Source organism: Carcharhinus amblyrhynchos, chromosome 31 (genome assembly GCF_965287045.1).
Source record: "Carcharhinus amblyrhynchos chromosome 31, sCarAmb.v2.hapA, whole genome shotgun sequence".
In the NCBI taxonomy this organism is placed as follows: domain Eukaryota; kingdom Metazoa; phylum Chordata; class Chondrichthyes; order Carcharhiniformes; family Carcharhinidae; genus Carcharhinus; species Carcharhinus amblyrhynchos.
This window is the reverse complement of record NC_137354.1, coordinates 21,582,399-21,654,487: the sequence shown is the minus strand read 5'-3', so window position 1 is coordinate 21,654,487 and position 72,089 is coordinate 21,582,399. Positions and strand designations below refer to the sequence as shown.

The 72,089-nt window shown below is 48.5% G+C and overlaps 1 protein-coding gene across 2 annotated transcripts; it reads left to right on the top strand.

Annotated features, from left to right (window-relative positions):
* The first annotated feature begins 36,874 nt into the window (after window positions 1-36,874).
* LOC145360362 (S-adenosylmethionine synthase) lies at window positions 36,875-66,400 on the top strand. 2 transcript variants are annotated; one of them, XM_080215534.1, is made up of 9 exons: window positions 36,875-36,972; window positions 42,367-42,444; window positions 48,192-48,314; window positions 49,371-49,483; window positions 54,287-54,430; window positions 55,356-55,574; window positions 59,718-59,900; window positions 61,324-61,457; window positions 65,992-66,400. In XM_080215534.1, the coding sequence occupies exons 1-9, from the start codon at window positions 36,879-36,881 to the stop codon at window positions 66,092-66,094; spliced, it is 1,191 nt and encodes a 396-aa protein (XP_080071660.1). In that variant the 5' UTR covers window positions 36,875-36,878; the 3' UTR covers window positions 66,095-66,400. The 2 variants fall into 2 exon arrangements, with proteins under 2 accessions (XP_080071660.1, XP_080071661.1); XM_080215535.1 differs by lacking the exon at window positions 65,992-66,400 and adding an exon at window positions 60,456-60,546 and having other exon boundaries at window positions 61,324-61,408.
* Window positions 66,401-72,089: the final 5,689 nt, after the last annotated feature.

Here is a 72,089-nt window from a genome sequence, read left to right as displayed (position 1 = left end):
CCTCAACAATCCTTCAAATGGGTCGCCTGGGCCCTATCCAACCTGTTTGAACATGCACTTCCTCTCCAACCCTAAAGCCTGGCTAGTGTAGCGTAACGAAGGGCGTTAAGAGCAAGGTTCTTCCGGTATATTTCCACAGCCTTCCTCACAAAGATCAGATCACTGCAGATGAGTTTGCTGCTTCCAGTCCTGAAGTTTGCCGAAAGAGTTCAATTTGATTGCCACGTTTATTGGGATATAGTGAAAGGTGTGTACTATACAGACAAAGCTTAACAGTCATAGATAAGGAGAGAGTGCAGAATGTAGTGTTACAGTCACAACTAGGTTATAGAGAAAGGTCTGCTTAATGCAAGGTAAGTCCATTCAAAAGTCTGATGGTAGCAGGGAAGAAGCTGTTCTCAAGTCAGTTGGTACGTGATTTCAGACTTTTTTATATTTTTCCCGACGGAAGAAGATGGAAGAGAAAATGTTCGGGTTGCGTGGCATCCTCAATTATGCTGGCTGCTTTTGAGGCAGTGGGAAGTGCAGACAGTCAATGGATGGGAGGCTGGTTTGTGTGATGGACTGGGCTGTGTTCACAATCATTTGCAGCTTCTTGAGGTCTTGGCAGAGCAGGAGCCATATCAAGCTGTGATACTACCAGAAAGAATGCTTTCTATGGGGCTTCTGTAAAAGTTGGTGAGAATCGTAGTCAACATATCAAATTTCTTTAGTCTTCTGAGAAAGTTGTCTATTCTTACAGGAGCACCAGACCGCTGTTACATGAATGTGTACCATATTTAAAGAAAGACACACCTCTTAGAGAGCCCTTGGTTCATTAGGTGGGGCAGGATGGTAAAGACATTTTGATTTTTATTTCCCAAAAAGTATACTTCATTCAAATAATCTGTAAAGGGTGAGATTATTAAGGCAGAGCTACAGCTGAAGTGGTTTAAGATTCTCAGCAGCTCTTGCACGCCATGCCAAAGCCACAGTGGTAAGAACTCCCACACCAACATCTCACTTCTTCCTGTGTACAGGTCATGCCAATATATAGATGAAAACACATTCCATATCTTCCCCACTTCAGTTGGGATAATCCGTACTTGCCTGCAAAGAATAATGTTAAATTCAGAGCAGAATGTTGAATATTTAGATTCCACTGAGCATTAGCTTAGGCCATACAACCTGGTACAAATCCCAAGCGTGTCCCTTCTGTCTCGCTCCTTAACCCCCTTTCTTAAAAAAAAAGGACTTAGCCCTCAAGCTTGCAGTTTGCTCTGCGCAGGCAAGTAAACTTTATTAGTTACAGGTAGGCTTATATTAACACTGCAACGAAGCTACTGTGAAAATCCCTTAGTCGCTGCACTCCCGTGCTTGTTTGGGTACACTGAGGGAGAATTTAGCACGACCAACACACCTAACCAGCGCGTCTCCCACACTGTGTGGGAGGGAACCAGAGCACCTGGAGGAAACCCATGCGGACACGTGGAGAATGTGCGGACTCCGCACAGACAGTGATCCACGCCAGGAATCGAACCCGGTTCCTGGTGCTGTGAGGCCGCAGTGCTAACCACTGTGCTGCCCTGACCTATATAAAGACAGAATGGCGTCCTTGGACTTGTGCTGAATGGTTCTATTAATACAATCCAACATCCTGTTTGTTTTACTATAGCATCCCTCCGTTGATGAGGAACCTTGAATGATCTGTTGCGCAATAACGGTGACATCCCTTTATCCATCATCCACTTTCAGTATTGTCCCCCTGTGTTCATCTTGCCTACAGGCGCCATACTCCACTTCTCCAAGATTAAATACTATCTGCCAACTTTTGATAATTGATGAGTGCTCTGTCTGTTGTTAAACAGAATGCTGGCTGATGGACTGAATTGTTTCCTGTGCCCCCTTCTGAAGAGTATAAGGTTCTAAATGGGGATGTTGTTGCCAATCGTTGTGTTAATTTTCACAACAGCTTCCTCTGTCCACAAGATGGCAACAGGACAGAGCAATGTGCCATTCAGTATCTTTTGTGTTGCCAGAGATGGACCCAGTCTTGCGATCGCTGTGTGGGTAGAATTCTTTTATGTCTTGTCTAATTCCTGGGTCGGTAAAAACGTGCGAGTGAGGGTGACAGCAGCCTCAGCTCTTTATTCGTTGAGAAAGGCTGTTCTTTCTGTCAAGAGTAAAAAGTCTCGCAACACCAGGTTAATGTCCAACAGGTTGCAAACACCACTAGCTTTTGGGGCTGTGCCCCTTTATCAGGTGAGTAGGGAGTTCTTCCTACTGTGAGACTTCCTACTGTGTTTACCCCAGTCCAATGCCGGCATCTCCACTGTCTGTCAGAACCAGTCTCAATCTGACCCTTTTCTCTTCGTGCCATTGAGACATGCTCACACCTACTGTGACGACTGCCTTTTAACTTGTTGCTTAGAAACACAGGAGCAGGAGGCCATTCGGCCCTTTGAGCACGCTCTGCCATTCATCACCATCATGGCTGATCATCCAACTCAATAGCCTCATCCTGCTTTCTCCCCATAACCTTTGATCCCATTCGCCCCGAGTGCTACATCCAGCCGCCTCTTGAATACATTCAATGTTTTGGCATCAACTACTTCCTGTGGTAATGAATTCCACAGGCTCACTACTCTTTGGCTGAAGAAATGTCTCCTCACCTCCGTCCCAAATGGTCTACCCTGAATCCCCAGACTGTGACCCTTCATTCTGGATTCCACCCCCGCACCCCCCCACCCTGCAAACCATCGGGAACATCCTCCCTGCCACTGTGTTAAGTGTGAAGGTGATGGAAACCGCCCTCTCCAAGCTGCCATTCAGGCTTTTCGAATGTATCAGCACTCTTTAGTTACGTGGATTCTACATCCCAGCTCACTAAGTGCATTGCTGTCCACAGAGTACCTAACGGTTTTCCAAGTTTGGGAAAGAGAAAGTAGAACCTATACCCATGTATATCTATCTATACTTTAAAACAGGAGGCCCTTCAGCCCATTGTGACAGCACTGGCTAGCGAGTAACTATCTATTCTAATTCCACTTTCCAGCACTTGGCCCATAGCCTTGTATAGAATGGAATCCCGACATTGCAGAAGACAACAATCCCATCCAGGCCCTATCCCCATACCCGCACTTATTTACCCCATTAATTCCCCTGACACTAAGGGTCAATTTATGCTCTGGCATTTTGAGTGCTCATCTAAATGCTTCTTAAATACTGTGAGGGTTCCCGCCTCTATCGCCCTTTTCAGGCAGCAAGTTCCAGATTGCCACCATCCCTGGGATGCTTTTCCTCAAATCCCCTCTAAATGTCCTGCTCCTTATCTTAAATCTTTGACCCCTAGACTAAGAGAACAAGTTTCTTCCCATCTCCCCTTCCCATGCCCCTCATAATTTTGTGCACCTTCATCAGGTGCGCACCTCCCAGTCTCTTCTGCTCTAAGGAGAGTGGCACAGCGGTTAGAACTGCTGCATCAGAGTGCCAGGATCCAGGTGCAATTCCTGGATTGGGTGACTGTGCAGAGTTTGCACATTCTTCCCATGTCTATGTGGGTTTCCTCCGTGTGCTCCGGTTTCCTCCAAAGATGTACAGTTTAGGTGGATTAAATTATCCCTTAGTATCCAAAGATGTGGAGGTTAGGAGATTGGCCACGATAAATAGCTCCTTTCTATCCATTCTCACCAATGGGATAGTCCAGTGCTGTTGATGGCCTGCAGATTAGGTGGATTGGCCATGCTAAATTGCCCCTTACTGTCCAAAGATGTGCAGGTTAAATGGATTGGCCATGCCAAATTGCTCCTTTGTGTCCAAAGATGCTTAGGTTACGCTTTGCCCTGTGTTCACACCCCACCACTGTTGCAAGCAAGGATGGAGAACTTGATAAACATAAGAACATAAAAAATAGGAGCAGGAGTAGGCCATCCAGCCCTTCGAGCCTGCCCCGCCACTCAATAAGATCATGGCTGATCTGTCGTGTCTCAGTTCCACATTCCCGCCCTCTCCCCATAACCCTTAATCCCCTCGCTTATCAAAAACCCATCAACCCGCGTCTTAAAAATATTTAGCGAGGCAGCCTCCACCACTTCAACGGGCAGAGAATTCCAGAGATTCACCACCCTTTGAGTGAAGAAGTTCCTCCTCAACTCCGTTCTAAACCGCCCTCCCTTTATCTTGAGGCTGTGCCCCCTAGTCCTACTGTCCTTTCTGAGCAGGAAGAGCCTCTCCACCTCTATCCTATCCATCCCATTCATCATCTTATACGTCTCAATGAGATCTCCCCCCATTTTTCTAAACTCTAACGAGTTTGATGCTCAGCCGCATCTCTCTTCACTGCAACGGGACTGGTGTAAACACCCAGAAAATTTCCTTTGACCTCAGGAAGTGGCCATGTGTGTACAGGGTCGTGATATAATTGGGTAACATTTGTTTTTGCCTGGTGTCCTTCAGTGTAGAAACGTTTTGTTTGGTTCATTCAGATTATCTGAAAAAAAGTTAGTTCATTCCCCAGAAAAACTCAACTCAAACACAAACATCCATGTATCCTGGAAATACAGAGTTGATTTTCCTGCCCTTTGCCCCTCTTCAGTTTCACATGCATAAAGGACAGAGAAATAGGGGAAGAAAGCACAAAGCCTGTCCTCACATGTATTAGGATTCCTGGAGCTTCCTAGATGGAGTGACTGTGTCTATATGGGAGAAGGTCTGCAGAGGGCAGTGTTAATGAAGTATAACAGCTTGTTCCCAGTTCTCTTGTGTTTAAACACTTAATATTTTAAGTTTCATTTGCTATTTATTTGATTTTAGTTTAAGTTAAAATTAAGAGAATAAAGTATTTTAGAATTGAAATTTAACCAACTGCTGTGGTAAGATTCAGGTTTATTTATTAGTGTCACAAGTAGACTTACATTAACACCACAATGAAGTGACTGTGAAATTCCCCAAGTCGCCACGTTCCAGCACCTGTTTGGGTACAACTGAGGGAAAATTTACCGTAGCCAATGCACCTTGACCAGCATATCTTTTGGACTGTAGGAGGAAACCGGAGCATCCGGAGGAAACCCACGCAGACAGTGCGCAGACTCTGCAGTCGGTGACGCATGCCAGGAATTGAACCCAGGTCCCTGGTGCTGTGAGGCAGCAGTGCTAACCACTGTGCTGCCCCAAATTTAGAAGCTCAGAGCATTGCTCCCAGTTTGCAGTTTACCTGTTTAGCAATCTATGCCACTACATTACAGGACGAGTCAAGCATGTTTCCAACATGCTTGACTCGCCTTAAGCTGACCTTTTTTTAAACCCTAGCTATGACTGTAACACCGCATTCTGCACTTTCTCCTTACAGGATCATAGGACCCTACAGTGCAGAAGGAGGCCCTTTGGCCCATCGAGTCTGCACCAAACACAATCCCACCCAGGCCCTACCCCCATATCCCTACATATTATACCCACTAATCCCTCTAACCTACACATCCCTGGACACTAAGGGGCAATTTCTTAGCATAGCCAATCAACCTAACCCGCACATCTTTGGATTGTGAAAGGAAACCCATGCAGACACAAGGAGAATGTGTCTTCCTTAATAGTGGGAGACTCTTTTTGAGATGTACCCAACAGAAGTGTGGCTGGAGCCATTTACTCAGAGCAGCATTTCAGCTTTGAAGAGAGAGGCTAGTGTCACAAAATGTTAGAAGGTTATTAAAATCACAAGCAAAATCAAACAGCCACGTAATTTGTAAACCATGTCTGGGCGGCACCTTAGAGAAAAGAGGGAAAGAATAAGGAGCAGTGTATTGTATGCAACTGATACAATTGTAGTCAGGGTGCTGTGGGCCAAGAAGAAGTTAGGCAGAGATGAGGTGTCGGAGAGGCAGCCATTCTCAGCTCAGTCAGAGTTGGGGGGTGGGATTTTCTGGCTGCACTCACCTCAGGTTTGGGAAATCCTGCCTCAGGTCAATGGATCTTTGCATGGGTCAGATTTTAAACAATGAAGAGACGCAGAACAAGAAAGAGACAGAGAGTCTGGTGAACTGGTGCAATGACAATAACGTCTCCCTCAATGTCAACAAAATGATAGATATCATCGACTTCAGGAAGCATAGCAGAGAACATGCCCCTGTCTACATCAGTGGGGATGAAATAGAAGTGGTCAAGAGTTTTTAGGTGTCCAGATCACCAACAACCTGCCCTGCTTCCACCATGCCAATGCTATAGTTACAAAAACCCGCCAATGCCTCTACTTTCTCAGAAGACTAAGGAAATTTGGCATGTCCACTACAACTCTCACAGCTTTTTATAGATGCACTATAGAAAGCATTCTTTCTGGTTGTATCATAGTTTGGTATGGCTCCTGTAACGTCAAGACCGCAAGGAACTACAAAGAGTTGTGAATGAAGCCCAGTCCATTACTCAAACCCGTTAACACTGTCTACACTTCCCATTGCCTTGGAAAAGCAGCCAGCATAATTAAGGACCCCATGCACCCTGGACATTCTCTCTTCCACCTTCTTCCAAAGATACAAAAGCCTGAGGTCAAGTACCAACTGACTCAAGAACAGCTTCTTCCTTGCTGCCCTCAGACTTTTGAATGGACCTACCTCGCCTAAAGCTGATCTTTTTTTAAACCCTAGCTATGACTGTAACACCACATTCTGCACTTTCTCCTTTCCTTATAGGATCATAGAACCCTACAGTGCAGAAGGAAACCATTTGGCCCATCGAGTCTGCACCGAACACAATCCCACCCAGGCCCTACCCCCATATCCCTACATATTATACCCACTAATCTCTCTGACCTACACATCCCTGGACACTAAGGGGCAATTTCTTAGCATAGCCAATCAACCTAACCCGTGCATCTTTGGATTGTGAAAGGAAACCCACGCAGACACGAGGAGAATGTGCAAACTCCACACAGACAGTGACCCGAGCCGGGAATCGAACCCAGGACCCTGGAACTGTGAAGCAGCAGTGCTAACCACTGTGCTACCGTGCCGCCCAAATTCTTCTCTATGAATGGTAAGCTTTGTATAGCATGCAAGAAACAATACTTTTCATTGTATACTAATACATGTGACATTAATAATTCAAATCAAAGTGTTAAAGTGTGCATCAGAGATGGTTTTCTTTACTGAATGGAAGACCATTCCCAAGTCCTGATCGTTAAGCTATACGGAGTAGAAATCACTGGCTAGATTTGACTGTGGTTGTTGTTTGGGAAACAGAGTCTCAGCAGAGTTTAGAATTACGGGCTAAACAGATACTTCTGGGATTTTAGTCTCTGTGGGGCCAAGTACTTACGGTTAATTTTGCCAAAGTAAAAGATTGTTCTTTTCATTATCTTTCTTTTGCTTAATAAATGCGTGTATTTGTTTGTCTAACGATAGGGAGGTCGGAGTTCTCACTGTTTCTGTAAATGTTTCTCAACAATATCCGTAAAAGCAATACAGCACGGAACCAGTGTTTCATGTTGGAACACCCTCGTACCAAATATCAGCGGGATTTTGTAACCCCGGTTAGACTGTTTTCCTTGGAGGGGAGACAGCTGAGAGGGGCCCTGATTGAGATGTACAAAATTATGAGGGACAGAGGTAGGGTAGACAGGAAGAATCTTTTCCGCTTAGCAGAGGGCTCAATAACCAGGCAGCGTTGATTAAAGTTTATTTATTAGTGTCACAAGTCAGATTACATTAACGTTACGGTGAAAATCCCCTAGTTGCCACATTCCGGTGCCCGTTCAGGTACACTGAGGGAGAACTTAGCACGGCCAATGCACCTAACCAGCACGTCTTTCGGACTGTGGGAGGAAACCGGAGCACCCGGAGGGAACCCACGCGGACACGGGGAGAACGCGCAGACAGTGACCCAAGCTAGGAATCAAACCCAGGTCCCTAGCGCTGTGAGGCTGCAGCGCTAACCACTGTGCCACCATGCTGCCGAGGGGAAGGGGCAGGGGGTTTTTGAGAGGATGTGAGGAAAAGTATTTTTACCCAGAGAGTGGTGGGAATCTGGAACTCGCTGCCTGAAAGGGTGGTGGAAGCAGGAAACCCTCACAACATTTAAGAAGCATTTAGATGAGCACTTGAAACGTCATAACACACAGGGCTAGGGATCAAGTGCTGGAAAATGGGATAGGTGCTTGAGACACAGACACGTTGGGCTGAAGGGCCACTTTCCGTGATGTAAAGCTCTTAAGTTGTGTACTAGGCGGCACAGAGTCCGCAATCAGTTTATGTTAACTTGAACCATTGTGGGAAAAAGAACACATGGAGAAAAAGCCCTCTTTTGCGTCACAGAAGGTGGACAAATCATTTTGATTTTTTTTAATGTTAAAAACATTCCAGCCCTGGCAAACAACAACAACTTGCATTGACATAGCACCATTAATGTAGTAAAATGGCAGTTCACAGGTGCGTTATCGCAGCAGATCGGAAATCATCTGATTAGATTGTCTGTATCCAAACTCCAATCATCCATTTACATTATTCTCAATGTCCTTGCCTCTACCTTCTCAAGAGACTAAGGAAATTTGGCATGTCCACTATCCCTCTCACCAATTTTTACAGATGCGTCATAGAAAGCATCCTTTCTGGTTGTATCACAGCTTGGTACGGGCTCCTGCTCTGCCCAAGACTGTAAGAAACTACAAAAGGTCATGAATGTAGCCCAATCCATCACACAAACCAGCCTCCCATCCATTGATTCTGTCTACACTTCCCGCTGCCTCGGCAAAGCAGCCAGCATAATTAGGTACCCCATGGCACCCCGGACATTCTCTCTTCCACCTTCTTTCATGGGGAAAAAGATACAAAAGTCTGAGGTCACGTACCAACTGACTCAAGAACAGCTTCTTCCCTGCTGCCATCACACTATTGAATGGACCTACCTTGCATTAAGCTGACCTTTCTCTACACCCCAGCTATGACTGTAACACTGTATCCTGCACCCTCTCCTTTCCTTCTCCTCTATATACTCTATGAATGGTATGTTTTGTCTGTATAGCGCACAGGAAACAATACTTTTCACTGTATCCCAATACAGGTGACAATAATAAATCAAATAACACAAACATTTCATCAATCTCAGCTCACTAATTGTCAAACCACCACCAACCCAATGATGATTAGATTTGATTTGATTTATTATTGTCATGTGTATTATCATACAGTAGAAAATATTGTTTCTTGCACACTATACAGACAGCATATCATTCACAGAGAAGGGAAGGAGAGAGTGCAGAATATAGTGTTACAGTCATAGCTAGGGAGTAGAGGAAAGGCCAACTTCTTGTGTTCTTATCTTCCCCATCCCTGAAGTGTGAAATTAACAGCACAAGAACTGAGAAGAAAATGTGACTTCCCGTGGGTGAAATCAGTTCGAGGAAGGGAAATAAAGAGAGGGAAATAGACACACTGAATCCCTACCGTGCAGACGGAGATTGTTCAACTCTTCAATCCTGCATTGGTTCTCTGACAGGCCCCCTCCCCCACTCTATCCCTGTAACCCCACATGTTCACCATGGCCGATCCATGACAATTTAGCATGGCCAATCCACCTAACCTGCACATCTTTGGACTCTAAGGGGCAATTTAACATGGCCAATCCACCTAACCTGCGCATCTTTGGACTCTAAGGAGCAATTTAGCATGGCCAATCTACCTAACCTGCACATCTTAAGAACATAATAAGAACATAAGAAATAGGAGCAGGAGTAGGCCATCTAGCCCTTCGAGCCTGCCCCGCCATTCAATAAGATCATGGCTGATCTGTTGTGGCTCAGTTCCACTTTCCCGCCCTCTCCCCATAACCCTTAATCCCCTCTCTTATCAAGAACCCATCAACCCGCTTCTTAAAAATATTTAGCGAGGCAGCCTCCACCACTTCAACGGGCAGAGAATTCCAGAGATTCACCACCCTTTGAGTGAAGAAGTTCCTCCTCAACTCCGTTCTAAACCGCCTCCCCTTTATCTTGAGGCTGTGCCCCCTAGTCCTACTGTCTTTTTTGAGCGGGAAGAGTCTCTCCACCTCTATCCTATCCATCCCATTCATCATCTTATACGTCTCAATGAGATCTCCCCTCATTCTTCTAAACTCTAACGAGTACAAGCCTAGTTTATTCAGCCTCTCCTCATAGCTCAATCCCCTCAACTCCGGTATCAGCCTAGTAAACCTCCTCTGCACTCCCTCCAGGGCCAAAATATCCTTGCGCAGGTGCGGCGCCCAAAACTGCACACAGTACTCCAGCTGCGGCCTCACCAATGCCCTATACAGCTGCAGCAAGACCTCCCTACTTTTATATTCAATCCCCCTCGCTATGAAGGCCAGCATCCCATTCGCCTTCCTGACCACCTGCTGCACCTGCAAGCTGGGTTTTTGCGACTCATGCACAAGGACCCCGAGGTCCCTCTGCACCGTCGCCTGCTGCAGTTTTTCACCACGTAAGTAATAGTCCTTCCTACCATTCTTCCTACCAAAGTGGACCACCTCACACTTGCCAACATTAAATTCCATTTGCCATTTCCTGGACACTAAGACACTGGACATCTTTGGACACTAAGAGGCAATTTAACATGGCCACTCCACCTAACCTGCCCATCATTGGAGTGTGGGAGGAAAATGGAGCACTGGGAGGAACCCCACGCAGACAGGGGGAGAATGTGCAAACTCCCCACAGACAGTGACCCGAGGCCAGAATCGAACCTGGGTTTCTTGGCGCTGTGAGGCAGCAGTGTTAACACTGTGCAACCCTTAAACAACGTGAATAAAATAAAATAAGATCTCCAATAACAATTCAAATGTGATGGAAGGAGACTCCACAGTCGTCCTAGTTCATTTCCAGCGTCAGACAGGAATTAACACTTATCCTGCCATCGCAACAGTACCTGGACTTGAAGTGGCTTGAAGCCTGTCTGCCACACATATAAAGGAATTCAGACAGTTCAAGCATTTCATCAATAAACCAGGCAGTTTGTGTGGAGCTGATGACAGAGCAGCACCACTCCACCAGTTACCATTGAGCGTTTGTGGTTAACCACTTCTTTGCCCCTCAGTTGTACTCCTGTAAGTAACAGAGAGCCCCACCATTACTGTATCAGTAAACATGGCCCACTATATAAGATGCAATGTGATATCCATATCAAGTTAACCTATGGCACAGATGCTTGGTATTTTAGTCAGTCACTGACTTGATTTAATGTGCAACTTAAAAATAACCAGACATACTCTACGATCGCAGTGCACACTGATTCCACACTCACAGGTTTACTCAATTTTGACTTGTCTCCATTCAACAGCACCTGAATCTCTTTTGTCCCATCACACTGTGGCTATTTGCTGTATCCTCCAAAGCCAAGGTTACAGAGAGGCAACAGTCCTCCAATATCGCCGCGTGAATAGCTGCGTCCCTTAATATCCGCCCGGATCGATTTCCCAGGTCACAGTGAGCCTTCAGCATGACTTACAGTAGTTGGGATTGGGGGGCACGTGTGTTCGCTTTTCTTTAAACACAGCCCTGGAAATCTGAAATAAAACCAGAAGAAGACTCAGCAGGTCTGGCTGCATCATAGAATCGTAGACTCTCGTTCAGGGCATTGGCCCAGTGGTTAGCACTGCTGCCTCACAGCTCTAGAGACCAGGGTTTGATTCCTGGCTCGGGTCAGTGTCTGTGTGGAGTCTGCATGTTCTCCTCGTGTCTACGTGGGTTTCCTCTGGGTGCTCTGGTTTCCTCCCACAGTCCAAAGATGTGCGGATTAGGTGGATTGGCTATGCTAAATAAGAACATAAGAAATAGGAGCAGGAGTCGGCCAAATAGCCCTTCGAGCCTGCCCCGCCATTCAATAAGATCATGGCTGACCTGAAGTGGATCGGTTCCACTTTCCCGCTTTCTCCCCTTAATTCCCCTGTCTATCAGAAACCTATCTACCCATGACTTAAATATATTCAGTGAGGCAGCCTCCACCACTTCAACGGGCAGAGAATTCCACAGATTCACCACCCTTTGAGTGAAGAAGTTCCCCTTCAATCCTGATCTAAACTGCAACCCCCCCCCCCTTATCTTGAGGCTGTGCCCTCTAGTCCTGCTGTCTTTTCTAAGCGGGAAGAATCTCTCTACCCCTACCCTATCCATCCCCTTCATTATCTTATACATCTCTATAATATCCCCCCTCATCCTTCTAAACTCCAACAAGTACAGACCCAGTCTATTCAGTCTCTCTTCACAGTCCAACCCCCTCATCTCCAGTATCAGCCTAGTGAACCTTCTCTGCACTCCTCCAAGGCCAAAATATCCTTGCGCAAGTGCGGCGACCAAAACTGCACACAGTACTCCAGCTGCGGCCTCACCAGTGCCCTGTACAGTTGCAGCAAGACCTCCCTGCTTTTATATTCTATCCCCCACTAAATTGACCCTTAGTGTCAGGGAGATTGCAGGGTAAAAATGTGGGGTTATGGGAATAGGGTGCGATTGTGGTTGGTGCAGACTCGATGGGCTGAATGGCCTCCTTCTACAGTGCAGAAGAGGCTATTCGGCCCATCGCGTGTGTTTGGAAGGACTTTACAGGTTGACACTCAACCTGTTTGGCCGCGTTATGGGTGCACTTTCCTTGGCCATCAAATCCCAGGGTGGGATTTGAACCCGGAGCTTCTGGCTCAGAGGCAAGGACGCTAACCCCATTGCGCCACGAGACCCCCACTACATGTCTGTCATTTTTGGCTTTCATGCCAAGAATCCTCTTAATTAATGAATGGATCTTACACTTGTTAGCGAAGATTAAATAGTTTACTTGCACTCAAATACACTCCTTAATCTCCATTACAGCTCAGAACTCATGTGAAACGGTCTAATTTCATGTAGGAAATATTAACATTCATAAATTAGGCATCATTAGCTACCTGCCTGGATGGGCGCAACTCCAACAACACTCAAAAAACTCAACACCATCCAGGACAAAGCAGCCCTGTTCGATTGGCACCCCATCCACAAACACTCACTCCCTCCACACCAGTGAACCCACCCAGTTCACAAGAGTCCTTTAAGGAAGGAAATCTGCCAACCTTACCCAGTCTGGCCCACGAGTGACTCCAGATCCTAAGTAGTCCAATTAATTCTTAACTACCCCTCTGAAACGGGCGGGAGTAATTAAGGACGGGCGGCACAGTAGCACAGTGGTTAGCGCTGCTGCTTCACAGTTCCAGGGACCTGGGTTCGATTCCCAGCTCGGGTCACTGTCCGTGTGGAGTTTGCGCATTCTCCCCATGTCTGCGTGGGTTTCCTCCGGGTGCTCCGGTTTCCTCCCACAGTCCAAAGATGTGCAAGTTAGGTTGGTTGGTCATTCTAAATTGCCCCTTAGTGTCCTGGGATGTGTAGGTTAGAGGATTAGTGGGTAAATATGTAGGGATATGGGGATGGGGCCTGGGTGGGATTGTGGTCGGTGCAGACTCGATGGGCTGAATGGCCTCTTTCTGCAGTGTAGGGTTCTATGATTCTATAAATGCTGGCCCAGCCAGCGGCATCCTGTTAATGAATGGAGCAAAATTCCCATAACTAATTAACAATTCTCGGTGGCACACTGCCAGAGATCCAGGTTCGATTCCCGGCTCGGGTCACCGTCTGTGTGGAGTTTGCACATTCTCCCCGTGTCTGCGTGGGTTTCGTCCGGGTGCTCCGGAGTCTGAAAGACGTGCTGGTCAGGGTGCGTTGACCCGAACAGGTGCCGCAGTGTGGCGACTAGGGGGGATTTCACAGTAACGTCTTTGCAGTGTTAATGTAAGCCTTACTAATAAATACATTTTAACTTAATTACAACACAGTCGGTCACCGGTGATCTGAGTTACGGGGTTGGTTTTGCTCAGTTGGCTGGACTAAGTGGCAGAATGTCATCAACAGTGGGGAGCTTTCATTCCTGGACCGGCTGAGGTTATGCCTGAAGGCCCCACCTTCTCAATCTCACCTGAGGTGTTGCGATGCTCAGGTTAAATCACCACCAGCCAGTCCTCCCCCTCAAAGTGTTCCTGATGTTGGGGAAGTCCAGAACTAGGGGTCACAGCCCAAGAATAAGGGGGAAGCCACTCAGGACTGAGACAGGGAAGAAGCTTTTCACTCAGAGGGTTGTGAACCTGTGGAATTCTTTGCCACAGAAAGCTCTTGGGGTTAGTTTGTTAGATACGTTCAAGAGGGAGCTGGGTGTGGCTTTTGCGGCTAAAGGGATCAAGGGATGTGGAGAGAAAGTGGGAGTGGGACGCTGAAAGTGCCTGATAATATTGAATGGTGGTGCAAGCTCGAAGGGCCAAATGGCCTCCTCCCACACCTATCTTCTATGGAGATTAGTCTACAGCCATCTGGCTGGGCCAGCATTTGTTGCCCACCTCTAATTGCCCTTGAACTGAGAAGATCGCTAGGCCATTTCAGAGGGCAGATAAGAGTCAACCACATTGCTCTGGAGTCACAGATAGGCCAGACCGGGTAAGGATGGCAGATTTCTTTCACTAATGGGATATTGGTGCCTTTACCGTTTCACATAATCTAACAATTTAAGGGCCAACTTTAAGGATGTTCAAATGGTCAGTGGATAGGCAAATGGATAACATTGGAATAGTTTCGGTTAGAGGGTCATTAGATTGGTTCCACTGGTCGGCGTAACGTCGAGGGCCTGTACTGCGCTGTAATGTTCTACGAAGTTAAAGGTGAAATCATTTGAAGCATTGATTTACCAGAATTCATTTCCATTTATAAAATTGAATCATTGAATCAGCTTTGGGGTTACCGGAAACTCAACTGGACTCACCACAGTGCTACAAGAGCAGGTCAGAGGCTAGGAATACTGCGGTGAGTAACTCACCTCCTGACTCCCCAAAGCCCCTACACCATTTACAAGGACACAAGTCAGGAGTGTGATGGAATACTCCCCACTTGCCTGGATGGGTGCAGCTCCAACAGCACTCAAGAAGCTCAACACCATCCAGGACAAAGCAGCCCCACTTGATTGGCATCACATCTACAAACATTCAATCCCTCCACCACCGATGCTCAGTAGCAGCCGTGTGTACCATCTACAAGATGCACTGCAGCAAAGATCCTTAGACAGCACCTTCCAAACCCACCACCACTTCCATCTAGAAGGGCAGCAGATACACCACCACCTGCAAGTTCCCCTCCAAGCCACTCACCGTCCCGACTTGGAAATATATCGGCCGTTCCTTCACAGTCGCTGGGTCAAAGTCCTGGAATTCCCTCCCTAACGGCATCGTGGGTCAACCCACAGCACGTGGACTGCGGCGATTCAAGAAGGCAGCTCACCCCCACCTTCTCAAGGGGCAACTAGGGATGGGCAATAAATGCTGGCCCAGCCAGTGTATCAGGGCCTAGCTTTAAGGCCGATTAAATTGGATACCCTAAATTAAAGAATTGGGCATATTAAAATCAAACACAGTCAAATCTTGGGCAGGCCAGACTTGGCTAAGGTCAAATATACAAAGACACAGAACCATGTCTTGACCTGTTCCATCAGTCACCCAAAGATCTCACAATCTACCCAGACCTAGCAGGAGATTATCGCACCCCATTGAAATGCAAGAATTGAGAGATCTTGGGGGCTTGTATGCAGGAGGGGGGCATGGTTTACCAAGGGGCGCAGCAGGGAGAGGATTGAACCAAATTAGCCCCTTATACAACTTGGCTTCCAGGCAATCACTCTAACCCCATTCAGTGCACACCACCTGTACCAGTTCATTCCAGTCTGCTGAGCAGCTGGAGCCCAGCATACGTTCATTGGCCTGAAGACGGAACCTTGTTTTCATCAGGCCAACTTTCAGACCAAACAAGTAGACAAATATTGCCAAGCTCAGAAGCGACGTCAATGTGAGGAGGTCAGATCAATGACCTGGTGGTAAAGAGCAAAGCTTGCTCAGAATGTGCTTCAATCCAATGGGCTAAAGAACACACAGGGGTCTCTCAACACTCCAGAGCCCACAGGGGAGGATATACACACTGTCCGAGCAGCTGGGTAACCCAGTAAAACCTGGATATAGCCATTATTTGTCTAACCAGAATTCCATTTTAAGGTACACAAGACCAGATCAGACCAGTGCTCGATCATTTCCCTGTTTCCTCTTTAAAGTTTATTTATTAGTGTCACAAGCAGGCTTACATTAACACTGCAATGAAGTTACTGCAAAGATCTCCTAGTCGCTACACTCCGGTGCCTGAACTGCAAGGTGATAACTGTTACAGCCTTCGTGAAAATGGTTAGGAATAACCAGAGCTAACACTAGACCAGTTAGGTTTATTTATTAGTGTTACATTAACACTGCAATGAAGTTACTGTGAAAATCCCCACACTTCGGCGCCCATTTGGGTACACTGAGGGAGAATTTAGCATGGCCGATGCACCCTAACCAGCACGTCTTTTGGACCGTGGGAGGAAACCAGAGGAAACCCACGCAGACACGGGGAGAATGTGCAGACTCCACACAGACAGTGACCCAAGCCGGGAATCGAACCCGGGTCCCCGGCACTGTGAGGCAGCAGCGCTAACCACTGTGTCATCATGCTCCCCAACTCTGGGCAACTTGAGATGGTGTTTTGGTCTTGTGGGTACTTGAGCTGCCATGCCCTGAGTGCCCACGCAAGGAGCTCGGAGCAACCAATTCTGAACATTGTCAATTCGATCGTTGCTGTGTGGGTTTGGAGTCCGGGAGAGAAAGAAAGCAACTTTGAACAGATTGAATGAAGGTTAAATAACGTTTCAGTCCCAAACTGCAGATGAAGGGGGGAACGTTTTATTCTCAAACACGCACAATAATTGCCACCAACATCACTGTTCCATCGCGCAAAATACCGTGGATGATAGAATCCAAAACAAAACTGACGGAGGGTCATCCAGACTTGAAACGTTGACTCTATTCTCTCTCCGTGGAGGCTGCCAGACTGGCGGAGTCTCTCCAGCATTTTCTGTTTCTGATTCTCTGCTCTGACTCCCTGGGCTGGGGTCCCCAAGAGTTATCACCGGTGAGGGGAAATTGTTTGAGACTTGGCGGCTTCTGTCAGGAAATTGCTGACGAGCTCCATTTTCCATTGTGCGTGTTCCAATTTGGCCCAAGCTGTGCTGGTGTCTGGACCGCATACAACTGGCTGTGACCACTTAGGATCACGCCAGTTTTGAGATAGCGCTACATGTTTGCTTATGCCCATGGCTGCTCACCCTCTGATGTTTGACTCTCTGCCAATAGCAAGCCAGTCAAAGACTGGTGTGGAATCTGATCACTTGCTCAGACGTAAACACTGACCTCCAAACAAGACCCAGGCTGGACGCCGGCTCTGAACACACTGTTTTTCTACCTGAAGGAGATCCATAAAGTACTAGTGATAGACCACGCTCAACACTGCCCGGGGTTTCTGTAAGCTTTAATAGCATCAAGGAGTATGGGGAGAAAGCGGGGATATGGTTTGAGATGGAGGAGCAGCCATGATCATAGATTACATGGAATCCCTACAGCCACTCAGCCCATCTAGTCTGCATTGACTTTCTAAAAGAACACCCCACCCAGACCCAACTCCCACTGCCTTTCCCCGTAACCCGTCACATTTATCATGGCCAATTCCGCACCCCCCCAACCTAAATATGTGTGGATACTAAAGAGCATTTTGGAATGGACAATTCACCTAACCTGCACATCTTTGGACATTAAGGGACAATTTAGCATGGCCAATCCACCTAACCTACACATCTTTGGATACTAAGGGGCAATTTAGCATGGCCAACCAACTAACCTGCACATCTTTGGACACTAAGGGGCAATTTAGCATGGCCAACCAACTAACCTGCACATCTTTGGACACTAAGGGGCAATTTAGCATGGCCAATCCACCTAACCCGCACATCTTTGGATACTAAGGGGCAATTTAGCATGGTCAATCCACCTAATCTGCACATCTTTGGACACTAAGGGGCAATTTAGCATGGCCAATCCACCTAACCCGCACATCTTTGGACACTAAGGGGCAATTTAGCATGGCCAATCCACCTAACCTACACATCTTTGGACACTAAGGGGCAATTTAGCATGGCCAATCCACCTAATCTGCAAGCCATCAACAGCATTGGACGATCCCATTGGTGAGAATGGATAGAAAGTTTCACTGAGTGGGGTGTCATGGTAGCACAGTGGTTAGCACTGCTGCTTCACAGCGCCTGGGACCCTGGTTCAATTCCCGGCTTGGATCACTGTCTGTGTGGAGCCTGCATCTTCTCCCCGTGTCTGCGTGGGATTCCTCCGGGTGCTCCAGTTTCCTCCCCCAGTCCAAAGATGTGCAGGTTAGATGGATTGGCCAGGGTAAATTGTTCCTTAGTGTCAGGGGGGACTAACTGGCGTAAATGTGGATAGGGCCTGGGTGAGATTGTGGTCGATACAGACTTGATGGGCCGAATGGCCTCTTTCTGCATTCTATGATTTGATGAACTTCCTTGTTTGAGACCAGGATTTATTCTCCATTTATCATTCTGTAGAGAGGTGGTGGGGGTGGGGGGGTGGGGGGGGAGTGGGGGGGGGGGTGCCTTCTCCCTCACACATCTCGTTCACTCAGTTACAGAGACTGGATAGAGACTGGAATCATAAACCTCAGGATGTGGACAAGAGGGAGCGGAGATGGGTGGGGGTGAGGGTGGGGGTGGTGGTGGGGGTGAGGGTGGGGTGCGCTTATACAGCCCTGTTGGGGAAAATTAAACGATAGAAATCAAGATTTTAATATAATTACGTAGTGAGGTTTAAGAATTAAGCATGAGTAAAGGTTTAAAGTTTATTTATTAGTGTCCCCCAGATAGGCTGACATTAACACTGCAATGAAGTTACTGTGAAAATCCCCTAGTCGCCACGCTCCTGTTGGGGTTACACTGAGGGAGAATTTAGCACGGCCAATGCACCCTGACCAGCACGTCTTTCAAACTGTGGGAGGAAACTGGAGCACCCGGAGGAAACCCACGCAGACACGAGGAGAATGTGCAAACTCCACACAGACAGTGACCCGAGCCAGGGATCGAACCCAGATCCCTGGAGCTCTGAAGCAGAAATGCTAACCCACTGTGCTACCATGCCGCCCTCCATGGCTGTGATTTGCTGGCCCGTTTGGACCCTGCCGCTGCGAGGATGGAGAATTTGGTACTCCATTCACTGCAGCAGGACTGGAGAATCCCGCCCGGCGTGAATAGCTGGAAAATCCAGGCCAATGTCTGTGCAGGAGCGAAACATGATGTAACTACGTGCGGGTTCTCTGTACAAGTCAGAGTTCAGAGCGGCTAATTGTGGAACAAACTGTCTCTGCGCATTCTTGGAAAAACAGGTGGAACCTGCTCTGAGTTTTAGCTTCAGAGGGATCAGCAGTTATAGAGCAAGTGGAGGAATTACAATAAAAACTTCTGCACGCAAACTGTGAGCAAACAGCAAGAGCAAGACCAACAAGGGGCATATACGCGGTGGGTCGTGTGAGGGCTGCTCTTGGATGTTTCAAGAGTTGCCTAGTGCTTCACGTCGTTAGTGTACGCTTAAACTGGACCAACTGACGGGCAACACGACAGCTCAGTGACTATCACTGATTGCTGTGCAGATACATAGATTTGGGCCGGTGCCTGTGGGAGTTTGCGCATTCTCCCCGTGCGTGCGTGGGTTTTCTCCGGGTGCTCCGGTTTCCTCCCACACCCCAAAGACGTGCTCCTAGGCTGACTGGTGTTAACAAATTGTCCCTAAATTAGTCTCCCCTCAATCTGGCTTCCAATGTGGAGTGCCATAAGGGTCATGGGTGGAAGAGGGGACTCACGATGTTGAAATGGCGGCGCGGGCTCGTTGGGCCGAAGGGCCTGTTTCCCGTGCTGTGTTGTTCTTTGTTCTTTGTTCAATTCTTGGAGCTAACATGAGAATTTTCCTTCGATATATCTCCCCAGCATTGTATCCCAGAGCTTTGTAACCACACTGATAGCAAGTCAGGTACAGTCAGGGGAAGCAATAGCCTAGTGGTATTATCACTCAACTATTAATCCAGAAACTCAGTCAATCCGGGTTCGAACCCCGCCATGGGTGGAATTTGAATTCAATAAAATATCTGGAATTAAGAATCTACCATGAAACAATTGTCGGAAAAACCCATCTGGGTCACTAATGTCCTTTAGGGAAGGAAATCCACCGTCCTTACCCGGTCTGGCCTACATGTGACTCCAGAGCCACAGCAATGTGGTTGACTCTTAATTGTCATCTAAGGGTGGAGATACGGGGTGGGCACAGTTAGAAGTCTCACAATACCAGGTTAAAGTCCAACAGGTTTATTTGGTGTCAAAAACTTCTGGAGCGCTGGAGAGATGAAGGAGACCTGATACAGGTGTATAAGATGTTGAGAGGTATTGATCGAGTGGACAGTCAGGGGTTGTTTGAGATTGGCCTAGTGCTTCATGTCGTTAGTGTGTGCTTAAACTGGACCAGATGCTGGGCAAGACGACAGCTCAGTGACTATCACTGTTTGCTGTGCAGACTCATGGATTTGGGCCGGTGTCTGTGGGAGTTTGCGCATTCTCCCCATGCTTGCGTGGGTTTTCTCCGGGTGCTCCGGTTTCCTCCCACAACCCAAAGATGTGCTGTTAGGCCGATTGGCAGGAATAAATTGTCCCTAAATCAGGTTCCCTCCATCTGGATGGCCATAAAACATTAGACAGGGGTCATGGGTGGAGAGGGGGACTGGTGGTGTTGGGATGGCGGCGCGGGCTCGTTGGGTCGAAGGGCCTGTTTCCCGGGCTGATTTTGTTCTTTGTTCTTTTTCCCAGGGCTGAAATGGTTGGCACAAGAGGACACAGGTTTAGGGTGCTGGGGCGTAGGTACAGAGGGGATGTCAGGGGTAAGTTTTTCACTCAGAGGGTGGTGGGTGTGTGGAATCGGCTGCCGTAGGTGGTGGTGGAGGCGGATTCTATAGGGTCTTTTAAGAGACTTTTTAGTTAAGTACATGGAACTTAGTAAGATAGAGGGTTACAGGTAAGCCTAGTAATCTCTAAGGTAGGGACATGTTTGGCACAATCCTTGTATTGAGCTGTAGTTTTTCTATATTTCTAGTGCTGCTTCTTTATCAGGTGAGCGATGAAGGAACACTCACCTGATGAAGGAGCAGCACTCTGAAAGCTCGTGATTCCCAGTAAGGCTGTTGGACTTTAACCTGGTGTTGTGGGACTTCTTACTGTGTCTTCTAGGGCTATCTGGAGATGGGCACCAAATGCCAGCGGTGCCCATGTCCCATGAACGAATTAAAACAAAAGATTATCCCCAGGCCGAGATTACTGCCTCGTGGCCAAATATCAGGCGGAAAAGATTGGGACAATTTCAGAAACAAGAAGCAACAGATGACCAAATGTGTAGCTACACCGCAGCCCTATGGACACCTGCTCTCCATCTTGCTCTGTGTCTCCAAGTCAGGAAGTGTATCACTGAAAGTTTGGAGGTGTATGGTGAGCTACAAAAACAATGTTTTTATTCCCTTCAAGTGAAAATAAACAAGTACATGTTATCGATGAATGCCAGTAGCCTTGAGCTTGGGATTTGAACGTATGCCAACAGTCTGTTTGCCCACCGCAGTGTTAGGAAACAGGCAAAGTTGCTGCATGTTGTGTAAGAGAAACAAACCACCTGACTGATAACCTTCTTACAGTTCAGGCTTCCTAGAGTCAGAGAATTTCTATAGTGCAGAAGGAGGCCATTCAGCCCTTCAAGTCTGCAGCTGCTTTCCGAAAGAGCATCTTTACCCAAGCACACCCTATCACCTTTACCCCATGCATTTACCATGGCAAATCCGTCCGAACTACACATCTTTGGACACTAAGGGACAACTTACCACGGCCAATTCACCTAACCTGCACACCTTTGGACTGTGGGCGGAAACCGGAGCACCCAGAGGAAACCCACGCAGACACGGGGAGAACGTGCAGACTCTGCGCAGAGGCCGGAGCTGAACCTGGGTCCCTGGCATCGTGAGGCAGCAGCGCTAACCACTGTGCCGCCCTACCTTTTGAAGAATAGTCACTTGTTGAGCCAATTTGTGCACAGCAAGATCCCACAAGCAGCAAGGTGGCAAATGATGGGATGGTTTTTTTTTCGGTGTTGGTGGAAGGGTGGGTCAGGAGTCCACTCCGGCCCCTCTTTGAAACAGCGCCGTGGGGTCTTTGACAATCGCCAGTGGGGCCTCGGTTTAATGTCCCGTGTGAGAAATGGCATCTCCGGTGTGCAGCTCTGCTTCAGGCTGATTCTGCAAGTGTGAGCTTAGACTTGAAGCTGAAACCTCTCGAGCGAAATTTGGCCTTGAATCTTTAGGCGCCGAGGCAGGAATTCTATCCTCTGTCAAGTCTGGAGAACGAGAAGCAGTTAGAACATAGAAAAACTACAGCACAAACAGGCCCTTCGGCCCACAAGTTGCACCAATGATATCCCTACCTACCAGGCCTATCTATAACCCTCAATCCTATTAAATCCCATATACTCATCCAGAAGTCTCTTAAAAGACCCCAACGAGTTCGCCTCCACCACCACCAACGGCAGCCGATTCCACTCACTCACCACCCTCTGAGTGAAAAACTTACCCCTAACATCTCCTCTGTACCTGCTCCCCAGCACCTTAAACCTGTGTCCTCTCGTAGTGACCATTTCAGCCCTGGGAAATAGCCTCTGAGAATCCACCCTATCTATTCCTCTCAACATTTTATAAACCTCTATCAGGTCACCTCTCAGCCTTCGTCTCTCCAGGGAGAAAAGACCGAGTCCCTCAACCTATCCTCATAAGGCATGCCTCCCAATCCAGGCAACATCCTTGTAAATCTCCTCTGCACCCTCTCAATAGCTTCCACATCCTTCCTGTAGTGAGGCGACCAGAACTGAGCACAGTACTCCAAGTGGGGTCTGACAAGGGTCTTATAAAGCTGCAGTTACTAACATTCCCCCCCACACCCCAGTCTGTGGATTTTCACTAACATTTGATTACCAGTCAGTGTTGACCAGTTGGAGAGAGAAGGGAACAGGCAAACAGGTGAGGAGTTTCCTGTTGGGGGTTTTCAGTAGCTGATGTTACTAATGGCTGCTTTCCCAGAAAGACTCCAGCCTTTCCAAGCCAAGGCAAACATTACCTACTGCGCGTTCCCTCCCCGATTCAGCCACAGCAAGGTCGAGCTGGGGGGCACCGATCCCACTTCAGGCTTGTCAGAATGTCACCTCCCGGTTCAGCTTCTGAGGAGGCGCTGGCTGTTGTCGCCCCGCTTGCCGTCTCGTTTCACGGGCAGCGTGATTCCCGGAGACAAACGCCGGAGCGAGGGAATCTCTCTGAGCCTGCTTCACAGAATTACAGCACAGAAGGAGGCCATTCCAGCCCTGGGAAATAGCCTCCGAGAACCCACCCGATCTATATACCTCTCAACATCTTATACACCTCCATCAGGTCGCCTCTCATCCTTCGTCTCTCCAGGGAGAAAAGACCGAGCTCCCTCAACCTACCCTCATAAGGCATGCCTCCCAATCCAGGCAACAGGAGGCCCGTCATGTCTGTACTGGATCTCCAAATGGGAAATTTAATGCCACTCACTATGTTTCCTCACCATCACCCTGCCTTCTTTTGCAAACCACCTTAAGTCAATGACCCTCCCATTCCTTTTACAATCGGGAGCAGTTTCTCCCTGTCCAGCCACCTCCTCCCCCCCCTCACGATTTTCAACATCTCCATCAAACCTCTTCTTAGCCTTTCTTCTAGGATCATAGAACCCTACAGTGCAGAAAGAGGCCCTTCGGCCCATCGAGTCTGCACCAAACACAATCCCACCCAGACCCTACCCCCATATCCCTACACATTTACCCACTAATCCCTCTGACCTACGCATCCCTGGACACTAAGGGGCAATTTCTTAGCACGGCCAATCAACCTAACCCGCACATCTTTGGACTGTGGGAGGAAACCGGAGCAAACCCACGCAGACACGAGGAGAATGTGCAAACTCCACACAGACAGTGACCCGAGCCGGGAATTGAACCCAAGACCCTGGAGCTGTGAAGCAGCAGTGCTAACCACTGTACTACCGTGCTGCCCCCAAGGTTCCTTCCAAGGAGAACAGTCCCAACCTCATAACTGAAGTTTCTCAATCCCTGGAACCATTCCTGTAAACCTCGTCTGCACTCTCCGATGTGTTCACATCCTCCCTACAGTGCAGAACCCAGAACTGTACACAATATTCCAGCTGTGGTTTAACTGGGGTCTTGTACAAGGTCAGCATAACCTCCTTGATCCTGTACTCAATGCTCCTATTAATAAAGCCCAGAATACTACATACATAGAACAGTACAGCACAGCACAGGCCCTTCAGCCCTCGATGTTGTGCCGAGCTATGTCCGAACCCAAGATCAAGCTATCCCACTCCCTATCATTCCAGTGTGCTCCATGTGCCTTTCCAAAAACCGTTTGAAAGTTCCTATTTGTTTATTAACTGCTCTGTCCGCCTGTCCCTACCACCTTCAACACCTTTGCCTCACTACAGGAAGGATGTGGAAGCTATTGAGAGGGTGCAGAGGAGATTTACAAAGATGTTGCCTGGATTGGGAGGCATGCCTTATGAAGATAGGTTGAGGGAGCTCGGTCTTTTCTCCCTGGAGAGACGAAGGTTGAGAGGCGACCTGATAGAGGTTTATAAAATGTTGAGAGGAATAGATAGGGTGGATTCTCGGAGGCTATTTCCCAGGGCTGAAATGGTCGCTATGAGAGGACACAGGTTTAAGGTGCTGGGGAGCAGGTACAGAGGAGATGTCAGGGGTAAGTTTTTCACTCAGAGGGTGGTGAGTGAGTGGAATCGGCTGCCGTCGGTGGTGGTGGAGGCAAACTCGCTGGGGTCTTTTAAAAGACTTCTGGATGAGTACATGGGATTTAATGGGATTGGGAGTTACAGATAGTTCTATGGCCTGGTAGGTATGGATATGATCGGCGCAACTTGTGGGCTAAGGGGCCTGTTTGTGCTGTAGTGTTCTATGTTTAATCATGGCTGATTGTATATCCCAACACGTTCTCCCCTTATTCCTTGACACTTCTGGAATCCAGCTGTGGAATCTTCCCATTTCACCCGCCACGGGAATCATAGTGGGTGGAACATGCAAAGGCCCATTTGTCTCGGGAGGGATTTTCCTGCCTCGGGGTGAGCGCGGCTGGAATATCCCGCTCTAGAATTCCGTTCCCTCCTTAAATATATTCAGTGACTCGCCCTTTCACAGCCTCCTGTGGGAGAGAATTTCACAGGCTCAGCAGAGATGGATTAACCATTAGGCTGAGCAGGCCTAAGCCTAGAGGCCTGGAAAGGAGCAACATAAAATCAGTGTAATCCTTTTAAGGATGAATAAATTTTCATAACTATACCCCACGGGGGAATTAATATAACAAACACCTATAAATAGAAGATCTTCACCCCTGGACTTATACCACATGCAAATAAATACAAAATAAATGCAACAAAGAGTTTCTTGTCATGCTGTAACATGTGTACATGCTTATGACACACGCTGAATCAGACATGCTACACGCTATTATCGACACTTTTGCAAACCAAAAAACATGGAAGCTTTTTTTAAAGTACAAATGTAAAGAAAATGAAAAATAGAACATAGAACACGACAGCACAAACAGGCCCTTCGGCCCACAAGTTGCGCCGATCATATCCATACCTACCAGGCCTATCTATAACCCTCAATCCCATTAAATCCCATGTACTCATCCAGAAGTCTCTTAAAAGACCCCAGCGAGTTCGCCTCTACCATCACCGACAGCAGCCGATTCCACTCACTCACCACCCTCTGAGTGAAAAACTTACCCCTGACATCTCCCCTGTACTTGCTCCCCAGCACCTTAAACCTGTGTCCTCTCGTAGTGACCATTTCAGCCCTGGGAAATAGCCTCCGAGAATCCTTTCCTCGCACATTAGGCGCAGACTAAAATCATGAATAGGACACAGACAGTGGGACGGCGGCGCTGGCTCGTTGGGCCGAAGGGCCTGTTTCCCGTGCTGTGTTGTTCTTTGTTCTTTGTTCTTTGTTAATCCACCTTGAATAAAAGGACTGTGATTGATTCAAATAACTTTATGATATGATGCATGGAGTGCATTATACACAGTATAACGATATCTAACGTCACTTTATTCAACAAAGGATAGGGGAGGGACCTTACTAAAGCTCAGCTTCGGGGTCCGGCTGGTAGTTAATCCCTCTGAGTGAAGAAGTCGCCGTTGACACGTAGGTCGGAGGTGTTGTGGATAGTTTGGAGGGATGTCAGAAGTTGCAGCGTGACATAGATAGAACGTACATAAGAAATAGGAGCAGGAGTAGGCCATCTAGCCCTTCGAGCCTGCCCCGCCATTCAATAAGATCATGGCTGATCTGAAGTGGATCAGTTCCACTTTCCCGCTTTCCCCCCTTAATTCCCCTGTCTATCAGAAACCTATCTACCTGTGAGGCAGCCTCCACCACTTCAACGGGCAGAGAATTCCAGAGATTCACCACCCTTTGAGTGAAGAAGTTCCTCCTCAACTCCATTCTAAACTGTCCTCCCCTTACCTTGAGGCTGTGCCCTCTAGTCCTTTCTAAGCGGGAAGAATCTCTCTACCTCTACCCTATCTAGCCCCTTCATTATCTTGTAAGTCTCTATAAGATTTCCCCTCAGCTTTCTAAACTCTAACGAGCACAGACCCAGTCTATTCAATCTCTCTTCATAGTCCAACCCCCTCATCTCCTAGTGAACCTTCTCTGCACTCCCTCCAAGGCCAAAATATCCTTGCGCACGTGCGGTGACCGAAACTGCACGCAGTACTCCAGCTGTGGCCTCACCAGTGCCCTGTACAGTTGCAGCAAGACCTCCCTGCTTTTATATTCTAACCCCCTCGCTATAAAGGCCAGCATCCCATTCGCCTTCTTGGTCACCTGCTGCACCTGCAGACTGGGTTTTTGCGACTCGTGCACAAGGACCCCCAGGTCCCTCTGCACCGTAGCATGCTGCAGTTTTTCGCCTTTTAAATAAGATGCAAGACTGGGCGGAGAAGTGGCAGATGGACTTCAACCTGGATCTGTGTGTGGAGGTTCATTTTGGCAGGGCAAATGGGACGAAGGAATATAATATTACGGGTAAGGCTCTTAGCAGGGGGGAGGATCAGAAGGTCCTTCGGGTCTGGGTCCATAGGACTCTCAAATTGGCTTTGCAGGTAGAGGATGTGGTTAAGAAGGTGTATGGTGTACTGGCCTTCATCAATCGAGGGATTGAGTTTAGGAGTCGGGAGATAATGCTGCAACTTTATAAGACCCTAGTCAGACCCCACTTGGAGTACTGTGCGCAGTTCTGGTCGCCTCATTACAGGAAGGACGTGGAAGCTATTGAAAGGGGAGATTTACAAAGATGTTGCCTGGATTGGGAGGCATGCCTTATGAGGATAGGTTGAGGGAGCTCGGTCTTTTCTCCCTGGAGAGACGAAGGATGAGAGGCGACCTGATAGAGGTTTATAAAACGTTGAGAGGAATAGATAGGGTGGATTCTCAGAGGCTATTTCCCAGGGCTGAAATGGTCGCTACGAGAGGACACAGGTTTAAGGTGCTGGGGAGCAGGTACAGAGGAGATGTCAGGGGTAAGTTTTTCACTCAGAGGGTGGTGAGTGAGTGGAATCGGCTGCCGTCGGTGGTGGTAGAGGCAAATTTGATAGTGTCTTTTATGAGACTTCTGGATGAGCACATGGGACTTAGTAGGATTGAGGGTTATAGGTTAACCTAGTAGGTAGAGATATGATCGGCCTGTTTGTGCTGGAGTTTTTCTGTGTTCTATAAGTTTCTCCTCATCTCAGCCCTAAGTGGCTGACCCCATATCCCGAGAGTGTGACCCCTCGTTCTGGATCCACCCCCACCCCCCACCCCAGCCACAGGAAACCACTTCACGGGCAAATTAATGGGGACAGAGAGTGAGTATTTCGAAAGAATTTTCTTGTTCAGTATTTAAAAAAATAGTTTTGTCACCTTGACGCCCAGAGGCACCCACTATTTGGGCCAATCGGGGGGGTTTCAAATTAGCGCAGAGTTTGGTGTGCAGTGGAGTTGCCCGCGTAAGTACAATCCATCCAGATCTCCTAAATCTTCCATCTAAACTGCCCAAAAATGAGACATGCTTTGAGTACCAAGGACAAGAATTGAACAACAGTGTCTGTCTTTGGGGGGGTTTGTGGGACAGAAATATCTCTCAACATTGCCACCTGATTACCAGACATCGCGGAAAATCAAACCAATTTGTCTTTACATTCATTCCCCAATTATTTATCCATTCTGCAAGTTTATTGATCCTAAAATAGGTGGGAAAGCAGGCAGTGGGGAGGCGATAGAGATTTTCCAGACAGATATAGATAGGCTAGGAGAACAGGCCAACATTTGTCAGGTGGACTTTAATGTGGGTAAGTGTGAGGTTATCCATTTTGGCAGAAGAATAATAGAGAGGCAAATTGTTACCTAAATGGAAAGCAGATTGAAAATGTGTCTGGGGCAGAGGGATCTGGTTGTGCTGGTTCATGAATCACAGAAAGTCGGCATGCAGGTACAGCATGTAATAAAAACGGAACATTGGCATTTATTGCAAAGGAACTGGAGTATAAAAGTGTTGTTGCAATCGTATAGGGTGTTGGTGAGACCACATCTGGAGTATTGTGATCAGTTTTGGTCTCCTCATTTGAGGAAGGATGTGGTGGCTTTGGAGGCAGTTCAGAGGAGGTTCACTAGACTGATTCTGGGGATGAAGGGGTTGACGTATAGAACGTAGAACATTACAGCACAGTACAGGCCCTTCGGCCCTCGATGTTGCACCGACCTGTGAAACCAATCTAAAGCCCACCTAACCAACGTTATTCCAATATCATCCTTTTTTTATCATTTAAATGCCCTTAATGTTGGCGAGTCCACTACTGTTGCAGGCAGGGCATTCCACGCCCTTACTACCCTCTGAGTAAAGAACCTACCTCTGACATCCGTCCTATAATTACCACCCCTTAGCTTAAAGCTGTGTCTCCTCGTGTTAGCCGTCACCATCTGAGGAAAAAGGCTCTCACTGTCCACCCTATCTAATCCCATGATCATCTTGTATATCTCTGGTAACAGACATGGTCGCCAGGGTACACAGATCGAAGATGGGCGTCAGAACATTGGGATTCAGGAATTGAGGGACACTCGATGCCTGATTGGAGCGAGTACGTAGCCCCTCATTCCCAGTGGAAAACAACCCTTGCAGGCATCATGGGAGAATAAGTGCCTGGGTCCATTCGCAACTCCACACCAGAAACCTGAACACACCTTTTCATCTAAGCAATGGCCTAGTTGTATTATTGTTAGGTTAATTTAGAAACTCAGCTAATGTTCTGGGGACCTGGGTTCGAATCCCACCACAGCAGCTGGTGGAACTTGAATTCAATAAAAAATATCTGGAATCTACTGATGACCATGAAAGCATTGTCGGAAAAACCCATCTGGGTCACTCATGTCCCTTTAGGGAAGGAAATCTGCCATCCTTACCCCAGTCTGGCCTACATGTGACTCCAGAGCCACAGCAATGTGGTCGACTCTCAACTGCCCCTCCGAGGGCAATTAGGGATGGGCAATAAATGCTGGTTAGCCAGCGACGCCCGTGTCCCAGGAATGAATAAAAATGTCTTGCAACATTTTGTACAGATTGGTAATGTAAACTATAATATAGGCACGTACCAAGCGACTCAAGAACAGCTTCTTCCCTGCTGCCATCAGACTTTTGAATGGACCTACCTCGCATTGAGTTGGCCTTTCTCTACACCCGAGCTATGACTGTAACACTACACTCTTCACTCTCTCCTTTCCTTCTCTATGAACGGTATGCTTTGTCTGTATAGCACACAAGTAACTATATTTTTCACTGTATCCCAATACATGTGACAATAATAAATCAAATCAAAATCACTATTTCCAATAATGAGACAGATCTGTTTCACCGATGAAGAAAAATAACATATTTAGGAATGATTTCTAACTGATAAAGATCGAACATTTTGAATATCAGATGCTGTCCCCTTTACATTTTTTTTTCAAGTTTGTTTATTCATGTCACAAGTCAGCTTACATTAACACTGCAATGAAGTTACTGTGAAAATCCCCTAGTCACCACACTCCAGCGCCTGTACACTGAGGGAGAGTTTAGCACGGCCAATGCATCTAACCAGCACGCCTTTCGGGCTGTGGGAGGAAACTGGAGCACCCAGAGGAGACCCACGCAGACACGGGGAGAATGTGCAGACTCCACACAGAGAGCGACCCAAGCGGGGAATCGAACCCGTGTCCCTGGTGCTGTGAGGCAGCAGTGCTAACCACTGTACCACCTTGCCCCTCCATTCATTGCATGTTGTGGCAGAGAAGTTCAGAAGCACTGAGCAGTCACCCCTCGAGAGTGTATGACCCCGTGTGTTTCTCAACAGACTATTCAAGGTCAGTAAATCATGCAGGGCTAATTACAGATAAGAGAAATCGACACCACGTTGTGCTGAGCGCACGCTGGCACCTTAGGAAAACATAAAGGAACAAGTTGTAGATATGACGTGTCGTAGCGTTGGAGAGTTCTCAAAACACCGCCTGCACAGTGGGTAACTCTGTGTCACAGCTGAGGGGGTAAACGTGGAGGCAATTTCCCACATGGTGAATGTAACTCAGACCAATCAGGTGGACCCTTACACCGTAATTAACTTGTTTCAACCCCCCACCCCCACCCCCATCTCAGCACGGTGGCACAGTGGGTAACATTGCTGACTCACAGTGCCAGGGGCCTGGGTTCAAATCCTGGGTCACTGTCTGTGTGGAGACTGCACATTCTCCCCATGTCTGCGTGGGTTTCCTCTGAGTGCTCCGGTTTCCTCCCACACTCCAAAGATGTGCAGATTAGATGGATTGGCCATGCTATCTTGTCCCTTAGTGTCCAAAGATGTGCAGATTAGATGGATTGGCCATGCTAAATTGCCTCTTAGTGTCAGGGGATTAGTAGGGTAAATATGTGGGGTTATAGGGGTAAGGTTTAGATGGGACTGTGGCCAGTGCAGACTGGATGGGCCAAATGGCCTCCTTCTGTGCTGTAGGGATTCTACGAACCTGTGAGTATTTTGCAGTGACGTTTGAAGAAACTATCAGTCACCAGACTGACAGAACCGCCTGATTCTCCTTCAGACCAGAGTCCGGGTATCCTTCCCATCCAACGGGATAGAGGGGGTTAATACTCATCTGAATGATGGCACCTCAGACTGTGCAGCACTCCCTCAGTGTTACCCACAACCTTCTGACACTGGAAGAACAGGCTAAGAGGATTTGCCTCACAAATCAAGTACCTCGGCCAATTAATCCTGCCAATGGCTGAATTCTAAAGAACAGGAAGAAACATCGAAAATAGGAGCGGGCGTAGGCCATTGGGCCCATCGAGTCCCCGCCTGTGTGCTGACAGTGCACAGGTATGACTGCTGGACCTCAACTCTCTACGATTAATGAAGGGATTGAAGGATTGGCCACTAAATTTGCTGATGACACAAAGATATGGTGTGGAGATGCCAGCGTTGGACTGGGGTAAACACAGTAAGAAGTCTCACGACACCAGGTTAAAGTCCAACAGGTTTATTTGATAGTAAACCCACAAGCTTTCGGAAACACAGTTTGTTCGTCACACTTTCCACACACCTGACAAAGGAACAGCGTTTCTGAAATTTTGTGGGGTTTACTATCAAATAAACTGGTTGGACTTTAACCTGGTGTTGTGACACAAAGATAGGTAGGATAGCAAGATGTGAAGAGGGCAACAGGAGGCTACACAAGGATTGGTTAAGTGAGTGGACAAAACTCTGGCATCTTGGTGTATAACGTGGGAAAGAGTGACATTGTCCATTTCATCCGGAACAATAGAAAAGCTTATTACTTAAATGGCGAGAGATTACGGAAATCTCAGGTGCAGAGGGATCTGGGTGTCTGAGTGCATGAATCACAAAAGGTTAGTGTGCAGGTACAGCGAGTAATTAGGAAAGCGAATAGGACGGTATCTATTGCGAGGGGAGTTGAATACAAAGGTGGGGAGGTTATGCTTCAGATGTACAGGGCTATGGTGAAACCACATCTGGAGTATTGTGTAGAGTATTGGTCTCCTTATTTCAGGGAAATGCACTGGAAAAAGAATGTTTACCAGAACTAATACCAGGAATGTGGGGGGGGGAGTTATCCTATGAGAAAAAGCTGGAGAGGTTCGACTTGTAAGTGCTGGAGGTATAGGAAGCGACTTGATTGAGACAAATAAGATTCTGAGGGTGAATGTGGAGAGGATGTTTCCTATTGTGGGAGAGTGTAGAACTAGGGGGTCACGGTTTAAAAATAAAGGGTCGCCCACTTAAGACAGAGGTGAGGAGGAATTATTCCAAAGAGCAAAAAGCAGCACAGGAAACAGGCCATTCAGCCCTCCAAGCCTGTGCCGTTCCTGATGCCTGCCTAAACTCAAACCGTATGCACTTACAGAGTCCGTATCAAAGAACAAAGAACAACACAGCACAGGAAACAGGCCCTTCGGCCCAACAAACCCGCGCCGCCCAGTCTAACCCTCAGTGAGTGCCTCACTCCAATCCTTCTCCGACCTACAACTTTTGTCTACGCCTCTCGGACTCCACAATAAAGGGGGTGCAAATTTAGAGAATTATATGTGCGCCAGATTGAGGGAGGTCTAATTTAGGGGCAATTTGTTAACACCAATATCCTTCCATTCTCATCCTATTCATGAGTTTGTCTAGTTGCCCCTTAAATCGTGACCCCCTCCCTTCACCTCCCTGGGCAGCGCGATCCAGACATTCACCACCCTCTGTGTAAAGAAACTTGCCTCTCACACCTCCTCTAAACATCCCCCCCCCCTCCCCGCGCACCTTAAACCTACCTCCCCACCCCCAGGGGATTGTGAGCCTCTGGAACTCTGATCCTGAAAAGGCAGTTTTGAAATATTTGAGTTAATGGATTCTTGATAAGCGGGGGGGGGTGAAAGGTCAGCACTCGCTCACCATGGGATAGAGGGGGGCCTGGGATCGTTGGGTAAGAACATACACAAATCCTCACTTAGGGGAAATTAGCTGTCTTTAGGGTGGGGTTTTGGAGTTGATAGAACTGTTCTGTCTCAGTAAATCCTTTCCACACACATTTCTGGATGTGTGCGTCGCTCTTAAGATGTACATGATAAAACAATAATAAGTAACGCGGCAGAAATATTACTGTCTCTAATTTGTCAAAATTCTTACCGAAAGAATATGGAATTATCGCAATTCGTTATTTCACAATTCCTCTCAATGGGAACCCCACCCATCAACTTAAATATTCACCCCCACAGCCACTGACACCAAGGGGCAGCCATGTGTACCCTCTACAAGAGTCACTGTAACCAAGGCTCCTTAGACAGCAACTTCCAAACCCCCGACCTCTACTATCCAGAATCATAGAATCCCGACGGTGCAGAAGGAGGCCACTCAGCCCATCGAGTCTGCACCGACCACAATCCCACCCAGGCACTATTCCCGTAACCCCACATAGTTACCCTGCTAATCCTCTGACACTAAGGGTCAATTTAGCATGGTTAACCAGCCTAACCTACACGTCTTTGGTCCCAGACTCTCCCACAAGAGGGAAAAAAACCTATCCTGTCAAGCCCCTTGACATTCCGATAAGTATGCTCCTCATACTCTACGTGGGAAGCCGGAGATGTTCCCAGTTCCCAGGGCCAGCAGATGTGCAGGAAGTGTGTGTCCAGCTGCAGGTCCTGGAAGCCCAGATTTCAGAGCAAGAGCGGCGTCTGAGGACACTGTGGGAGGAAATCGGAGGAAACCCACACAGACACAGGGGGAATGTGCAATCTCCACACATACAGTGACCCGAGCCGGGAATCGAACCCGGGTCCCTGAGGCTGTGAGGCAGCAGTGCTAACCACTGTGCCACCGTGTCGCCCCATTGTGCGCTGTCAGGATAATGGAGATGAATTCCCACGGAAGGTAGTGGGGCGGCATTTTAGCATCAGGTATTCTGGCTGAGTTCTCGGGGAATTTTGGTCTATGGTATGACCCTATATGTGCTATCCATGATACCCGCCCCCTCGGATGCTCCACAGCGTCCCCAGATGCCACTCCTGCTCTGAAATCTGGGCTTCCAAGATCTGAGGCTGGACTCACTTTCTGCACATCTGCAGGCCCAGGAAACTGGAAACATTGCCGGTTTCCCACATGGAGTAGGAGGAGCACACTTACAGGATTGTCAGGGGATTTGACAGGATAGATGCTGAGAGGTTGTTTCCTCTTGTGGGAGAGTCTGGGTCCAGAGGGCACAATCTCAGAATAAAGGGGTCACCTGTTTAAGACAGAGCTGTGGAGGAATTTCTTCTCTCAGAGGGGAGCGAACCTGTCGAATTCTACAAAATTTTAAAGTTTATTTGTTCGTATCAAAAGTACAAGCTTACATTAACACCGCAATGAAGTTACTGTGAAAATCCCCTAGTCGCCACACTCTGGCACCAGTTCGGGTTACACTGAGGGAGAATTTAGCACAGCCAATGCACCCTAACCAGCACGTCCTTTGGACTTTGAGAGGAGACCAGAGCACCCAGAGGAAACCCATGTAGACACGGGGAGAACATGCAGACTCCGTACAGAAAGTGACCCAAGGCCGGGAATTGAACCCGGGTCCCTGGCACTGTGAGGCAGCAGTGCTAACCACTGCCTATGTAGGACTACCTCCAACTAAAGGGGCCCTAATTCTATTTTACTGCACTTGTGGGCTCTTCCTGTTTCTATGTTCTTTGTATTGGCTATCAAAGTTTATTTATTAGTGTCAAAAGTAGGCTCATATTAACACTGCAATGAAGTTACTGTGAAAATCCCCGAGTCGCCACACTCTGGCACCTATTCGGGTACACTGAGGGAGAATTTAGCATGGTCAATGCACCCAAACCAGCACGTCTTTCAGTCTGTGGGAGGAAACTGGAGCACCCAGAGGAAACCCATGCAGACACGGGGAGAACATGCAGACTCTGCACAGACCCAAGCTGGGAATCGAACCCAGGTCCCTGGTGTTGTGAGGCTGCTGTGCTAACCAGTGTGCCACCCATACCACAGAGGGGTGTAGAGGCTGGGTCGATCAGTATGATCAAGGCTGAGACAGACAGGTTTATAATCAGTAAGGGGAATCGAGGGTGAAGGAGGGAATGTGGAGTTGAGGATCATCGCATTAGATCGGATGTGATCTCATTGAATGACAGAGCAGATGGGCCAAATGGCCTACCTCTGCTCCTATATCCTGAGGCCTGATGGCTCTTTTGAACTCAGATGCACTGCCTGTGCGGAGTGCGCACATTCTCCCAGTGTCTGCGTGGGTTTCCTCCCACAGTCCGAAAGACGTGCGGGTTAGGGTGGATTGGCCGTGCTAAATTCCCCCTCAGTGTACCCAAACAGGCGCCAGAGCGTGGCGACTGGGGGATTTTCACAGTAACTTCATTGCAGCGTCACTTTTTCCTCCAAACCAACTCACTACGATTTTGAGTTTTGTTTTCCTGTACGTTTTGATTTTAATTCGAAACCGTGACTCGAATTAAAGAAGGCTTATCCGCTGCCCTCTAAAATTAACACTGTGTTTGTTTAAAAACGTTCTGGCTTCTCTCCTTTCTCGGACGCTGGAAGCCGAGATAGGGTCTTAAGTCGGGGGCTGGAGAAATAGATATTTCTCACAGGCTGAGTGACAGGAATAGCTGAGGGGGGGAAAGAGACAGAAAGAGTTGTACGTGCTCTCGTTAGAATTCCTAAGCTCATGCCTGGGGGAAGCTGGGGGTTGGTGGGTGGGGGGGGGGTAGAACTTGTTTAAAGGGTGTGACAGGTGTACAGTGAAATTCGGAGCTGGGGGTGGGGGGGTGGGAGTGGGTCAGCGACCTCAGAGCGAAAAAAAAAAACCAGGGCAACTTTCTCCTGCGTAGACGGCAAAAAAAATGCTTCTCAAGGATCCACTACGTGGAAAAGTGCAAGTGCAGTCCAAACAAGCTTTGCGCAATCACTGGTTTGCCCATTGCATCATCTCGCCTGCGTTCCAAAAAAAAAACTACCTACCACCCCCCCCCCAGTCCTCCTCCCTCCTCCTCCCTCCCCACCCACCCCCACCCCCCCCAGGACCGGTGACCGGACACACCCCTCTGTGTCCGTCAATCAGATTCAAGCCTCCGAGTGGACTTTCCAAAAGCAGGATAGTGAGGGGGGGGCGGGAGGAGGAGGAGGGTGGGAGGCCGGGGCCGAGGGGTATCGCAATTAGCAGTAATTAAGAAACGCGCGCTGCCCGTTAACTGGGGCAGGGTAAGATGCAGGCAAGTGCCACCTGTGTGGGCTACAGTAAAAGCAACCCCCACCCCCTCCAAGGTGTGTAGTAAATTGGCCTCCGCACCCTCCCCTGCCTCCACAGTAACCACCGCCCCCTCACCCACCCCCTCCCCTCCCCTCCCCTCCCCTCCCCCTGCTCACTTAGAATCCCACATGTTGTTATTAGTATTCCCTCAGCCTTATATAGGAGACCCGGCAGTCTATCCCTGCTATAACACTGCTCTCAGGGCACCGGGGGACTCTCTCGCCAGTTCCCTGTCTCCGTTAACCGACCCCCACCACCACCACCACTACCCCCCCCCCCCACAACCCCGTTCACCCCCTGCCCCCCCCACCACCACCACCCTCCTCGCCGGCACCTCCCGATCGAAGGAACAAGTTAGCAGGGGATCGCCCCGGAAACCGCCTCCTCCCCCCCCCCCCCAACCCCCACTCCGCTCTCCCAGCACCGCCCCCCCCCCCCACCCCCCGACCATGAATCGTCCGGTGAACGGTATCAACGGCAACGGCGCCTACGATGAGGGGACCTTCATGTTCACTTCCGAGTCGGTGGGCGAGGGGCATCCGGGTAAGTAAAGTTGGGGGGGGGGGGGGGGGGTGCGGGGGTTGGGCGGGGGGTAAAGAGCCGAGTTTTGCCTTTCTGCGGCGCCCCTTCCAGTGACGCCCGCTCGAAGAGCGCCCTCCGTCGCCAGGCGGCGGCCAATTTGTGCACAGCAAGATCCCACTAAACGACCAAATCATCTTGTTCTGTGAGGGGTTGGCCGTGGGCAGTACAGTCAGAGTCTCCGAGTGTCCTTTTGCGCCAAAGCCCTGGGGCTTGAATCTCTGGTGGAAATCACGATTCCGCTGCTGGGCAGCTGTGCAAACCTGGCCCAGAATTAATTTTCCAGACCCTCCCCGCACCCACACCACCCTCCCCTCCCCAGACTCCTGTTTCCCACCTCCCCCACCCCCAAACCCCGTGGCAGGTTTCGCTGCGCAGAGGCCCCTCCCTATTGGCCGCTGGTGGGATCTGCTGGTCCCACCAAAGGTTGGCATGACAAGCCATTCCCACTGCCCAACGAGGCTCGATTTCGGCGGGGCTGGAAGACGATGGCGGTGGAAAGGGCTGGAAAACTTCCCCCCCACAGGCAATGGTATTTTTGTTCCAAATATTGAAGAAGGGGATGGGAGAGAGATACCTCGATTGATGGGGGCTGGAGGAGGGAAGGAGGGATTGAGGGGAGGAGGGGTGTTGCAGATGGAGTATTCAAACACAATAGACAGGATTGTCCACCCTCTCTTGCCGCAAGACTGTAACATCCTGTCTGCGGTCAACAGATCTTTGCATGCTCCTATCCCTTCCGCTCCACTTCCCGTGGCCAGTGGGATGGGAAAATTTCTCCCATCCAACGGGATAAACTCAGCAGGTCTGGCAGCATCTGTGGAGCGAGAAACAGAGTTAACGTTTCCAGTCCGATATGTCTCTTCAATTAGTGTCACTGTCAAACAGAGCAGATAGAGGCCCTTCAGCCCATCATGTCTGTGCTGACCACCATATACCCATAGAACATACATAGAACATTACAGCGCAGTACAGGCCCTTCAGCCCTCGATGTTGCGCCGACCTGTGAAACCAATGTAAAGCCCATCTAACCTACGCTATTCCAATATCATCCATATGTTTATCCAATGACCATTTAAATGCCCTTAATTTTGGCGAGTCCACTACTGTTGCAGGCAGGGCATTCCACACCGTCTGAGTAAAGAACCTGCCTCAGACCCCTGTCCTATATCTACCACCCTTCAATTTAAAACTGTGTCCCCTCGTGCAAGACATCTCCATTTGATGATAAAGGCTCTCACTGTCCGCCCTATCTAATCCTCTGACCATCTTATATGCCTCTATTAAGTCACCTTCTTCTCTCTAACGAGAACAGCCTCAGGTCCCTCAGCCTTTCCTCATAAGACCTTCCCACCGTACCAGGCGACATCCTGGTAAACCTCCTCTTTCCAATGTTTCCCTGAGACTAATCCCACTTACCAGCACTTTCTCCATAGCCTACTGTGTCTGGATGAGTAAAGTGTTCTTCCAAATGCTTCTTAAGTGTTGTGGGAGTGCTGTCTTCACCAGCCTCACCACTCTCTGAGTAAAAGACAATTTCCTTAGGTCCCCTCGAAACCATTCATTCTTCACCTTAAACCTCTGGTTTTAGACACCTGTGCAAGGATTCTTAAGATCTACCCTGCCCTATGCCTCTGGTAATTTTGTACACCTCTATCAGATCCCCCCTTCTCCTTCCTCTGCCGCAGGGAATACAAACACAGCCTATCCGGACTCTCCTCGTAGCTGCAACTCCCCATTCCAGGCGAACCTCCTCTGCATCTTCTCCAGTGAGATCACAGCCTTCCCATAGTGTGACGACTGGGACTGCGCACTTTTAAGCTTTAAGTGCACCGTCACACACCTTTGTCCACCATCAACACCTTACCCAGCTCTTTCGTAGATTCCAACAGACAGCGGAGGGACTGAGCTCTACAAACTTCTGAGATGATGTCTCAGGCTATGAGGTTGTGGGCAACATTAGCATTATTGGGCATCCCTATTTGTCCTTGTAGTGGTTTATAGACCAGGAGGAGGCACTCAAGTACGTACCCATCTCCTTTGCAATACACAAGCCTAATCTCATGAATCATAGAAACCCTACAGTACAGAACGAGGCCGTTCAGCCCATCTAGTCTGCACTGACCGCAATCCCACCCAGGCCCTATCCCCATAACCTCACTTACTTATCCTGCTAATCCCCCTGACACTAAGGGGCAATTTAGCATGGCCAATCAATCTAACCCGCACATCTTTGGAGTGTGGGAGGAAACCCACGCAGATATGGGGAGAATGTGCGGACTCCACACACACAGTGACTCAAGCCAGGAATCGAGTCTTGGTCACTGGCGCTATGAGGCAAGAGTGTTAACCAGTGTGCCACTGTGCCACCCTAACCTATGCAAACTGTTCTCATTATTCAATCCTTTTGTCATTCTGGGGTTCTCCACTGCACTCCACCCAAGGTTACTCTTTACGGAGGTGCGGTGTCTGGAACTGAATGCACTGTTCAGAGCAGGAAGGAACGTAGGAAAGGAGTGAGGAAGAGTGCGCACATGAGTTAAACAATGGCGGGTGGTGGACTCCAGTAAAAGATCTTTTCAGATCTACACCATACCCTGGTCTATGCAGCCTAGCGCGCTCCTGGAAAGCTCTCCAGTGAGGATTCCACTCAGCCGCATCTAACACCAGTGTAACAGGGATCTGAGAACCATCAGACGCCCACCCCTCATCTTAGAGAACTGTCTTAGGTGGGGAACGCGCAGGGGGGATGGTGTTGAGAGGGGAGGGGGCCCTATCAATCTTCATCCAGCTTTTTACACCATGTTTTTCCCGTTGATAGTTAAAACTATCGGCCCCCTCAAGTAGCCAGACAAAGTCGCAGAGTGGTTTAAGATGATTTATTGCGGTAGCTACAGGATTCAGACCAAATCTTTAAGACCAGCCAGATTCAAATTCAAAATTGAAAAACACACAAGCAATTATAGTTTCAAATTCAGTTGCCAGTAATTAGCATATACCAATCAAAATATAGGAGTCATCTTTATCCACTCACAATTATTGATTAAGGTTACGTCATGCATACATAAGGGTATGGTGTCCAATTAAAACTTGTACTTGATATATCATCAAGCAATAATAGTTATATCTCTAACCAATGATATATCAACCTCTCTTTTTCTTGTTCTAATGGCAAACAGGAGCTGCACAGAGTCCTTGACTCTTATCTGGGTCTACTTTCATCAAGGCCTGTGGCTCTCACATAGCTTTCCCTTTGTGACTGAGACACAGCTTGCGTGATTTTTAAACTTGTGCAATCATTAATCCTTTCACAATTGTACTCCAACGAGTATGGGAGATTCACAAAAGGAACGACCGTGCCCATGCGGGGGAGCGCGGAATCTAAAACTGGGCCAATTTCCTCGGATGATTTCAGAAGAGGCTGGGAGAGATTTTGACCGGCCCCCCTTCCGCAAACGGCTGCTAGGGGAGGTTAATCTTCCAGATGTGCTGCAGGAACCGGGTATGTGGGCATTGGCCCGGATACTTGGGGGTACACACCACACAACTCACTCACAGTGTTGGGGTGTTGCACACCGTAGAAATGTAAAACAGACAGTTGAGAGGGAGTTCCACATTCGTGGAATGATAGAATCCCTACAGTGCAGAAGGAGGCCACTCAGCCCATCAAGTCTGCACTGTCAACAATCCCACCCAAGCCCTATCCCCGTGCATTTACCCTAGCTAATCCCCCAACACGAAATGGCAATTTTAGCACGGCCAATCCAACTAACCCACACATCTTGGACTGTGGGAGAAAACCGGAGGAAACCCACGCAGACACGGGGAGAATGTGCAAACTCCACACAGACAGTGACCTAAGCCGGGAGTTGAACCCGGATCCCTGGCGCTGTGAGGCAGCAGTGCTAATCACTGTGCCACCATGCCGCCCTGAGTGGCTCGCTGGGGGCCTGGCTCCAAACTGGAGTGAAATCTCAGTCTCTGCCCCCCTCACCGACCCTGCAGAATGGCTTATTCGGGGTTTTTTCTCCCCTGTTGTTGCTATAACTGCGTCTTGAAAGTGTCTTGATTTCTGGCTGTGTGGAATTCTGAAATAGGATCCCATCTGGGAACGCTGGCCTCTATTAATAGGGGCGCTCTGCTGTTCCAAGAATTCCTCAGTCAGATTCAGCAACTTTCTACAAGTGGGGCCACTTTCCACAGGCCAGCTGCGAATGGTGCCACCGGGCATGGGGTAACGTTGGAAGGTTGTGCAGGATATCACAATGGGGAGAGCTGTGCCCGCTACTGGCTCTGGATCCTAGTGTAATCATGGCTTTATTTGTTATTAATGTCACAAGTAGCCTTACATTAACACTGCAATGAAGTTACTGTGAAAATCCCCGAGCTGCCACACTCTGGCACCTGTTCGGGTACAGTGAGGGAGAATTTAGCACGGCCAATGCACCCTAACCAGCACGACTTTCAGACTGTGGGAGGAAAGTGGAGCTCCCAGAGGAAACCCACGCAGACACGGGGAGAACATGCAAACCCCACACAGACGGTGACCCCCTGAATAATGCACTGAACAGAGGGAGTTATGTCATTACAACACGGGGAGTGATGTCAGTGAACATGGGGAGTGATGTCATTGAACACAGGGCGTGATGTCATTGAACACGGGAGTGATGTCGTTGATCATGGGAAGTGATGTCATTTTCCTACAGTTGAACCTCAGGAAATCGCAGCTGTCCCAATGCTTTGAGTGATGAAGGATGTAACTTTCCATCCGCGCTCCATTCGTTAATTCAGTCAGGTGGAATTCATGTTCCGCTGTAGAGTTTTAATTCCAGGGTTTTACTGAATTCAAATTTCAATATTTGAAGCCAGTCATTACCCTGTACCTCGGGGTCCCTAGGCCAGTGACGATACCACTGCGCTACTCCCTCCCCACATTTCAATTCAATAAAACAGAAATCTGCGATTAAAACTCTCACGGTGACTGCCATCAAAACCCATCTGGTTCACTAATGTCCCTTTAGGGAAGGGGATCTGCCGTCCTTACCCGGTCTGGCCTACATGGGACTCCAGAGCCACAGCAATGCCAACACCAGTTGACTCTTAACTGCCCTCTGAAATGGCAGAGTGGGCCTTACAAGGGGCAATGGGGAATGGGCAACAAGTGGCCTTGCCCGTGATGCCCACATCCCATGAAAGAATACAGGTTTTTTTAAAGTCTCTTATCGCGGGCTATCTTGTCAGCTCTCCCTCTCCCTGCCTCAGTGTCCCTCTGTGTTTCGTATCCTGAGAATATTCCATTGTTGAAGCCACTTGGGCAAATTCAGGTTGTTAATGCCATCTTCTCGCCACCTCCCGCAGATAAAATCTGTGACCAGATCAGCGACGCGGTGCTGGATGCCCACCTGAAGCAGGACCCTAATGCCAAGGTCGCATGTGGTGAGTGAAATATCTTATTACTCAGCTGGCACTGCGCCACATTGGGCAGACATTTATTTGAATGTTTGACCTAGGAAGGATTTGGGATCAATATCAAATCGGAGAGATGGTATTAAAGTCCTACTCAGACCCTCGAGAGAAGGTGACACTGAGGGGTAGGAGGGGTGGGGGGGTTTGGGAGGGCGGAGTGTGTCCCGCCAGAGGTTTCTCAAATCATGAAGGATTTTGTTAGAGTCAACCTACTTCTGTGGGAACCCAAATGTTAGATCTGTAAATGTAACTTAGCCACCAATAAATCTACACAGGAACTCTGGAGAGAAAGCTTTACTGGGAGAACAATGAGTATGCAGAGCTTATTTGATTTGATTTGATTTATCATTGTCACGTGTGTTAGAATGCAGTGAAAAGCATTGTTTCTTGCACGCTATACAAAGCATACCATTCATAGAGAAGGAAAGGAGAGGGTGCAGAATGTAATGTTACAGTCATAACTTGGGGGGGTGGGGGGGTGGGGGGGGAGATCAACTTAATGCAAGACAAGTCCATTCAAAATTCTGGATAAAATCAAGTTACTGCGGATGTTGGAATCTGAAACCAAAAGAGAAAAATGCTGGAAAATCTCAGCAGGTCTGGCAGCATCTGGAAGGAGAGAAAAGAGCTGACGTTCCGAGCCCAGATGATCCTTTGTCAAAGCTTTGGCAAAGGGGATGCTGAGATTTTGCAGCATTTTCTCTTTTGGTTTCATTTAAAAGTCTGACAGCAGCAGGGAAGAAGCTGTTCTTGAGTCGGTCGGTACGTGTCCTCAGACTTTTGTATCTTTTTCCCAATGGAAGAAGGTGGAAGAGAGAATGTCCGGGGTGCGTGGGGTCCTTAATTATGCCGGCTGCTTTTCCGAGGTATTGGGAAATGTAGACAGAGTCAATGGATGGGAGGCTGGTTTGTGTGATGGATTGGGCTACATTCACAACCTTTTTGTAGTTCCTTGCGGTCTTGGGCAGAGCAGGAGCCCATACCAAGCTGTGATACAACCAGAAAGAATGCTTTCTGTGGTGTATGTGTAAAGGTTGGTGAGAGTCGTAGCGGACATGCCAAATTTCCTTCGCCTCCTGTGAAAATCGAGGCATTGGTGGACTTTCTTAACTATAGTGTTGGCATGGGGGTGGGGGAGGGGTTGCTTTTCAATTTATTTTTCAGGTTTCCTGGCGTTGCTGGGCTTAGTCAGAGCCCATCCCAACGGCACAATAACACACCAAAAGACTAGAGAATTCTCAGAGAAGGGTGTGAAGGACAGAGGCAGAGAACGGGCACACTTCCAGAACCTGGAGTCTGCAAGCAACCACAGGCAAAGCGACCATTGATAAAATAATTAAAATCCAGGATAAAGAGACAACTGGGATGAGAGGGGCCACTAACATCTTGGAGGGTTCATAGAATCATAGAATCCCTATAGTGCAGAAGGAGGCCATTCAGCCCATCAACTCGGTAAGTTGCCACTCAGGTGGATGGAGCCGTGAAGAAGGGTTATAGTGTGTTAGCGTTTATTAACAGGGGGTTTGAGTTTAAGAGCCGTGGGGTTATGCTGCAACTATACCGGACCTTGGTGAGACCACATTTGGAATATTGTGTGCAGTTCTGGTCACCTCACTATAAAAAGGATGTGGAAGTATTGGAGAGAGTGCAGAGGAGATTTACCAGGATGCTGCCTGGTTTGGAGGGTAGGTCTTAAGAGGAAAGGTTGAGGGAGCTGGGGCTTTTCTCTTTGGAGCAGAGGAGGATGAGAGGTGACTTAATAGAGGTTTATAAGATGATGAGGGGGATCGATAGAGTGGACGTTCAGAGACTATTTCCTCGGGTGGATGTAGCTGTTACTAGGGGGCATAACTATAAGGTTCATGGTGGGAGATATAGGAGGGATGTCCGAGGTAGATTCTTCACTCAGAGAGTGGTTGGGGTGTGGAATACACTGCCTGCTGTGATAGTGGAGTCGGACACTTTAGGAACTTTCAATTGGTTATTGGATAGGCACATGGAGCACACCAGAATGATAGGGAGTGGGATAGCTTGATCTTGGGATTGGACATAGCTCGGCACAACATCGAGGGCCGAAGGGCCTGTTCTGTGCTGTACTGTTCTATGTTCTATGCTCTAAGTCTGCACCAACAACAAACCCACCCAGTCCCTATCCCCAAGTATTTACCTTGCTAATCCCCCTGACGGTAGGGTTGATTCAGCACGGCCAATGCACTTAGCCCGCACATCTTTGGGCTGTGGGAGGAAACCAGAGCACCCGGAGGAAACCCATGCAGACACAGGGAGAATGTACAGACTCCGCGGTGACCCAAGGCCATAATCGAACCCAAGTCCCAGGTGCCATGAGTCAGCAGTGCTAACCCACTGTGCCACCCTAAAGGTTGGAGGAGATGCTGAGAGAAGGAGATTTTTCCACACTAATGGATTCAAAGGGAAACTGGGATGGAACAGGAAGGTGGAGCTAAGATGGAATGGCCATGATTTCATTGGACGGACCTATTCTCACATGACCCACCCTCCTATTCTTATGAATGAGGCCAATGGGGTTCTGAGCAGATTTAAACTTTTCAAAAATTAGCTTATTTGTTTCTTTTGAAGAATTACTTGCACAATAAGATGTGTAGGTTAGCTGGATTGGCCATGCTAAATTGCCCCTTAGTGTCCAAAGACTACCAACTCAAGGCTTTCTACAATGAGTTGGACAAACTTAGCCCAGTCCCAGAGAACCAAGCATAAACCAACCAGAATTCCACATTTATAACTGGGTCATCTCTCTCTAACAGAGCAGAATACAGAGTGTTCTCGAAGGGTTCTGGGCAAAGCAGCAAGAGGTTTTGGAGCATATTTTGGGAGTTTGGGAGTTTCACTCTGTACATAACCATAAATAAATCCACATATAGGCTTCACACTGCATATAACCATATATAATTCCATATATAACCTTCACTCTGTATATAACCATATACAACTCCATATATAACCTTCACACTGCATATAACCATATAAAATTCCATATATAACCTTCACTCTGTATATAACCATATACAACTCCATATATAACCTTCACACTGTATATAACCATATACAACTCCATATATAACCTTCACACTGTATATAACCATATACAACTCCATATATAACCTTCACACTGTATATAACCATATACAACTCCATATATAACCTTCACACTGTATATAACCATATACAACTCCATATATAACCTTCACACTGTATATAACCATATACAACTCCATATATAACCTTCACACTGTATATAACCATATACAACTCCATATATAACCTTCACTCTGTATATAGCCATATACAACTCCATAGATAACCTTCACACTGTATATAACCATATACAACTCCATATATAACCTTCACACTGTATATAACCATATACAACTCCATATATAACCTTCACTCTGTATATAACCATATACAACTCCATATATAACCTTCACTCTGTATATAACCATATACAACTCCATATATAACCTTCACACTGTATATAACCACATACAACTCCATATATAACCTTCACACTGTATATAACCACATACAACTCCATATATAACCTTCACTCTGTATATAACCACATACAACTCCATATATAACCTTCACTCTGTATATAACCACATACAACTCCATATATAACCTTCACTCTGTATATAACCATATACAACTCCATATATAACCTTCACACTGTATATAACCATATACAACTCCATATATAACCTTCACACTGTATATAACCATATACAACTCCATATATAACCTTCACACTGTATATAACCATATACAACTCCATATATAACCTTCACACTGTATATAACCATATACAACTCCATATATAACCTTCACTCTGTATATAGCCATATACAACTCCATAGATAACCTTCACACTGTATATAACCATATACAACTCCATATATAACCTTCACACTGTATATAACCATATACAACTCCATATATAACCTTCACTCTGTATATAACCATATACAACTCCATATATAACCTTCACTCTGTATATAACCATATACAACTCCATATATAACCTTCACACTGTATATAACCACATACAACTCCATATATAACCTTCACACTGTATATAACCACATACAACTCCATATATAACCTTCACTCTGTATATAACCACATACAACTCCATATATAACCTTCACTCTGTATATAACCACATACAACTCCATATATAACCTTCACTCTGTATATAACCACATACAACTCCATATATAACCTTCACTCTGTATATAACCATATACAACTCCATATATAACCTTCACTCTGTATATAACCATATACAACTCCATATATAACCTTCACTCCGTATATAACCATATACAACTCCATATATAACCTTCACACTGTATATAACCATATACAACTCCATATATAACCTTCACACTGTATATAACCATATACAACTCCATATATAACCTTCACTCCGTATATAACCATATACAACTCCATATATAACCTTCACTCCGTATATAACCATATACAACTCCATATATAACCTTCACTCCGTATATAACCATATACAACTCCATATATAACCTTCACTCCGTATATAACCATATACAACTCCATATATAACCTTCACTCCGTATATAACCATATACAACTCCATATATAACCTTCACTCCGTATATAACCACATACAACTCCATATATAACCTTCACTCCGTATATAACCACATACAACTCCATATATAACCTTCACACTGTATATAACCATATATAACTCCATATATAACCTTCACTCTGTATATAACCATATACAACTCCATATATAACCTTCACACTGTATATAACCACATACAACTCCATATATAACCTTCACTCTGTATATAACCATATACAACTCCATATATAACCTTCACACTGTATATAACCATATACAACTCCATATATAACCTTCACACTGTATATAACCATATACAACTCCATATATAACCTTCACACTGTATATAACCATATACAACTCCATATATAACCTTCACACTGTATATAACCATATACAACTCCATATATAACCTTCACACTGTATATAACCATATACAACTCCATATATAACCTTCACACTGTATATAACCATATACAACTCCATATATAACCTTCACACTGTATATAACCATATACAACTCCATATATAACCTTCACTCTGTATATAACCATATACAACTCCATATATAACCTTCACACTGTATATAACCATATACAACTCCATATATAACCTTCACTCTGTATATAACCATATACAACTCCATATATAACCTTCACTCCGTATATAACCATATACAACTCCATATATAACCTTCACTCCGTATATAACCATATACAACTCCATATATAACCTTCACTCCGTATATAACCATGCATTTAAGGTGAGAGGGGAAAAGTTGAAAGGAGATGTGAGGGGCAGATTTTTTGACACAGGGTGATAGGTGTCTGGAACACACTGCCAGGCGTAGTGTGGATAGGGATGTTTAAGGGACATGAATATGCAAGAAATAGAGGGATTGGGAGCAAGGGCAGGCAGATGGGATTAGTTTAATTTGGCATTAAGTCCGGCACAACAGGATGGGCCAAAGGGCCTATTCCTGTGCTGTACTGTTCAATGGCTTCATCTTTACCCTGTATATAACCCCCTATTCTACCTGACATGATGCTGTTTGCCTCCTGTCCCACAGAGACCGTGTGTAAGACGGGGATGGTGCTGTTATGTGGGGAGATAACATCTCGAGCGGTCGTTGATTACCAGAAGGTGGTGAGGGACACAATCCAGCACATTGGATACGATAATTCCGCGAAAGGTCAGTGAAACACAGCAGCTACAGAAGCAGGTCAGGGGCTGGGAATACTGCGGCAAGTAACTCACCTCCCCCAAGCCCGTCCACCATCTACAAGGCACAAGTCAGGATTGTGATGGAATACTCCCCACTTGCCTGGATGGGTGCAGCTCCAACAACACTCAAGAAGCTCAACACCATCCAGCAGCCCCACTTGATTGGCACCACATCCACAAACATCCACTCCCTCCACCACCGACACTCTGTCTCAGCAGTCTGTACCATCTACAAGATGCACTGCAACAAAGATCCTCAGACAGCACCTTCCAAACCCACCACCACTTCCATCTAGAAGGACAAGGGCAGCAGATACATGGGAACACCACCCCCTGCAAGTTCCCCTCCAGGTCATCCTGACTTGGAAATATATCGGCTGTTCCTTCGCAGTCACTGGGTGAAAATCCTGGAATTCCCTTCCTACCAGTATCGTGGGTCAACCCACAGCACGTGGACTGCAGCAATTCAAGAAGGCAGCTCACCCCCCCCTTCTCAAGGGGCAACTAGGGATGGGTAATAAATGCTGGCCCAGCCAACGACACCCATGTCCCACAGAAGAAAATTAATCCGCTGTCTCCACTCCCTGACACCAGTATACAAATGGTACACAACTCCCAAAATCTTTCTGGTTTAATAATCTGTGCTAAATAATCTGACATTTGTGCTACACTGGAATGGGATATGTGCCCATTATTCTGTCTGTTCAAGAAAAGAGGTGTTGGTTTATTTAATTTCAATAGTTTAACATCTTGGAATTTCACACTAACTTAAGTCTTGTGCGTTCATGTGCGTTTCCAGCTGATGAACAGTCTAGGATTGGTATAGATAGAATCATTCTCAAAAAGGCATGAGCAGTCTAGCGAGGTTTCCATTGCGATAGTTTGCTGGAACACTGGGCACGGTTCTGGTCTCTGGACATCTCCTCCCATAACTTTGCAAATACTGTTGTCTTCGCGGCGTAGTTCTTCACTGTTTAGTGTGTGTATGTGGCACTGGGATCTGACTGTGCTTTGCTGTGTACAGGCTTTGACTACAAGACCTGCAATGTGTTAGTTGCCCTGGAGCAGCAGTCGCCAGACATCGCACAGGGGGTTCACCTAGACAGACATGAGGATGACATTGGAGCTGGAGACCAGGTGAGTTGGTAGCCACAGATTGCCGGGGCCAAGGTTCACCTCAACCCAGCGGCCTTCACAAAGAACAAAGAGAATACAGGAACAGGGCCTCAGCCCCTCAAGCCTGTGCCGATCATGATGCCCAACTAAACTACAAAATAAACTCTGCCCTTATCCGTATCCCTCTATTCCCTCTCTATTCATGAACCCATCCAGATGCCTCTTAAATGTTGCCAATGTGTCTGCTTCCACCATCTCCTCTGGCAGCACGTTCCAGGCACCCACCACTCTCTGCGTGAAAAACCTCCCTCCGCACATCTCCCTTTAAACTGCCCCCCCCCCTCACCTCGAACCTGTCCCCCCCTTGGAATTGACACTTCCACTCTGGGTAAAAGCCTCTGACTATCCATCCTGTCTATGCATCTCATCATTTTGTAGACCTCTATCAGTCTCCTCTCCGTCTTTTTAGTGAAAACAATCCTAGTTTATTCAACCCCTCCTCATAGCCAACACCCTGGAGACCAGGCCTGGTGAACCTTCTCTGCACTCTCTCCAAAGCTGCCACATCCTTCTGGTAGTGTGGCAACCAGAACTGCACACAATCATAGAGTCATAGAATTCCTACAGTGCAGAAGGAGGCCATTCGGCCCATTGAGACTGCACTGACAGCTATCCCACCCAGGCCTTATCCCTATAACCCCATTTAATTACTCTGCTAATCCTCCTGACACTAAGGGACAATTTTAGTACAGCCAATCAACCTAATCTTACAACTTTAGATTCTGGGAGGAAACCAGATGCCAAATGTGGCCAAACCAAGGTTCTAGAAGTTTATTTATTAGTGTCATAAGTAGGCATACATTAACACTGCAATGAAGTTACTGTGAAAATCTCCTAGTCGCCACACTCCGGCGCCTGTTCGGGTACACTGAGGGAGAATTTAGCATGGCCAATCCACCTAACCGGCACGTCTTTCGGACTGTGGGAGGAAACTGGAGCATCTGGAGGAAACCCATGCCGACATGGGGAGAATGTGCAGACTCCACACAGACAGTGACCCAAGCAGGAATCGAACCCGGGTCCCTGTCGCTGTGAGGCAGCCGTGCTAACCACTTCCCGGAGTGGAAGTGTCAGTTACAAGGGGGGCACAGGTTGAAGGTGAGAGGGGGAAAGTTTAAGGGGGAGGTTTTTCGCACAGAGAATGGTGGGTGCCTGGAACGCGCTACCAGAGGAGCAGGTGACCACTGAGCCACCCAATATAGATATAAACCAGTGGGCACTAACAATCCAGTGGGCACTCTGAGGCTCCAAGCAGTGTACTACCGAGCTTAACAAAATGCAGTCTGTTAGGGAGTATCCTGCCCATAACGTTCTGGCCTCAACAGGTTTCTGTGGGAGTGAATTCCACACATTCACCACTCTCTGGGTGAAGAAATTTCTCCTCATCTCAGTCCTAACAGGTGTAGCCGGTATCCTTAGACCTGGGCCTGGAACCCCCACCACAGGGAACATCCTTCTTGTGTCTACCCTGTCTAGTCCTGTTAGAATTTTATAGGTTTCTATGAGATCCCCCTTCATTCTTCAAAATCAGTGAATATAATCCTAACCAACTAAATCTCCCATCATACATCAGTCCCGCCATCCCAGGAATCAGCCTGGTAAATCTTCTCTGCACTCTCTCAGTAACAAGAGCATCCTTCTTCAGATAAGGAGACCAAAACTGCACACAATATTCCAGATGTGACCTTACCAACGCCCCACATAACTGCAACAAGACAACACTTGGGTGGCACGCTGGCACAGTGGTTGCCACTAATGCCTCACAGCGTCAAGGACCCGGGTTCGATTCCAGCCTTGGATGAATGTGTGGAGTCTGCATGTTCTTCTCAGGTCTGTGTGTGTTTCCTCTGGGTGCTCCGGTTTCCTCCCAGAATCTGACAATGTGTAGATTAGGTGGGTTGGCCATGCTAAGTTGCCCCTTAGTGTCCAAAGATGTGCAGGTTCGGTGGATTGGCCATGCTAAATTGCCCCTTAGTGTCCAAAGATGTGCAGGTTAGGGTGATTGGCCATGCTAAATTGCCCCTTAGTGTCCAAAGATGTGCAGGTTCGGTGGATTGGCCATGCTAAATTGCCCCTTAGTGTCCAAAGATGTGCAGGTTAGGGTGATTGGCCATGCTAAATTGCCCCTTAGTGTCCAAAGATGTGCAGGTTCGGTGGATTGGCCATGCTAAATTGCCCCTTAGTGTCCAAAGATGTGCAGGTTCGGTGGATTGGCCATGCTAAATTGCCCCTTAGTGTCCAAAGATGTGCAGGTTCGGTGGATTGGCCATGCTAAATTGCCCCTTAGTGTCCAAAGATGTGCAGGTTCGGTGGATTGGCCATGCTAAATTGCCCCTTAGTGTCCAAAGATGTGCAGGTTAGGTGGATTGGCCATGCTAAATTGCCCCTTAGTGTCCAAAGATGTGCAGGTTAGGTGGATTGGCCATGCTAAATTGTCCCTTATGGTCCAAAGATGTGTGGGTTAGGGGTAAATACATGAGCGGGGGTAAATAAATGGGTTGTGATTATGGGGGGGTGGAATTCGGCCTGGGTAAGAAGCCGGAGTGTGGCGACTATGGGATTTCATAGAACATAGAACATTCCAGCGCAGTACAGGCCCTTCGGCCCTCGATGTTGCGCTGACCAGTGGAACCAATCTAATGACCCTCTAACCTAAACTATTCCAATATTATCCATATGCCTATCCACTGACCATTTGAACACCCTTAAAGTTGGCGAGTCCACAACTGCTGCAGGCAGGGCATTCCACGCCCTTACTACCCTCTGAGTAAAGAACCTACCTCTGACATCCAATTAATGGGATAATTAATTATTTAACCCCCTCCATGCACTGTTAATGTAAGGCTACGTGTGTGACACTAATAAATAAACTTAAAACAATGTGGCGTAGAATATTCCAAAGAATCGTAGGGGCCCGCAGTCTGTTAGCTGTTGATAAGCTGCACAGGTGCCCATCCAGTCACCCTGAGGAATATAAATTTGGCAGCTTAGAAATAGTCTGGGGGGTTCGACCCCATGGATTGAACGTGGATCACAGTTGGAGATCCCACACTTCGGTTGGTAAGGGGATCCTGACAGCTGATAGATTCTGAGCTCTGTGAACTCGATGGCCTCAGGGTAGCAGCTGTCTCCCGGGTTATTCACAGCCACTGCACAGGATTAACCTTTGCCTCAGGCCAGACTGTAAACCCAGCAGTGCTACCCGATCTCATGATGTGGGTATGCCGGCGTTGGACTGGCGTAAACACAGTAAAAAGTCTGACAACACCAGGTTTTAGTCCAACCGATTTATTTGATAATGGACTCACAAGCTTTCGGGTTAGTCCCTTCGTCTCCATTCACCTGCCGAAGGGACTAACCTGAAAGCTTGTGAGTCTATTATCAAATAAATCGGTTGGACTAAAACCTGGTGTTGTCAGACTTTTTACCTGATCTCATTCCAGAGGGCTGGGCTGAGGAGGGCCCCACCAGGAAATACTTTCCACCGTCTCTCAGGATGATTTTGCCACAATTTCTTTCATCAGAAAAGGGAGTAAAGGAGCCCAAAAATCTGTAGGTTCGGTGGATTGGCCATGCTAAATTGCCCCTTAGTGTCCAAAGATGTATAGGTTAGGTGGATTGGCCATGCTAAATTGCCCCTTAGTGTCCAAAGATGTATAGGTTAGGTGGATTGGCCATGCTAAATTGCCCCTTAGTGTCCAAAGATGTGCAGGTTAGGTGGATTGGCCATGCTAAATTGCCCCTTAGTGTCCAAAGATGTACAGGTTAGGTGGATTAGCCATGCTGAGTGTGAGAGGGTATGGGGATAGTACAGGAGGAAGAGCCTGGGTAAGGTGCTGTTTTGGAGATTCAGTGCAGACACGAGGGGCCGAATGGCCTCTTTCTGTACTATAGGGATTCTATGATCAGGTTTTAATGTTACAATCAGAGCCACAGCGATGTGATTGACACTCAACTGCCCTCAGGCAACTAGCGGTGGGCAATAAATGCTGGCCAGTCAGCGACGCCCATATCCCAAAAAAAACTTGCTCCATTATTGTTTTCTGGTTGCAAAATTTCCCAAGTTTATTTATTAGTGCTTAACTTGAGTAAGGTAAAGTTTAGTAAAGCACTAGTATTTTAGTAAGTCGGCTTACATTAACACTGCAATGAAGTTACTGTGAAAATCCCCTAGTCACCACATTCTGTCACCTGTTCGGGTTATACTGAGGGAGAATTTAGCACGGCCAGTGCGCCCTAACCCGCACGTCTTTCGGACTGTGGGAGGAAAGCAGAGCATCTGGAGGAAACCCACGCAGACACAGGGAGAACGTGCAGACTCCACACAGACGGTGACCCAAGCCAGGAATCGAACCCGGTCCCTGGCGCTGTGAGGCAGCAGCACAAACCACTGTGCCACCGTGGCACTCCCAAGGAACCTAACTTGACTTTGACACGAATTCCTGTGAGGAACAATGATTCACTTAAAGTTGTTTCACTTAAAGTTGTTTCACTTAAAGTTGTGATTTTTAGAAATGGAGTCACAACTTTAAGTGAGGATTCCCTGAAGATTGTGCAATGGCGTACTACAGCAGGAGACCATTCAGCCCATCATGTATGACACTACACCACGTGGTCAATTGATATTAACCTTGGAAGTCAGGGTGGGGCCAGGCTGATGGTGGCCTGGGGCGGGAGGGGCGATGTTTGGCCCTGATCCAGTCTGGATGAGGACAGGAAAGCCAACCCCTTCATCCGCTCAACACGTTTCTCTCCCGTTTTCAGGGCCTGATGTTCGGTTACGCCACAGACGAGACGGAGGAGTGCATGCCACTGACCATCATCCTCGCGCACCGACTCAACGCCAAGATGGCCGAGCTTCGGCGTGACCGCACGCTCCCCTGGCTCAGACCTGACTCCAAGACACAGGTGGGTGAGAGTACTGGGCTGCCCCATCAACGCGGGCGCCGAGATGGCACTGCGCCGCCCACCAACGTGGGTCTCCTGGGCGCCGAGACGGCACGGGCTGCACAGAGACTTGGCAGAGTTGGTACCACAGATAAGACCAAAACAAGGTCTGATTTCAAGAAGAAATTAGATGTAGCCCTTGGGGCGAAAGGGATTGAGAGAAATGGAAGGAAGGGAGGGGTGGAGGTGGTGGGATATTGAATGCGATGATCAGGTTAGAATGAATGGCGGAGCAAGCTCAAAGGGCCGAATGGCCTCCTCCTGCTTCTATAGAACGTAGAAAAACTACAGCACAAACAGGCCCTTCGGCCCACATGTCCCAACCTACTAGCTTACCTATAACCCTCTATTTTACTAAGTCCCATGTACTTATCCAAAAGTCTCTTAAAAGACCCCAGCGAGTTCGCCTCCACCACCACCGACGGCAGCCGATTCCACTCACTCACCCCCCTCTGAGTGAAAAACTTACCCCTGACATCTCCTCTGTCCCTGCTCCCCAGCACCTTAAACCTGTGTCCTCTCGTAGCGACCATTTCAGCCCTGGGAAATAGCCTCCGAGAATCCACCCTATCTATTCCTCTCATCATTTTATAAACCTCTATCAGGTTGCCTCTCAACCTTCGTCTCTCCGAGGAGAAAGGACGGAGCTCTCTCAATCTAAGGCATGCCACCCAATCCAGGCAACGTCCTTGTAAACCTCCTCTGCACCCTCTCAATGGCTCCCACATCCTTCCTGTAGTGAGGCGACCAGTGTTGAGCGCAGTGGTGTGTTTCTGTGTTTGAGGTTGGCGGGGTTTTTGGGAGCCAGGGTCCTCCCCATCGCTGCGAGGGACTGACCCGGCGCTTGGTCTCCCCCCCCCCACCCCCCCCCCACCCCCCCCGGCAGGTGACGGTGCAGTACGACCAGGAGAACGGGATGGTGGTGCCCACCCGCGTGCACACCATCGTCATCTCGGTACAGCACGAGGAGGACGTCACGGTGGATGAGATGCGCATGGCCCTGAAGGAGATGGTGATCGACGCCGTGGTGCCGAGCACGTACCTGGACGATGAGACCGTGTACCACCTCCAGCCCAGCGGGCGCTTCGTGATCGGAGGGCCGCAGGTTAGTCGGAAGAGTCGAACGCGAGGCGATCGGGGCTCAAACTCCAGAAGGGTTCTGTCAGAGTAGAAAGTGAGGGTCAGTGAGAAGAGGATACAGATTGACAAAAGAATGAGGGCAGGATAAGGGGAAGAGGTTTCATTACACAGTGATTTCAGCTTAGCTTGGAATCACTGAATCCTCCAGTGCAGAATGAGGCCATTCGGCCCATTGAGTCTGTACCACCCAGGCCCCATCCCCGTACATGTACCTGAACCAGTCCCACTGACACTAAGGGCCAATCTAGCATGGCCAATCCACCCAACCCGCACTCCTTCGGAGGAAACCAGAGCAAACCCACGCAGACACGGGGAGAATGTGCAGACTCCACACAGGCAGTGAGCCAAGCCAGGAATCGAACCCGGGTCCCTGGCGCTGTGAGGCCGCAATGCTAACCCACTGTGCCCCCGTGCCACCCTTTGTTTGATCTACAACGCACTTGTAAAGTTCAAACAGGAAGTGGATAAATATTAGATTTGAGGTCAATGAGGAAGGATTTGGGGTAACTGACCAGTTGGATAGTGCTTTCAAGGACATAATGGGGGGTAACAGTCACACGGTGGTATTGTCCACTAGGTGGCACAGTGGCACAGTGGGTTAGCACTGCGGCCTCACAGCTCCAGGGACCTGGGTTCGATTCCCAGCTTGGTTCACTGTCTGTGTGTGGAGTTCGCACATTCTCCCCGTGTCTGCGTGGGTTTCCTCCCGGTGCTCTGGTTTTCCCCCACAGTCTGAAAGACCTGCTGGTTGGGTGCATCGGCCGTGCTAAATTCTCCCTCAAACAGGCACCGGAGTGTGGCAACTAGGGGATTTTCACAGTAACTTCATTGCTGTGTTAATGTAAGCCTTATTTCTGACACTAATTAAATAAACTTTACTTTGTCACTGGATGAGTAATCTGGAGACACTTTGGGGACCCCGGGTTTGAATCCCACCAAGGCAGATGGTGAAATCTGATTAAATATCTGGAATCTACTGATGACCCTGAAACCGTTGTCGGAAAAACCCACCTGGGTCACTAATGTCCTGTAGGGAAGGAAATCTGCCGTCCTTACCCGGTCTGGCCTACATGTGGCCCCAGGGCCACAGCAACGCGGTTGACTCTTAAACATCCTCCGAAATAGCCTTCGCGAGCCCACCCAGTTCAAGGGGCAATTAGGGATGGGCAATAAACGCTAACCTAGCCAGCTACACCCTTGTCCCAGGAAAGAATACAGCTGGCCTCTTTCTGTGCAGTACGATTATGTGGGTAGGATCCCATCTGTTAGCTGGAGATTTGGACCAAATTGTACGCACGGCTGGGCCAGCACGAGGGCCGTGTGAGGGAAGGGCATGATGTCTCGGTGCTGAGGTGCCAGGAGTCACTCATGGTGACCCAGGACGGTGGGTTGGAGATCTTAAACTGAGAGGCTGCAGCTCCGTCCCCCCCGGGCAGCGCCGAGCCCATTCAGTGTGCGACTCCTCACAGACTTAACCCGAAAGTGGTCAATAAGTCCACTTCTGAAGTGGTGGAGGCTGCCTCGCTGGATATATTTAAGTCACGGGTAGATAGGTTTCTGATAGACAGGGGAATTAAGGGTTATGGGGAGAAAGCGGGAAAGTGGAACTGATCCACTTCAGATCAGCCATGATCTTATTGAATGGCGGGGCAGGCTCGAAGGGCTAGATGGCCGACTCCTGCTCCTATTTCTTATGTAGAAGCGCATCAAAATGTAAATCATTGAAAATCCCTCAACTCTGACATTTTAGAATCATCATAGAAACCCTACAGTGCAGAAAGAGGCCCTTCGGCCCATCAAGTCTGCACTGACCACAATCCCACCCAGGCCCTACCCCTATATCTTCACACATTTACCCACTAATCCCTCTAACCTAAGCATCCTAGTACACTAAGGGGCAAGTTAGCATGGCCAATCGACCTAACCCACACATCTTTGGACTGTGGGAGGAAACCGGAGTACCCGGAGGAAACCCACACAGACACGAGGAGAATGTGCAAACTCCACACAGACAGTGACCCGAGCCGGGAATCGAACCCGGGTCCCTGGAGCTGTGAAGCAGCAGTGTTAACCCACTGTGCTACCGTGCCACCCACCATCTTAAACTTAGACAATTCAACTCACAAAGCAAATATCTCAGCGCAAAGACGTAACAACATTTATTAAAGATAAAACACAGGACCAGACAGTACCAATGTACAGCCAACTGGAGTCTCACACAGGGTTAAATAGCTCTTGGAGCAGAAACTCTGCGAAAGATCTGAAATACCTAATCAAAAACAGATCAATTGTAGTTCTTTTTCTAATCAATAATTCTGCCTTTTTTTAGCTTAATATCAATTTCATTCATAGAACCCCTACAGTGCAGAAGGAGGCCATTCAGCCCATCGAGTCTGTACCAATATCAATCCCACCCAAGCCCTATCTCTGCTTAGTTACCCTGCAAATCCCTCTAACCTATCACATTCTGGGGCACTAAGGGTTAATTTAGCATGGCCAATCAACTGCACATCTTTGGACTGTGGGAGGAAAACCACACAGACACGGGGAGAACATGCAAACTCCACACAGACAGTGACCCAAGTCGGGAATCGAACCCAGGTCCCTGGAGCTGTGAGGCAGCAGTGCTAACCACTCTGCTACCGTGCTGCCCTTGCGTCACCGTGCCACCCGTATCATTGAACTGTGATATATCAATACTGATAAGCGCCTCAGCCAACCATGTGACACTTAATGGCAAGGTGATATTCTATTTGTCCTTCCAAGTTCGGATGTAATTTCCCCTCTTGGCACTAGATCATCCCTGTTCCCTGGTAACTGCAGACGCCACTGTCAGATCAAAGTGGACGTTCCCACTGCCAAGTTGAATAGACATGTGTTTCTGTATCCGGGGGCGTATCTATCATTATGTCTAGACAGTGAATGCATCTGTTTATTAAAGTTGCAACATACGTACCCTCATAGGAATTCCTGATAAAGCTACTAACTGGTTCCCTTTGGCTTTAAACTAATAACTTTCACCACCATGCCTTTCAGTATGTTTTCTTGGCCAAAGTGAGCAGTACTTTTAAAATATATTTAAAATATCAGTATATATGTTTTAAAGTCACAGCTACTTGTTTGAATGTCATTCACATATGTGTAAAACGGTTTATGTTAGCTGGTCCAAGAATTATTTACCCCCTCACTGATTTCCTGTCCTCTGAAAGACTATGTTCCGTCTATAAATCCAATTAGCTGGCTCCGAATACCCTTCCACAAGGCCATTCAGCCCATTTGGTCTATGTTGGTGTTCATGCTCCACACAATCTCCTCCTGCTCTATTCTATCTCCCACAATCAACACCCCTGACTATTCCATTCTCCCTCATGTGCTCATCAAGCCTCCCGTCAATATGTCTGTGTTATCCACTATTCCTTATCTCCTGGCCTTGTGGCGCAGCGGGTTAGCATCCCTGCCTCTGAGCCAGAAGCCCCGGGTTCGAGTCCCACCCCAGGTTGAGTGCCAACCTGCAACATCCTTCCAAACACACCAATGGCTGGCAGTGAGTGCGGGAGAGACTCTTGGTCAGTCACACTCGATGTGGAGTTTCTAATCTGTCTTTCGACAGATTACAGAGCTATTCTGGGAATTACTCAATTGAGAAACAGATAAAAGTCAGTCTTAGTGCGCCATTAGGTGGAGGGAGGGAATTAGATAAAGACAAAATACTGCGGATGCTGGAATCTGAAATAGAAAATGCTGGAAAATCTCAGCAGGTCTGACAGCATCTATGGAGGGAGAATAGAGCCAACGTTTCCAGTCTGGATGACCCTTTGTCAGAGCTCCATGGGAGTTGGAATTGGATTTCTTACAAGCTCCACGTTCTCAGCACTCTCTGGATAAACTGGTTTCTCCCGAATTCCCGACTGGATTTGTTGGTGACGATCTAATATTCCGGGGTCTCTGGATTTGGATCTCCCTGGCAGTGGATCCTGCCTATTCCTTGCTGGATCTTAAAGACCTGCCCCAGTGACCCCCCCCGACCCCCACTCCTGTTAGCGGGATTGACTCTCTTTGCGATGTGGGAGGGAGGAATCACCTCGTGTCTGTTATTTGCGTTGCGCAGGGTGACGCTGGCGTTACTGGACGGAAGATCATCGTGGACACGTACGGGGGATGGGGAGCTCACGGCGGTGGTGCTTTCTCAGGCAAGGATTACACAAAGGTTGACCGCTCGGCAGCATACGCAGCTCGCTGGGTTGCCAAGTCCCTGGTGAAGGCGGGACTGTGCAGGCGTGTCTTGGTGCAGGTGAGGACTCAGGAGTCTGTGCGCGTCTGTGTGAATTCAGTGTGGGGTTGTGCAACTTGGAGTATGTGTGATTGGGAGTGAATGAGTGTGTGTGCGTGTGTGTAAATGTCAGTGTGTGTGTGTGTGTGTGTGAGTGTGTAAATGTCTGAGTGTGTGTGCGCGTGTGGTGTGTGTGTGTGTGAGTGTGTGTGAGAGAGAGAGTGTGTGTGTGAGTGTGTGTGTGTAAATGTCTGTGTGTGTGTGTGAGAGAGTGAGTGTGTGTGTGCGCGTGTGAGTGTGTGTGTGTAAATGTCTGTGTGTGTGTGCGCATGTGAGTGTGTGTGTGTGTGTGTGAGTGTGCGTGTGAGTGTGTGTGTGTGAATGACAGCGTGTGTGTGAGTGTGCGTGTGTGTGTGACAGTGTGTGTGTGTGTGTGTGCGCGCACGTGTCTGTGCGTATGTGTGTGCATGTGAGTGTGTGTGTGAGTGTGTGTGTGTGCATGTGCCTGTTTTTGATTTATTATTGTCACATATATTAACATACAGTGAAAAGTATTGTTTCTTGTGCGCTATACAGACAAAGCATACCGTTCATAGAGAAGGAAAGGAGAGAGTGCAGAATGTAGTGTTACAGTTATAGCAAGGGTGTAGAGAAAGATCAACTTCAGGTAGGTCCATTCAAAAGTCTGACGGCAGCAGGGAAGAAGCTGTTCTTGAGTCGGTGGGTACGTGACCTCAGACTTTTGTATCATTTTCCCAACGGAAGAAGGTGAAAGAGAGAATGTCCGGGGTGTGGGGGGTCCTTAATTATGCCGGCTGTTTTCCCAAGGCAGCGGGAAGTGTAGACAGTGGATGGGAGGCTGGTTTGTGTGATGGATTGGGCTTCGTTTAAACCCTTTGTAGCTCCTTGTGGTCTTGGGCAGAGCAGGAGCCCAGACCAAGCTGTGATACAACCAGAAAGAATGCATCTGTAAAAGAGTGCATCTGTAAAAGTTGGTGAGAGTTGTAGCGGACATGCTGAATTACTTTAGCCCCCTGAGACCCTGTTGGTGAGAGACTAAAGCTTGCAATTGCTACCTTATTTCCCAATTCTTACACAAAGATTCCTAACCGTGTTCTTCAACAAAGTGGATCTTTGCACATCTTTGCTGTTACAGAGGTGGCACGGTGGTACAGTGGTTAGCACTGCTGCCTCACAGCGTCAGGGAGCCGGGTTCGATTCCCGGCTCGGGTCACTGTCTGTGTGGAGTTTGCACGTTCTCCCCGTGTCTGCGTGGGTTTCCTCCCATAGTCGGAAAGATGTGCGGGTTAGGGTGCATTGGCCGTGCTAAATTCTCCCTCAGTGTACCCGAGCAGGCGCCGGAGTGTGGCCACTAGGGGATCTTCACAGTAACTTTCATTGCAGTGTTAATGTAAGCAATAAATAAAGGTAATCTTATTTCCAGGTTGCCTACGCCATAGGTGTAGCGGAACCCCTCTCCGTCTCCATTTTCTCATATGGAACGTCCCAGATGGGCGACACGGCGTTGATGGAAATTGTGAGAAAGAACTTTGACCTTCGACCGGGCATGATTGTCAGGTAAGGTTTAAGCTGCTGCATTGTGGGAGCGAGAGGTGAGGATCGATGACCTTTCACCCAGGCCAGCCTGTTCACTGCAACGCGCGGTGGGTCGCTGAGGTGGGATACACAGTAAAACCTGAGCTTGCCCGGATACCCCCTTCATGCGCGACCCCCTGCGACAGTCCATCCTGTAATTCAGAGGGGGATTGAGTTCGAGGGATTGAGTTTAGGAGTCGGGAGATAATGCTGCAGCTTTATAAGACCCTGGTCAGACTCCACTTGGAGTACTGTGCGCAGTTCTGGTCGCCTCACTACAGGAAGGATGTGGAAGCTATTGAGAGGAGATTTACAAGGATGTTGCCTGGATTGGGAGACATGCCTTATGAGGATAGGTTGAGGGAGCTGGGACTCTTCTCCCTGAAGAGACGAAGGTTGAGAGGCAACCTGATAGGAGATGTTGAGAGGAATAGATAGGGTGGATTCTCAGAGGCTATTTCCCAGGGCTGAAATGGTCGCTACGAGAGGACACAGGTTTAAGGTGTTGGGGAGCAGGGACAGAGGAGATGTCAGGGGTAAGTTTTTCACTCAGAGGGTGGTGAGTGAATGGAATCGGCTGCCGTCGGTGGTGGTAGAGGCGAACTCGCTGGGGTCTTTTAAGAGACTTCTGGATGAGTACATGGGAATTAGTAAGGGTTACAGATAAGCCTAGTAGATAGGGATATGTTTGGTGCAACTTGTGGGCCGAAGGGCCTGTTTGTGCTGTGGTGTTCTATGTTCTATGTATTGCTTGTGGGTCTGGAAGATGCTGTCTAAGGAGCCTTGGTGAGTTGTGCAGTGTGATTTGTAGATGGCACACACAGCTGTATATCGGTGGTGGAGAGAGTGGATGTGGGAGGTAGTAGATGGCAGGGGGGGTGCAATCAAACGGGGCTGCTTTATCCTGGATGGTGTTGAGTGTTGATGGAGCTGCTCCCATCCAGGCAAGTGAGGAGTATTCCATCACACTCCTGACTTGTAGACGTGCTTTGGGGGGGTCAGGACATGAGTTACTCACCACAGGATTCCCAGCCTGTGGCCCGCTCTGATAGCCACAGTATTTATATGGCTGGTTCAGTTCCGTTTCTGGTCAATAGTTACCCCCTAGATGTTGATAGTGGGGGGATTCAGCGATGGTAATCCCATTGGGTGGAATATTAACTGGCATTAACCAGCACCTCCTATTCCCTACGCAGTTAATGAAGTGTTTTAAAAGAGAAAAGATACTTTAGGGAGTTAAGATTCAGCCTCTTGCCTGGCAGCTGTTACAGTCAGGGGAGAGCAGAACCTAATCTCAGTGTCGGGTCCATTCATTCCTCAGAATAGACGTAGGCAGCACTTGGTACAATTTCTAAAAGTGACTTTCTTTATTGAATAAAACGTAAAATTGAAACGGCAGAAACAAAGAAGAAAAGTTGGGGACTGGCTTCACAGCTAAACCCCGTGTTAATCTCGAAAGCTCACTGAATTCAAAAACAAGACTGAACGCGAGGAACACACACACTGAAATGATCAATATCTGTTACTGGCAATCTGAGATATTGAAATTGCCAAATGGTGGGGTACAAGTCAGCATAAGGCGCCATGGGCAGCACGGTAGCACAGTGGTTAGCACTGCTGCCTCACAGCACCAGGGACACAAGTTTGGTTCCTGGCTCGGGTCACTGTCTGTGTGGAGTTTGCACATTCCCCCCGTGTCTGCGTGGGTTTGCTCCGGTTTCCTCCCACAGTCCAAAGGTGTGCGGGTTAGGTGGATCGGCCATGCTAAGTTGCCCCTTAGTGCCAGGGGAACTAGCTGGGGTAAGTGCAGGGGGTTATGAGGTTGGGCGGGATTGTGGTCGGTGCAGACTCGATGGGCCGAATGGCCTCCTTCTGCACTGTAGGGATTCGGTGTGAAGGCGTGTTTGAGCAATATTTACAGCGAGGGGGATTAATTACAGAAGTGGGGAGGAAATTGTACAGGAATCGGTGAGAGCACATCTGAAATATTGTGTACCGTATCGGATTCCTTATTTACGGGAAGAAGTGTTGGAAATAGTTCGGGGAAGATTTCCTAGATTAATACCGAGATTGGGTAGATAGGTGTCTGATAGACAGGGGAATTAAGGGGAGAAAGCGGGAAAGTGGAACTGATCCACTTCAGATCAGCCATGATCTTATTGAATGGCGGGGCAGGCTCGAAGGGCTAGATGGCCGACTCCTGCTCCTATTTCTTATGTTCTTATGGGTGATTGTCTTCTGAGGAAACGCCGGACAGGCTAGGCTTGTATCCACTGGGATTCGCAGAGTAAGAGGCAACTTGATTGAAACGTATAAGATCCTGAGAGACAGGGCGGAGGTGGAGAAGATGTTTCCTCTTGTGGAAGGATCTAGAACTAGGGGCACTGTTAAAAATAAGGGGTCACCCACCGAAGACAGAGATTTCTTTCTCTCGGAAGGTGGTGAGTTTCTGGAATTCTCGTCCTCGAAAGGCAGTGGAAGCAGAGTCTTTGGATATCAGCTGGATAGATTCCTGATTAACAAGGGGGTGAAAGGTTATCCGGGGGTCAGCAGGAATGTGGGGTTGAGATTCCAACCAGACCAGCCATGATCTTATAGAATGGTGGAAGGGCCGAGTGGCCTACTCCTTCACCGTAAGTCCGGCCATTCCCGGTGTCACTTCTACTCACCAACGTTAAGAAGTTATTTGAGCTTTTTATACGATTCTGAGGGAGGACTGGTTCTAAGGGTTGGGGTTCGAAATGGAAGAAGAGAGTGGACCTGGCAAGCGTCAAAGGTGCACAGTGGTCAGCACGGCTGCCTCACAGCACTGGGGACCCATGTTCGATCCCCGGCTCAGGTCACTGTCTGTATGAAGACTGCACATTCTCCCCGTGCCTGCGTGGGTTTCCTCTGGGTGCTCTGGTTTCCTCCCACAATCTGAAAGATGCGCATTGGCCGTGCTAAATTCTCCCTCAGTGTACCCAAACAGGTGCTAGAGTGTGGCAACTAGGGGATTTTCACAGTAACTGCATTGCAGTGTTAATGTAAGCCTACTTATGACACTAATAAATACATCATAAATTAAAATGTTAGCGCAAGAATTAAGAAAGAAAAGCAAAATTTTTTTTGGTGATGTGGTGGCACAGTGGGTTAGCACTGCTGCTTCACAGTGCCAGGGATCCGGGTTCGATTCCCGGCTCGGGTCACTGTCTGTGGAGTTTGCACATTCTCCCCATGTCTGCATGGGTTTCCTCCGGGTGCTCCGGTTTCCTCTCACAGTCCAAAGATGTGCGGGTTAGGTCGATTGGCCGTGCTAAAATTGACCCCAGTGTCAGGGGCATTAGCAGGGTAAATGCGGGTTATGGGATTGTGGTCGGTACAGATTCGATGGGCCGAATGCCCTCCTTCTGCGCTCTGAGGATTCTAATATAACATAGATCAGAAGCATTTGGAAGGCTCCATCAGACACTGTGTTAGAGGAGAAGGATCAAACAGGGTCAAACTAGCTAAAGGCTGAGGTGAGGAAACTGCACCAACCAAAGCCATAACATCCTGGCAGTGCAGAAGGAGGCCATTCAGCCCATCGAGTCATAAGGGCTGGAAAGCCTCAAATCATTAACAAGTATCTGAGCCCCCCCCCCACCTGGGAGAATGCATTCAGCTTGGATGAAGTAGTTTAAAGTTTATTTATTAGTGTCACTGGTAGGCTAACATTAACACTGCAATGTGAAAATCCCCTAGTAGCGTAAGAACATAAGAAATAGGAGCAGGAGTCGGCCATCTAGCCCTTCAAGCCTGCCCCGCCATTCAATAAGATCATGGCTGATCTGAAGTGGATCAGTTCCACTTTCCCGCTTTCTCCCCTTAATTCCCCTGTCTATCAGAAACCTATCTACCCGTGACTTAAATATATTCAGCGAGGTAGCCTCCACCACTTCAACAGGCAGAGAATTCCAGAGATTCACCACCCTTTGAGTGAAGAAGTTCCTCCTCAACTCTGATCTAAACTGCCCCCCCCCTTATTTTGAGGCTGTGCCCTCTAGTCCTACTGTCCTTTCTAAGCGGAAAGCCACACTCCTGTTCGGGTTACACTGAGGGAGAATTTAGCACGGCCAATGCACCCTAACCAGCACGTCTTTCCAACTATGGGAGGAAAAGGGAGCACCCGGAGGAAACCCACGCAGACACGGGGAGAATGTGCAGACTCCGCACAGGCAGTGACCCAAAATCGTTCATTAAGAGGCCCTGAATACTCATTGTAAATTAGTGCAGTGTCACAGAAAACACGTTATTTTGCAATAACGTGCATGCCATCGGTTGTGCAACCCATGAAGACACGGGGAGAATGTGCGGACTCCGCACGACAACCCAAGCCGGGAATCGAACCCGGTTCCCGGGCGCTGTGAGGCAACAGTGCTCCATTGTGTACACGGTGGCCTGGTTTGTCATCCTCACCTCGCTGGGTGCCACCTCTTCTCACTTGTGTCGATTTCTGTCTCCGTCAAAAAAGAAAATAAAATCTTTCCTTTTCCAGGGATTTGAACTTGAAGAAACCGATTTACCAGAAAACAGCTTGTTACGGCCACTTTGGGAGGGATGAGTTCCCGTGGGAAGTGGTGAAGAAGCTGAGTTACTAATACACATCCCTTCCCCGCCAACCACAGCCTGGTCCCACATTCTGCTGCTCTCTGCGGCAATGAACTAGCGGAGGAGAAGTGGGGGGGGGGGGGGGGGAGCGGGGGTGCGGGAAACCTTACCCTAAAATTCCACAACAAATCATCTACTGACAGATTCTAACCAACAGTTGGGACCAAAACACCGAATACCGTTCACAACCCGGCGGGAAGCCGAAACCGGCCTTGGCGACAGGCTCCCGGAGACGCCCGGCTCCCCGGCGAACCCTCCGTCTCGAGCGCGGCCGGCGCGATTCGACGCTCGACGGCGACTTTTTCCGCTTTCCAGGGACTGCCTTCCGGCGTCGTCGCCCATCGCTGTCCCCCCCCCCCCCCCCCCGACCCGTGGCGGCCTGGCTCTGCAACCTTTCGAAACACGGGGCGCAAAAAATATCGTAGAGTCAAAAATGACCAAAGTGTTGGGTGCCGGTGTGTTTGCCTGGGGTGGGGTGGGGGGAGGGGTGTGGGGGGGGGGGGGAGTTGGGGAGTGAGGGGGGGGGGGGTGTTAAAGTTGGGGAATTTGGACCATTCTGTTTCTGCCCTCGCAATTCCGCTGTCCTCCTTATCCCCCACCCCTCCTCTCCATACCATTCGAGTGGGCACGGAGATTTATAAATTAAGTCAACGGGCTCGCCTGCGTGACTCAGTGCACGGATAACCCGCGGGATCAACGCCCCCCTCCCTCCCTCCCTCCCTCCCCACCCCGCTGCGTAGAGAGAAAAAAAACATCGCCCAACTTAAAACAGTGACTTCAAATTCCTCTCTATTTCCACGGGATTCCCAAATTTTGCTCCTTAGGCTGAGCCGGAATTCTCCAGCCCTTCACTCCGGCGAGATTCTCCAGTCCCGCCGGTAGCGCAGCCCTCCCCCCCTCCCCCCCCCCACCCGCTGCCGCATGTTTCCCGCCAGCAGCACAAGGGGGCGGAGAGGGGGGAGGTGGGTGCGAGGTCATTGGCCATTGACAGCGGCGGGACTGGAGAATCCCGTCGCTGGCAAACGGTACGCCACTGGCGGGAAACGCGGGCAGAGGTTCTCACCCAATGGAGTGGTCCGTGTCTCCATTAAGAGATGGAGGGAATGGTGTACGAGTGTGTCAAAGGCTTGCGCCACCACCCTCCCCGCCCCCCCCCCCCCCCCCAACTCCCATTCCCACTGACATTTCGGCTCCGACAGAGGGGCCGTGCCCTTTGACCTTACGAGCGAGGCCCACCCACTCCCTCAGTTGGAGCGAGAGGACCCCCGGGAGGTTCCAGCCAATGCTTATCCGCCGAGTAACTAGGGGCCGGATTCTCCCGCCTCGGTGAACGGGGATTTGGCTGAGCGCCAAATTGTCCCTTCCCTCTGGGGACGACAGCAGGGCGGTGAAGAGTCGGAGAACTCTGCCCGCTGTCACTCATGGCATCGCCGTCCGTGGGGGCTCAGTGTCCGTGCCAGTCGGCCATCCTGCGTCACAGCTTCAAAACTCTCCCTCTGGGGCACCCAGGGAGGGTAAGAGGAGAAAGCAAACGCCTTTGTCCTTGTTACCCCAATCCACACAAAAAAAAATACAAAGTTAATTCCGCTCTTAGAACCAGGAGGAGGCCATTCTGCCCTTCGAGCCTGCTACACCATTCATGGCTGAGCTTCAATTTCAATATCCTAATCTCCCCCCTCTCCCCCCACCCCCACACATCCCTTGATCCCTTTAGCCCCAAGGTCTACATCTATAGGAACCTATTGTAGAATCCATAGGAACTCCCACTGTTGCCTTATCTCTCTCCTATTTTGTCCTTTATTTAATGTTCATTTGTATTCTGGCAGGATCTAATCGATCTCCCAATGCCTCAAATCTCTTGATTTTTCTTATTTCTCCTCTTTTCTAACAGATGTGCTTTTTAACAATATTGTGGGCCCTTGATTTAATCCCTAAAGTGACATCCTCAGTTGAAAGGAGTCAAGATTTCCCTGTTTGGGCTATGGGAGCATCAGGACCAGTTCAACGGTTCAATAATGCTCAAAGGATTGGAAAATTGCAACCTCATGTACCTGGCACACAATTTTGTGATGTGACACATATCAGGGATTTGACTCTGGGGGTGGGGGGGGTGGTTTGGGTGGGAGGGGGATTGGGTGGGGGGCAAATATCCCAAAGAAGCTTCCAAAAATCAAACTGGGTGCCCTGATCTCCCCCCCATCCCCAACCTGCATCCCCATCGCACAAAGAGCGAGGGGCGGTGATGGCCGAATGGTATTATCGCTAGACTGTTAATCCAGAAACTCAGCTAACGTTCCGGGGACCCGGGTTCGAATCCCGCCCACGGCAGATGGTGAAATTTAAATTCTAATAAAAAAAATCTGTAATTAAGAATCTACTGGTGACCGTGAAACCATTGTCGATTGTTTGGGGGGGAAAAAATACCCATCTAATGCCCTTTAGGGAAGGAAATCTGTTGTTCTTATGTGGTCTGGCCTATGTGTAACTCCAAGCCATAGCAATGTCATTGATTCTCAACTGTCCTCAGGCAACTAGGGGGCGCCCACGTCCCACGAATGAATAAAGTAAAAGGTCTGTGGCAGGAGCACACATAGAACCCCTACAGTGCAGAAAGAGGCCATCGAGCCTGCACCAACCACCATCCCACCCAGGCCCTATCCTCATCTCTCTACATATTTTACCCGCTAATCCCTCTAACCTACGCATCCCGGGACATTAAGGGGCAATTTAGCACGGCCAATCAACCTAACCCGTACATCTTTGGTACAACAAGTACAAAACTCTACACCTCCTAAACTCTGCATCTACGCGCATCCCATCAGCTGCAAACAAAAGCGTGGGTGGAACTTTCCTGTCCCCGGGGGTGTCGTAGTGGGCGGGACAGAACATTCGGCAGAACGTACACAGGCGCATTGACCTCGAGCGAGAGTTCCCAGTCTTGGGGTGAACGCGGCCAAAACATTCTGCCGACGATGACCAAGCCTTGTCGCATTTGTGCGTGTGTGTGTGTTTGTGTGTGTGTGCGTGTGTGTGTGTGTGTGTGTGTGCGTGTGTGTGTTTGTGTGTGTGTGTGTGTGTGTTTGTGTGTGTGTGTTTGAGTGTGTGCGTGTGTGTGTGTGTTTGTGTGTGTGTGTGCGTGTGTTTGTGTGTGTGTGTGTGTGTGTTTGTGTGTGTGTGTGCGTGTGTGTGTTTGTGTGTGTGCATGTGTTTGTGTGTGTGTGTGCGTGTGTTTGTGTGTGTGTGTGTTTGAGTGTGTGTGTTTGTGTGTGTGTTTGTGTGTGTGTGTGCGTGTGTTTGTGTGTGTGTGCGTGTGTGTGTTTGTGTGTGTGTGCGTGTGTGTGTTTGTGTGTGTGTGTGTGTGTGCGTGTGTTTGTTTGTGTGTGTGTTTGTGTGTGTGTGTGTTTGTGTGTGTGTGCGTGTGTGTGTGTGTGTGTGTGTGTGTGTCCTTTGTGAATTATCCAGGAGCCTGGGGAGCCTTTTGTTGCTTTCTCCATGTCAACACCCCAACCAGAGTCCACTTGCCAACCAAAGCCCCTCCTCTCCTGTATAAATTGTGGTTTGAAATTTGGCATTTTTGCATTTGTCCCAGTAAGACTGAGAGGAGGCGCGTTGATAACACGTGCCTCTTTTCTCGCCACTTATTCAAGTTCTGTGCAGCCAAACAGAGTTCAAATGACGTTTTCTTACCTGCGACAATCTGAGGTCACATCGACACTTCCCGCTTTCCAAAAGTTAACTTTTAACTTGCGAGATAAGTCTTCCAAGTTAAATGTCGCTCCACTTCCACTGAGCTGCAGAAGTAAACCTCAAAAACCAAACCGCATGGTGGCACTGCTGCCTCCCAGCACCAGGGAGCCAGGTTCGATTCCCAGCTTGGGTCATTAGGAGTCTGCACATTCTCCCCGTGTCTGCGCGGGTTTCCTCCGATTTCCTCTCACAGTCCAAAAGACATGCTGGTTAGGGTGCACTGGCCGTGCTAAATTCCCCCTCAGTGTACCCGAACAGGTATCAGAGTGTGGCGACTAGGGGATTTTCACAGTAACTTCATTGCAGTGTTAATGTAAGCCAACTTGTGACACCAATAGATAAACTTTTAAAACTTTAAACGTTATCTCCATCTCCTGTGCGTGCGAACCCTGCCTCCTGTCACCCCAGGGAATGGGCTTGTCCCACATAAGTGGGGGAAATCTCGGAGACCCCTGGCGCTGGCTATGCCAGCTTAAGAAAGGGGGCAGATGAGGCAGCACAGGTGGGCAGGACCACCCTGGCACAGAACACGGGCATCAAAATGAGCCGTTAAAGGATGCTGGGAATCAAACATATTTCAGAATGCTTCCCTCGAAACGTGGGTCAGTTTTTCTTCTGAGATGAAGTGGAGGCAGTTACCGAAAGGAAAGGAAACCTTGCCCCCGATTCAGAAATTCCACTGCGTGGGGCATCACAGAAACATAAAAACGTAGAAGATAGGAGCAAGAGGAGGCCCTTCGAGCCTGCTCCGCCATTCACCACAATCATTGCGAATCATCCAACTCATTAGCCTAATTCTGCTTCCTCAGAGCCACAGAATACAATAGTGCAGAAGAGGCCTTTCGGCCCATCGAGTCGGCACCTACGCATGGAATGCCCACCTAATCCAGCACTTGGCCCAAATCCCTGAATGTTATGCTGGGCCAAGTGCTCATCCAGGTACGTCGGTCTACCTTGTTGTCCAACAAGGGGCATACACGCAGTGGGTCGTACGAGGGCTGCTCTTGGATGTTCCTTCGAGAGTTGCCCAGTGCTTCACGTCGTTAGTGTACGCTTAAACTGGACCAACTGACGGGCAACACGACAGCTCAGTGACTATCACTGATTGCTGTGCAGATACATGGATTTGGGCCAGTGTCTGCAGGAGTTTGCACATTCATCGTGGCACGGGTGGCACAGTGGTTGGCACGGCTGCTTCACAGCTCCGGTGACCTGGGTTCGATTCCCGGCTTGGGTTGGTGTCTGTGGGAGTTTGCGCATTCTCCCCGTGCTTGCGTGGGTTTTTCTCCGGGTGCTCCGGTTTCCTCCCACACCCCAAAGATGTGCTCTTAGGCTGATTGGTGTAACAAATTGTCCCTAAATTAATCATCCCCAATAGGCGTAGACAAAGGTCATGGGTAGAGGAGGGGGCACTCAATGTTAAAATGGCGGTGTGGGCTCGTTGGGCCGAAGGGCCTGTTTTCCGTGCTGTGTTGTTCTTTGTTATTTTTAAAGGATGTGAGGCACCCCCACCTCCACCACCCTCCCAGGCAGCGCATTCCAGACCCTCACCACCCTCTGAGCGAGAAGGATTTTCCTCAAATCCCCCATAACCTTTCTCCCCATAACCTTTGACCCCCAAGTGCTCTATCCAGCCGCCTCTTGAATACATTCAATGTTTTGGCATCAACTCCTTCCTGAATTCCACAGGCTCACCGGGTGACAAAATCTCTCCTCATCTCCGTCCTAAAATGGTCTACCCCGAATCCTCAGGCTGCGACCCCCTGGTTCTGGACTCCCCCCTCCATTGGGAATACCCCCCCCGCATCTCCCCTGTCTAGTCCTGTTAGAATTTTGCAAGTCTCCATGAGATTTTCCCCCCCTCGTCCAGCGAAAACAATCCGAATCTCCAGTCAACCTGTCCTCAGTGCCGCCATCCCCGGAATCAGCCGGGTAAACCTTTGCTGTCCTCCCTGGACAGCAAGAACATCCTTCCTCAGAAAAGGAGACCAGAACTGCACCCAATATTCGAGGATCTTCTAATCCACTTCCATAGCTGGCAATGCCTCCCTAAGGAAGGACTTGTGCTCTCTCCATAGGAAGCTCCCAAATTGCATTACGCTGATAGCCCTTATCCGTAATTCCTCTCCACACATTTAACCTATTTTAAATAGTTGGAGCTCAGATTGAAAGAGACACATCAGGGGAATTTTGGGGATGAACCGGCAAAATGGCCTCAAAGGATCTCTGTCACTTCAC

Bases quoted from the DNA above. Each gene is read 5' to 3' on its own strand.
- LOC145360362 (XM_080215534.1), top strand. From the start codon at position 36,879: ATGAATCGTCCGGTGAACGGTATCAACGGCAACGGCGCCTACGATGAG. The intron at 42,445-48,191 runs GTGAGTGAAATA...CCTGTCCCACAG, and splicing joins TAATGCCAAGGTCGCATGTG to AGACCGTGTGTAAGACGGGG. The intron at 48,315-49,370 runs GTCAGTGAAACA...TGCTGTGTACAG, and splicing joins ATACGATAATTCCGCGAAAG to GCTTTGACTACAAGACCTGC.